At 37.4% G+C, this 72,089-nt stretch overlaps 1 long non-coding RNA gene across 1 annotated transcript; it reads left to right on the top strand.

Annotated features, from left to right (window-relative positions):
- The first annotated feature begins 18,842 nt into the window (after positions 1-18,842).
- Positions 18,843-45,477, top strand: LOC126058232 (uncharacterized). The gene is made up of 3 exons (XR_007513147.1): positions 18,843-18,860; positions 30,503-30,589; positions 45,410-45,477. It is a non-coding gene; the product is annotated as an uncharacterized LOC126058232 (long non-coding RNA).
- The last annotated feature ends 26,612 nt before the right edge of the window (positions 45,478-72,089 follow it).

The following is a 72,089-nucleotide window of genomic DNA, read 5'->3' on the forward strand; positions in this document are numbered from 1 at the left end:
CACCTTGAAGACTAAGGTGTGCCTGACCCAAGCCATGGTATTTTCAATCGCATCATATGCATGTGAAAGGTGGACGATGAATAAGGAAGGCCAAAGAAGAGTTGACACCTTTGAATTGTGGTGTTGGCGAAGAATATTGAATATACCATGGACTGCCAGAAGAATGAACGAATCTGTCTTAGAAGAAGTGCAACCAGAATGCTCCTTAGAAGCAAGGATGGCAAGACTGCGTCTTACATACTTTGGACATGTTGTCAGGAGGGATCAGTCCCTGGAGAAGGACATCATGCTTGGCAGAGTACAGGGTCAGCAGAAAAGAGCAGGACCCTCAACGAGGTGGATTGACACAGTGGCTGCAACAATGAGCTCAAGCATAACAACGATTGTAAGGATGGTGCAGGACTGGGCAGTGTTTCATTCTGTTGTGCATAGGGTCGCTATGAGTCGGAACTGACTCAACGGCACCTAACAACAACAACAACATACACACATATATATAACAATGAATAAGGAAGACCTAAGAAGAATTGAGGCCTTTGCATTGTGGTGTTGGTGAAAAATATTGAATACACCATGAACTACCAAAAGAACAAACAAATTTGTCTTGGAAGAAGTACGACTAGGAGGTTCCTTAAAAGCAAGGATGGCGAGACCATGTCTTACATACCTTGGACATGTTATTAGGAGGTATCAGGCCCCGGAGAAGGACATCACACTTTGTAAAGTGGAGGGTCAGCACAAAAGAGGAAGCCCCTCAATGAGATGGGTCAACAGAGTGGCTGCAACTATGGGCTTAAGCATAACAATGATTGTGAGCCTGGTGAAGGACCAAGCAGTGTTTTGTTCTGTTGTACATAGAGTTGCTATGAGTTGGAACTGACTCAACAGCACCTAACAACAACAACTATATATATTAATGCTTGCATATATATAAAATGATATTTTATTATGACAGCTCTAAGAAACTGAGTCATTTTAAAGATTTAAATACTCATGTATATATATACACATATTAATCAGATATATATAATAGTAGCATAGCAGTTATGATAGTAATAGTTGTAAGTTGAAAGTATTAACACTGAAGTATTTCCAAATGGGCAGGTTTGAAGTTACATGTTTGGACAAAGTATCTGATATCATTTTGGATTGCTTAAATTGTGTTAAAATATATTTGCAATTGTCTTGACTATTAAGATTCTGAAGTGAAAATGTACACAGGACTTTGCAGAACAATATAAGAGTGTCCTTGTAAGTTTATCTCTAAATTGCATTTATAGCTCTTGTAGCTCTGTGTAGAGATGAAATTGTTTTCTGCTCAAACCACTTGAGGATGAAATTAAACATATTTTAACTGGGCTATGCTCGTGGGAGGTCTCTGAAGAGTCTGTTTGTATAAGAAATTTATGAATTGCTTTTCTTATCTCCTGAGGTGCTCCGTGATCATGACCTCTATCCAAGAAATATTAAGTGCTTTATAACTTCCTCAGAATAGAGATAGTAAAAGAAAAAAAGAAAAAGTAAAGCAAATAAAATAAAAACAAACGCACCCTCCAAAAAGTTTCAAATGAGAGAAGTTTCTCAAGTATCATAAATGGTTTTTCAGTTATTTAAATCATTAAATATTAATAAACGTGCTTTTTATAGAAAAGTTTTGTCCATTTTTTGATAAATTTAGTTGTTTACAAAAAGGAAATCTCCATCTATCATTATCCCGGGCATTTAAATTTGGAAATGTTATTTTTAATATAAACAATATTAAGCCTTTCTAATTAAGTGCTTATTAACAAAATTATTACCTTCTTCAAAGGGATAATACTAAATTTTGAAAAGTTAAAAAAAATCAAACCTGAAAATAACAAATAAATCAATGTTGCAATGAACATATTAGTTCGGGCTCTTATAATTTTATGTCATGTTATCCAAACCACAGAGAATAGTATTTCTCTTACATGATTACAAACATTATTTATCTGAGAAGACATAAATGATCATAAATATTATAATATATTTAACAAATCATTTGGTTGAAAAGAATACATTATGTTGGAATTATGCAAGAAATGGTGATATGTAGTAAAAATATTATTGCATTAATTTCTACTTTACAAGCGACAGCTTTTATTTTTAAGTTATATTAATACATCATGAGCAACTCAACAGAAAAAAATATGGATTTAAGTATGCTACTTGTTTTCTAGTAGCCTGTGAGTCCGAATCAACTCGATGGCAGTGGGTTTGGTTTTTGAGTGGGTTATGGTTTAAATATGGGATGTTGTTGTTGTTAGGTGCCATCAAGTCTGTTGCAATTCATAGCAACCCTATGTACAACAGAATGAAAAACTGCTCAGTCCTGCACCATCTTCATAATTGCTGTTATACTTGAGCCCATTGTCGTAGCCGCTATGTCAATCCATCTCGTTGAGGGTGTTTGACTTTTTTGCTGACCCTTTATTTTACCAAGCATGGTGTCCTTCTCCAGGGACTAGTCCCTCGGATAACGTGCCCTAAGTATGTGAGACTAGGCTTGCCTGTCATCCTTAATTCTAAGGAGCATTCTTGACATACCTCTTCTGAGACAGATTTGTTCCTTCTCTTGGCAGTCCATGGTATATTCAGTATTCTTTGCCAACACTGTAATTCAAAAGTGTCAATTCTTTGGTCTTCCTTATTTGTTGTCCAGCTGTTGCATGCATATAAGGTGATTGAAAACACCATGGCTTGGGTCAGGTACACATTAGTCCTCAAGGTGACATCTTTGCTTTTTAATGCTTTAAAGAGGTCTTATACAGAATATTTGCCCAATGCAATGTGTTATTTTGATTTTTGTTGACTGCTCTTTCCATGTGTGTTGATTGTGGATCCAAGAAAAACGAAATCCTTGACAACTGTGATCTTTTCTCTGTTTATCATGATGTTCTATATTGATCCAGATTATTACATGGAATGACAATCTTTAATTAAAATAAATGTAAAAATGTTAGCAAACATTTTATTTAGTAGTTAGTGGAGTACTTTTCCTTAAAAAAGACATGATTGTTAATGTTGTATGTCAGCTTGGCTAGGTCACAATTTTCAGTGATTTGGCAGACACGATACAAGCATCTTCCATTTTGTGATCTGATGTGAGCAGCCAGTTGGAAGGGGAGTTTCCTTGGGGGTGTGGGCATAATCCAATATATATGGATGTTCTGGCAAAGCTTGCACTGTCTCTTGATCCTGCATTTGTCTCATCATCTCCTCACCTCTGGTACTTGGAATGTGAGAAGTCTTCAGCCTGCTTCCTGACCTGCATATTTTGGGTTTGCCAGCTCCCGCAACACCGTGAACCAGCAGCCTACTGCCTGACTTTCAGATTGTGGATTTGTCAGCTGCTGAACCACAGGAAGCAGGAGAAGCCTCCAGTCTGATGCCTGACTCCTGGATTTGAGACTTGTCAGCCTCCATAATTCCATGAGCCATTTCCTTCAAATAAATCTCTCTATATACGTTTATATATGCACTTCACTGTTTCTGCTCCTCTAGGGAACCCAGCCTAAGACAGACATGGAGGTTCCAATTATTTCCATTTATCCTCAAATCAAATACGGCTACTATTCTTTTCTACTCAGTATGTTGTCCTTTAAAATCTATCATTACTGATAATATTACTAAAACTAAGTCTGTGTAAGTTTTACATTGCAACATCTTACACTATTGTAACTTTAAGAAATATTTTAGAAAATTGTGTTTTAAAATTTCTATGAATGAAATATGGCATATGAAATCCTTAAAAATAAACCATATGATGGTTTCAAGATGGCAAAATACATGTTTCCACATGCTCTATTAATATAAAAATTATATGAAGCTAAATACAAACTGAGGTGTCAATGAAACTAGGAAATACTTGTGTTGATGAACAAAATAAATGAAAGTGGAAAACCATAAAGGAATTGAAAGTACTAGAAAGAAGAAAGGCCAAATCTAATTGCTTGTGTGATGGCTAAGGGATGGAAAGGTGGGCAGGAATGGATTTCCAATGATAGAACAATTTTCTCTGAAGATTCCTAGAAAGTTTCAAGAAATGGAGATGACAGGTAACTCAGATTATGGAGTTCACCACTGGGAACAGAATATAGAAGACTATTTGGAATTGTGTCTAAGAAAGTGACTAGGCATAAATCTTGTATCAGTACATTACACTCCAGTGTCCAGTAATCACTCTTCCCTTATTGAAGTTTGACTCTAGGCTCTTGTTGCAAATTGGGCTTTAGGTTCATAAATAGCAGTCAGAAAAGAGGACAGTAGAGAGATGCTGTAAGAACATGAGGAAACACACACATTGAACGGCAAATGGTATCAATGGTTAAGGACATGAGTTCTATTGTTACTGTTGTGCCTTTTCCAAACATTATATATATTTTTTTCTGTCCTTTTCATATGTGTTAGGTCCTGTAAATTAATGTTGATAGAAAGGAAGATAACATGAACCACTACGCTATTTCTAAAATCAAGAGAAAGCTTAAGTTGTCACCATTAGTAGTATTTCTTATATGTTTTTGTAGATTTTTAAAATTTGTTTAAGAAAGTGCTTTTCCAATTACACAAAAATATTTTATTATGAATGAATACCGAATTGTATCACATACTTTTTCAAAATCAAATAAGATGACTAAAGTTTTTCTTCTTTATTCTGTTAATGCTTTGAAATGCGAAAATTTTAAGAAACTGAACATGCGTTCCTGGAAGAATTCCAAATAAGCCATAATTTATATTTTTTGCAGTGCTGGAAAAATTAACTAATATTGTGCTTAGGATTCTTCATCTATCTGTATAAGTTAGAATGCCTATAAAATTTCTTCCTTTTATTGCCTTAGTCAGAGTTTGTTATTAAGTTTGTGCTCCTCATTAAAATGACTTAGTGTTAGTCTTCTAGGGGGAAATTTCATCAGCTTTTTTATTTAACTAAAATTTCCTTATTTTATCTTTACTCTTGACATAAATATTATTAAAAATAAAAACAAAACAAAAAAAACTCGCCATCGAGTGGATTCTGACTCACATGGATCCTATAGGACAGAGTAGAACTACCCAAAGGGGTTTCCAAGAAGCAGCTGGTGAATTCAAACTGCCAACTTTTTGATTGGCAGCCATAGCTCTTAACTACTGCTCCATCAGGGCTTAAAAAACTAGGTTACCGGATTTTTTTTTTTTTTTTTTTTAATTTTAACACATTGTTACGTTGTCATCGGACTTTTTTTTTCTGATTTCCATAATACATATATATCAATTCGTCAGGTTTCAGAACAATTGCATTTAAGTTTTTTTTTTTTTTTTCCTCCTTAATGCTCTTATGATGATTCCTTTGTCTTTATTACTTTCAGTAAGTTTACTATGATATGATTAGAGGCAATTTTACTTTTATTAACTTTGTTTGGGATTTGTCAGGCTTATTGATTTGGCGGACTAATGGCTTTCAATATTATTGGAAATATTCTAGATATTACCTCTACAAAAAATGTTACTGTTGTTAAGTGCCAGTGAGTCGACCTATGTACAACAGAATGTAACACCGCCTGGTCCTAAACAATCCTCACAATTGTTGCTATGTTTAAACCCATTGTTGCAGCCACTGTGTCAATCCATCTCCTTGAGGGCCCTCCTCTTTTTTACTGACCATATACGGAAACCCAGGAGGCATAGTGGTTAAGTGTTACGGCTGCTAACCAAAAGGTCGGCAGTTCAAATCCGCCAGGCACTTCTTGGAAACTCTATGGGGCAGTTCTGCTCTGTCCCATAGGGTCGCTATGAGTCGGAATCGACAGAGAGCAGTGTGTTTGGTTTTTGGTTTTTATACTTAACCAAGCATAATGTCCTTCTCCAAATACTGGCTCCTTCTAATAATGCGTCCAAGTATATGAGAAGTTTCACCGTCATCGCTTCCAAGGAGCACTCTGGCTGTATTTTTTCCAGGATAAACTCGCTTGTTCTTCTGGCAGTCCGTGGTGTATTCAATATTCTCTGCTAACACCATAATTCTTTTTCTTCAGTCTTCCTTATTCATCATCCCGGTTTAGTATACATTTGAGGCGACTGAAATATCATGGCTTAGGTCAGGTACACCTCAGTCCTCAAAGTGATAACTTTTCAACACTTCAAAGAGGTCTTTTGCTTCAAATAATAGCTTCTATCTAATTATTTTTCTTCTCTCATTGAGGACTACAATTACGTATATATTATATTCACTTTATTATCATTGTCTCTTACCTTTGATTACATATTTTGTATTTTCCATAATTTGTCTTTTGTTGTTCATTCATTAGTTTGTTATTTATCTGTGCCAGATATTTTGTTAAAACAATCACATTTAATTCTTAATTTTATTTATTCATTTTTTCTTAGTCCAGTATTTTTAAAAAGCTAGTTTCTACTTCTTTGCCAAAATTCTGTTTTTTGGTTTTTTTTAACTTTGAATATCTGTTTTTTAAAGTAACTCAGTTTTTGGTCTGTTGCTATGACTACCCTAGGAAACTAACATAGACAGTCTAAGTGTCACTGGATGTCATTACTGGAAGAACTCACAGCTCATTTTTGTTTTCATTTTCCAGATCCATAATCAGTATTATACTACAACTGTTGGAATGTTCGGTACTATAGGAAGAATGCTTTGCTCTTACTCCAAATGGTCACTCTACTTAATCTCAGTCTTTCCAGTGGCTCCATGACAATATACTGATGATTTATAAATGTATGCCTTAGATGTAGATTGATTTTCTGAGCCTTACATCAACATTTTCTCTACATGGAAATGTTACTGGTATCTCAACATAATACATTCAAACTGAATCCTTGCTTTCCCAATCTCCACCTAATTTCTTCTGTACCATAGGAGGATAAGTCCTGTACATCACATTTCTTGAGCTTCCTCCTCAAATGTTGTCTGTCTCAGTTCAGCCAACAGAAAGCATTGGCAGATATTGTAGTGCAAGAGTAAGGGAAAAACCAGAGTATTTCTCCTCCTCTCTGTTCACATTGCATCTCCTGCAGTGGCTAAATCCCTATAGTTCTAGACCCCATTAGACAGGCCCTCCTTCCTTAGTCTCAGGGAAGCCTCTGAATGGACTCACTTCTGCTAACATCATAACTGCTGAGCTCTGATAAGATCTTTTTCCCTGATCTATACAGTTTTAGTAGCTGTAGTGACATCAAGCTACTGTCATCTAGCACTGGGTCATTTCTCTGCCCCCTTTTAGAGTTTTCAGCTATTCCAACATCTTTGTAATTAGTTGCCTATATTTAATATTCTCAGTTGAACTTCCTGACAAGCATTCTTTTTATTGACCCAGAATTTGACCTGTATGATATTGTTGAGGCAGATCACATTTACACTTAAAATCACCTGACTTCACTGTATTCATATACAGATACCGCAGGCAGATTCTGAGAACTCTGTGCAAAGAGCAAACCAAATGTGTAGTCCAGAATGGACCAAGACAGTCATTTTACAAAGTAGCACAGATAAGATGTTCAAAAAAAGAAATGAGGTTATGTTTCTCAATTTGTATAGAGATGTAACAAAAGAAAAGCTAGACCTAGTTTTTTTTGCTTATTGTTGTAACTCTACTGCCTTTAGTAGTACCTAACACAAAAGAGCTTCAACATTAAAGACAAAGACACAACAGAGCCTCAGGATGAAAATGAAGATTTGATAATCACTTTTTTTTTTTAACATATACAAAGGAATTAAATTCCTTCAAATAGAGGGTTTCAAGGTAATATGTCAGATGACTTTAAACTAGGCAAAATCTCCATTTAAAGGGTAAATGGCAGAGGGGTAAAAAAGCAAACAAACAACAAAACAAAGAAAAAAGTGAAGCACTTGGGATTGAGAAGTAACAGGGGAGTAAAAGAAGGGTTACAAAAGCAGGATCTGGGTCTACCATATTACCCAAATGGCATGAACCAGATCATAGGAACATGGACATTAAGAACCATGATTTGGTAGGCCACATGCTGTGCTACTGTTGTTGTTAGGTGCCGTTGAGTCAGTTCCGACTCATAGCGACCCTATGTACAACAGAACAAAACATTGCCAGGTCCTGTGCCATCCTCACAATCCTTGCTATGTTTGAGCTCATTGTTGCAGCCACTGTGTCAATCTGACTCATTGAGGGTCTTCCGCTTTTACACTGACCCTCTATTGTTGTCTAAAATAGAATGCCAAAGAAAAGCCTTATTCAAATAGCTTAGTAGGCATCAATAGAAAAAAAAAAAAAAAGTTTTTTTTATTAGCCTACATTTATTGCCATTATTAATATTTTACATTATTATTTCTGAAGATACATTATTAGATTAAAATGTTACATTATAATAGTGCATGTATTGATGAAATATAAATAGGATTTTTGAATATTGGAAGAAATTTGCCTAACCTATACAGCCTTGGCCAAAAACATACCTAATTGTTAAATGGTAATATTTAAAAATTAAGGGTGTTAGATCAAGCAACTTTTTAGTCAAAAGTTACTAATATATTTATAATATGATAGATATTGAAATAAAATAACAAAATATAATTTTCTAAGTTTTACTATAATTTTAATACACACAGTTTTATATTGCAGGTGTCATTTTACAGTGGTTTTCTTTTACATAACAAATGGAAAAGTGCTGGGTATAATATTTTTATACTAGATACTGTTATAGAGAAATCATGAAATGTACTGATTACTTGTGTAGCCAATACTTTATCCTCCCTTTTTGATCTGAATATCATATTACTTACATTATCATTTTAGTTATGTGAATTTTAGGAGCATATGTGACTTGATATTGACTGTTGTCTCCGAGCCATCTATAAGTTATTGTATTGGTTTATGCTTGCTTACTATGCCGTAGCTGCTTGCTTTGCTTTGTTTTGGTAAACTCCTATGGGTAGCTTGAGTGAGCTAGCTTGATTATTTTTGCCTTTGGAACTCTGATGTTCTGTCCCCAGATGGCTAGAGCTGTTATCAGGCATATCAGTCTAGGAGCCTATTCACTTTTCTTGTACGAATTCAGCTCAGGTTTTCACGTAGCTGATCATCAAGTATGTGGTACAGGCTCTGTCCTACAGTCTTAGAAGGGCAGGGGTGATTGGTGTATATACCAGTATCTGATTGCAGCAGGGGGTCACGATCTGAACAAGGCAGTGGGCTGAGAGCCAACCCCTGAGTTTCTCTGAGGAAAGTTCGTCCCTGTTCCCTAGAGAGTGCAGGTGGTTGAGTTCTGCAGATGGACCATGGGCAGCCAAAATTTTTGGTTGTAAGGACCGGGGGGTACCAGTTATCTTTGGACCCCTGTTGCCTGTGGCTGGGTGATCTGAGTGGAGCTATCGGTCCTTAAGTCTTTGATGTGGGTAAGTGAGGACCTTGTTTAATAGGCAAAGCAATGTCAAATACCCACCTCTCCACCACACAGCTGAAATGGTTGGAGTCTGCCAACAATGGCCTCTTCTCCCAAAATAAGCTCACACATGTCCATGCATAAGGGAAAGGTGCTCAAAGTCCATGGACAGTTTATGACTGGACAGTAAGTGCTTCTGTCCTGAGTGCCCCTGGTTAGTGGAGCTAGCAAATTATCTTTTCCCCCAATTGCAAATTTTTTCCTTCCCCAAGGCCTGGAGAATGGCTCCTAGATGCTCAACAGTTCCTATCTCAGTCCCAGGGAATTCAGCCACAGAATCTGGCTTGGGGGTTGAGGGGCGCGTTAAAATATGCACAAGTACTTAGCTTTTGCTGAGAGCACCGTTCTTCTCAGGTTCTGGAGGTGTGAGTAGGTTGTGTGGCTGGCTGCTTCTCCCTGAGGAAACTGCGGTGGAACACTAGGACTAGCCCGTTTGCACCGCCTCTCTGGGAATGGTGCCTGAGGGCTCCCCGTGATTCAGGTCTGGTAACTCCTCTCCGCTTCTGAATGGCCTCTTCCTTCCCCTGCCCCTCAGTTCATTCTCCAAGTTTGCCTTTGAAGCTCAGGGCTCCCAGTCTGCCACAAATATACTTGTTTCACTTGTTTTTTCGGGTCTTTGTTGTAAAGAGTGCTTGCCACAAGCATCTGTCTATTCCTCCATCTTGGCTCCTCCTCAAAATTTTTATTTTTCTTGATGCCACCCTCAAATTATGAGGTTATCTAGTCTTCCACTAGATAACATATTGCTCTGCTTTTTTGATCTTCTTTGTATTTCTTCTAATTCTCTCACCTTGGAATACGTGGAAATTGTAGGATGTTCACTGATTTTATTTGAGTAATATTCAGAGATTAAGTTTTATAATTTTAAAACATTTTGACTCTTAATTTGTCAAACACTTGCACATATTGTTTTTTTTAAATCTCCATTGCAGAATTTTTATAGCTGATTATATTATAATATGAATCTAAACATGATTTGAAAGTTTAGCCATTCAATATTAATAAGGCTGGACTCAAATGGGATTAAAAATTAATAAAAATTTTTAACAGACCATGATCACCTCAACAGGCTCTCAAAACAAAAATCCATGGATCTTCTAAACAAAAGTACATTCCTGGAATTATCAGAGCGAGAATACAAAAGTTTAATATACAGAACCCCTCAAGACATCAGGAAGGCAATGAGGCAATACGCAGAACAAGGCAAGGAAGACACAGAGAACGCAATTGAAGAAATTAGAAAGATTATTCAAGGACATAATGAAAAGTTTAATAAGCTGTAAAAATCCATAGACAGACAGCAATCTGAAATTTAGAAGATTAACAATAAAATTATAGAAGCAGACAACTCAATAGAAAGTCAGAGGAGCAGAACTGAGCAAGAAGCCAGAATTACTAAACTCGAAGATAAATCACTTGGCACTAAAGTATTTGAAGAAAAATCAGATAAAAGAATTTAAAAAAATGAAGAAACCTTAAGAATCACGTGGGACTCTATCAAGAGAAATAACCTATGAATGATTGGAGCACCAGAACAGGGAGGGATAACAGAAAATTCATACAGAATTGTAGAAGATTTGTTGGCAGAAAACTTCTCTGATATCATGAAAGATGAGAAGATATCTATATCCACGATGCTCATTGAACTTCACAAAAGGTAGATGTTAAAAGAAAGTCACTAACATATTATACTCAAACTTGCCAAAACCAAAGATAAAGAGAGAATTATAAGAGCAGAGAGGGATAAATGAAAACTCACCTACAAGGGGAAGCCAATAAGAATAAGCTCAGACTACTCAGCAGAAATCATGCAGGCAAGAAGGCAAAGGAATGACATATTTTAAAAAATTGAAGGAAAAAAAATTGCCTTCCAAGAATCATATATCCAGCAAAACTGCCTCTTAAATATGAAGGTGAAATTAAGACATTTCCAGATAAACACAAGTTTAGGGAATTTGTAAAAACCAAACCAAAATTACAAGAAATACTAAATGGAGTTCTTTGGTTAGAAAATCAATAATATCAGGTATCAACCCAAGACTAGAACTGTGGGCAGAGAAACCAGAAGTCAACCCAGACAGGGAAATCCAAAAAAAACAAAGTAAGATTATTAAAAAAAAAAAGCTCAAAACAGGGTAGCAGCAATGTTATTATATAAAAGAAGACAACATTAAAATAATAAAGAGGGACTAAGAAATGCAATCGTACACCTTCCGTATGGAGAGAAGATACGGCGATACAAAGAAATAAAAGTTAGGTTTAAATTTAGAAAAATAGGGGTAAATAATAAGGTAAACACAAAAGAGACAAACTAACCTACTCATCAAAATAAAACAAAAGAAAAAAACAGAGACTCAGCAGAAACAAAATCAACGACAACAAATATGAGGAAAGGGCAATATATAAAGTTAATCTACTCAGCACATAAAATTAAGTGGGAAAAAGAAACTGTCAACAACACACAAAAAAAGACATCAAAACGATAGCATACCTATCCATAATTACCCTGAATGTAAATGGACTAAATGCACCAATAAAGAGATAGAGAGTGGCAGAATGTATTAAAAAACAAGATCCGTCTATATGCTGTCTGCAAGAGACACACCTTAGGCACAAACTAAAACTCAAAGGATGGAAAAAAATATATCAAGCAAACAACAATCAAAAAAGAGCAGGGTTGGCAATATTAATTTCTGACAAAATAGACTTTAAAGTTAAATCCATCAGAAAGGATAAGGAAGGACACTATATAATGATTAAAGGGAATATACACCAAGAAGATATAACCATATTAAATAATTATGTACCCAATGACAAGGCAGCAAGATACATAAAACAAACTCTATCAGCATTGAAAAGAGAGACAGCTCTACAATAATAGTAGCAGGCTTCAACACACCACTTTCAGTGAAGGACAGGACATCCAGAAAGAAGCTCAATAAAGACATGGAAGATCTAAATGCCACAATCAACCAACTTGACATCATAGACATATACAGAACACTTCACCCATCAGCAACCAAGTACACTTTCTTTCCGAGTACACATGGAAGATTCTCTAGAATAGACCACATATTAGGTCAAAAAGCAAGCCTTAGCAGAATCTAAAACATTGAAATATTACAAAGCATCTTCTCTGACCATAAGGCCATAAAAGTGGAAATCAATAACAGGAAAAGCAGGGAAAAGAAATTAAACACTTGGAAACTGAACAATACCCTGCTCAGAGAAGACTGGATTATAGAAGACATTAAGAATGGAATAAAGAAATTCAGAGAATCCAATGAGAATGAAAACATTTCCTATCAGAACCTTTGGAAGACAGCAAAAGTGGTGCTCAGAGGTTCCATTTATATCAATAAATGCACACATTCAAAAAGAAGAAAGGGCTAAAATCAAAGAATTATCCCTAAAACTTGAACAAATAGAAAGACAGCAACAAAAGAAACCCTCAGGCACCAGAAGAAAACAACTAATAAAAATTAGAGCTGAACGAAAAGAGACTTAAGTAAGTGGAAAAACATACCTTGCTCATGGATAGAAGACTTAGCATTATAAAAATGTCTATTTTACCAAAAGCGATCTATACATTTAATGCAATTCTGATCCAAATTCCTACGACATTCTTTAATGAGATGGAGAAACAAATCACGAACTTCATATGGAAGGGAAAGAGGCCCCGGATAAGTAACGCATTACTGAAAAAGAAGAACAAAGTGGGAGGCCTTTATTCTACCTGATTTTTGAACCTATTATACTGCCACGGTAGTCAAAACAGCCCGGTACTGGTACAACAACAGATACATGGACCAATGGAACAGAATTGAGAATCCAGACATAAATCCATCCACATATGAGCAGTTGATATTTGACAAAGGCCCCAAAACAGTTAAATGGGGAAAAGACAGTCTTTTTAACAAATAGTGCTGGCATAACTGGATATCCATCTGCAAAAAAATGAAACAAGACCCATACCTCACTCCATGCACAAAAATGAGCTCAACATGGATCAAAGACCTAAATATAAAATCTAAAACGATAAAGATCATGGAAGAAAAAATAGGGACAACGTTAGGAGCCCTAATACATGGCATAAACAGTATATAAACATTATTAAGAATGCAGAAGAAAAACTAGATAACTAGGAGTTCCTAAAAATCAAACACCTATGCTCATCCAAAGACTTCACCAAAAGACTAAAAAGACTACTTACAGACTGGGAAAAAAATTTTAGCTATGACATTTCCAATCAGTACCTGATCTCTAAAATCTACATGATACTGCAAAAACTCAACTGCAAAAAGACAAATAACCCAATTAAAAATGGGCAAAAGATATGAATAGACAATTCACTAAAGAAGACATTCAGGTAGCTAACAGATACGTGAGGAAATGTTCATGATCATTAGCCATTAGAGAAATGCATATCAAAACTAAAATGAGATTTCATGTCACTCCAACAAGGCTGGCATTAATGCAAAAAAACACAAAGTAATAAATGCTGGAGAGGTTGTGGAGAGACTGGAAAACTTATACGCTGCTGGTGGGAATGTAAAATGGTACAAACACTTTGGAAATCAATTTGGTGCTTCCTTGGAATATATCCTAAAGAAATAAGAGCCTTTACACGAACAGATATATGCACACCCATGTTTATTGTAGCACTGTTTACAATAGCAAAAAGATGGAAGCAGCCAGGGCTCCCATCAACGGATGAATGGATAAATAAATTATGGTATATTCACACAATGGAACACTACGCATGAATAAAGAACAGTGGGGAATCGGTGAAATATTTCATAACATGGAGGAACCTGAAAGGCATTATCCTGAGTGAAATTAGTCAGTTGCCAAAGGACAAATGTTGTCTAAGACCACTATGATAAGAACATGAGAAGTAGTTTAAGCTGAGAAGAAAACATTCTTTTGTGGTTACGAGATGGGGGAGGGAGGGAGGGAGGGTGGGAGAGGGGCATTCACTAATTAGATAGTAGATAAGGACTACTTTAGCTAAAGGGAAGACAACACACTATACAGGGGATGTCAGCACAACTGGACTAAACCAAAAGCAAAGAAGTTTCCTGAACAAACTGAATGCTTTGAAGGCCAGCGTAGCAGGGGCAGGGGTTTGGGGATCATGGTTTCAGGGGACATCTAAGTTAATTGGCATAATAAAATCTATTAAGAAAACATTCTTCATCCCACTTTGAAGAGTGGCGTCTGGGGTCTTAAATGCTAGCAAGCAGCCATCTAAGATGCATCAATTGGTCTCAACCCACCTGGATCAAAGGAGAATGAAGAACACCAAGGTCACAAGGTGATTACGAGCCCAAGAGACAGAAACGGCCACATGAACCAGAGACTACATTATCCTGAGACCAGAAGAACTAGATGGTGCCTGGTATAACCGATGACTGCCCTGACAGGGAACACAACAGAGAACCCCTGAGGGAGCAGGAGAATAGTGGGATGCAGACTCCACATTCTCATAAAAAGGCCAGACTTAACGGTCTGACTGAGACTAGAAGGACCCCAGTGGTCATGGCCCCCAGACCTTCTGTTGGTCCAGGACAGGAACCATTCCCGAAGCCAACTCTTCAGACATGGATTGGACTGGACAATGTGTTGGAGAGGGATGATGGTGAGGACTGAGCTTCTTGGATCAAGTGGACACTTGAGACTATGTTGGCATCTCCTGCCTGGAGGCGAGATGAGAGGGTAGAGGGGGTTAGAAGCTGGTGAAATGGACACGAAAAGAGAGAGTGGAGGGAGAGAGCAGGCTGTCTTTTTAGGGGGAGAGTAATTGGGAGTATGCAGTAAGGTGTATATAAGTTTTTGTGTGAGAGACTGACTTGATTTGTAAACTTTTCACCCTATGGGGCATGGTTTACTCTGAAATACAGGGAGTTGCCATTAACTGGAATTGATTCAAAAGCAACTTTTTTTTTTTTTTGGACAATATAGTAGTGGCCTCAAGAACTGGGATTCATAGATCTCACAGGACTCATCGGTGAGACTAAAATTAGATACTGATGAGTAGTAGAGGCCACGGGTTGTCTGAGAGAAATGTGAAATATATTCCAGTTAGGTAAAATTATGTGAGGAAGCTAAACAGGCTGGAAAATATAAAACACATTCAAGACCAGAGATTAAAAGTGACAAAAGGTAGAGAGAAATAAGTTTTATATTTAAATCATTCTATGATCTCCCATATCTTAAATTCAGCAAATTCCTGTTGAAGACAAATTCGAAGTACTATCAGAAAAAGAAGCCTAGAAAAAGACCGACCTGTTTTTACACCTAACTGTGTGAAACTCACTTCTTGAAAGGTACTTATTTAAAATAAAATTATTAATTTTATTAAAAGAAAGTTCAAGGAGGCTTTTTCTACAAAACAAAAATAATTTCCAACTAAGATGGAAAGCGTTTTTAAGTTATGATAGCAGTTATTGCATATAGTTTGGTAAATATTTTTTTTCTGACCATAATTTTAATTAACTTAGACTATCAGGAGGTAAAAAAAAAATGGAAAAGCCTTAGAAGTGTGCATGCATCTATCATATTTAAAAAGAATGACGTCTGTTATACATTGCATTGAAAAATAAACTTAACGTTCTACTCGCAGAGAAATCCTCATTCACAGCATAGTGTTACTATAACACGCCCTTATATTGTTTTCTTTAATTCTGTATTGTAAAATCATGAGAGTATAAGTTTTAATATTTAAAATACATTTTTAAAGTCAGAATAGTTTTAAGTTCTATTTATAATACACAAAGTTACATTTTCATGTATAATTAGACTTGTACCAAAAAAAAGTGTATTTCTTTGAGTAACTAACTTGTCACAATGCAGTAATAAGTACGCTCTGTGCTACAGGGAGATTCAGAGAAGTATAAAGCTGTCAGACACACACACTGTCCCATAATACCCATGTCTATAGAAAAAAAATGGGTAGAGTTCTCTCTATTAGAGGTCAGCAACTTTTTTTTTTAAGTATCAGGTTATAAAATATGTGGCCCTTTGAGTCTTGCAGTCTCAGTCACAACTACTCAACTCTGCTGTTGTAGCACAAAAGCAGCTATAGAAAATATTTTTAAAAACAAGTGCAGTTGTGTTCCAATAAAACTTTATTTACAAAAACAGGTGTTGCGCCAGATTTGGTCTATGGGCCATAGTTTGGTAACATCCGCTCTACATAAATGGGTCCAAATGGGTTGAGCAGGCATTGAAAGTTTCCAGCATTTTATGAAGAAAACATCATTACCAATGGCGTGCCTGTAAAAATGGCATGGAGACAGTGTCTGACCTCCTTTAACTTCACCAAGGAGAAGGAGAATCAAGATCAACAGCCCAAGGCTGATTCCTCTGAGGAGGAGGCCAGACATGCTCTCTCTCTCTGCCATCTTTACCAGTTCTGACACCAATTGTCCCTCCCACGGCACTCTACTCTGCTGTTTGATAATTCATTGCAATGGCTGCACAGAACTCACAGACAGTGCTCACAATTATGGGGTTTATTAGGGAAGTAACAGGCTACAACTCAGGTTCAGGAATGCTCAGGATACAGTTTCTCCATAAGGTCAGCCTCTTCCCACTCATGCTCACAGGCACTCCTCTCTCTGGCCCTTGCCCTTTGCTCAAATTCACTCCTTGTGCTGAGAAGCCCACCACCATGTCTCCTCTTGCCGGGTCTCTGCCACCATCTCTTCACTGTTACAGCTCTCTCTCTCTCTGTGTCTCTGTCTCCTGGTTCTGGGAGCTTCTCAGCACAGGGATCCCAGGTCCAAAGAAAGCAGTCTCCACTCCTGGCTGTTCTTCCTTGGTGGTGATAAGATTCTTTCTCTCTGCTCTGGAATCAGCTCACTTTTAAGGCAAAACCGGCCAATCCCCTCGGTGGGTCACAATTATCTTATTTGCACAGTCCCACCCAATCGCTTGGGTGGGAGTTACAAGACCATGGTAAGAAAGGTCACACAAAAGGATCTTCACATGACAGTGCCAAAGGAAGTTTTCAATGACAAAGTGAGAATGAGCAAGGCTTTAAAGATTGGGAACTTTTTGCTAGGAAAGAAAGAGGCTTGAGGACTGTGTTTTTTTTACCCAATCGCTTGGGTGGGAGTTACAAGACCATGGTAAGAAAGGTCACACAAAAGGATCTTCACATGACAGTGCCAAAGGAAGTTTTCAATGACAAAGTGAGAATGAGCAAGGCTTTAAAGATTGGGAACTTTTTGCTAGGAAAGAAAGAGGCTTGAGGACTGTGTTACTATACAATTTGGCCTAGTTGCCAAATAAAACTTTTGATGAATTTTTTATTAGGTTAGTTTCCATCGAGTCGGTTCCAACTCATAGCAACCTGATGTACAACAGAAGGAAACACTTCCTGGCCCTGTGCCATCCTTGAAATCGTTGTTATACTTAGGCCCATTGTTGCAGCCACTGTGTCAATCCATCTCATTGAGGGTCTTCCTCTTTTTTGCTGACCCTCTACTCTACCAAGCATGACTTCCTTCTCCAGGGATTGATCCCTCCTGACGACACGTCCAAAGTTTGTGAGAGATAGTCTCGCCATACTTGCTTCTAGGGAGCTTTCTGGTTGTACTTCTTCCAAGACAGATTTGTTCGTTCTTTTGGCAGTCCATGGTATATTCTATATTCTTCACCAATACCACAATTCAAAGGTGTCAGTTCTTCTTTGGTTTTCATTATTCATCATCCAGCTTTTGCGTGCCTATAAGGAGATCGAAAACACAATGGCTTGAGTCAGGCACACCTTAGTCTTCAAGGTGACATCTTCGCTTTTGAGCACTTTAAAGAGGTCTTTGTGGCAGATTTTCCCTATGCAATGCGTCGTTTGATTTGATGGAGAATAATGGGCAATATGAGTTGGTCTTAATTTTTTTTTTCTATTCAAATTAAAAAAAAATGAGATGTCTGTCATAATGAACTTCTGGAGCTTTAACAATCACACTGCTATTCTATGAGTTCTTTGTCCCCTTTTTCTAGTAAATTTCCTACTGAAGCTGCAGCCCACTTGACAGTGGACATTTGTGGCAACAGTTAGTGGTTATGCAGGTGCTGGAGCAGCATCAGTGATTCATTTTCAGCTCAGGCCTTAATCTCGAAGTCACTCTTGATAGCAAAAAGAAAGAGGATAAAAGCCTTCACAGGGAACAGGATTGTTTTTGTTCACTTCAGGGAACAGGGAGGCAGCCAGTCAGAATAGAGGGCACTCAGATTAGATCAGCACAGAGCGGAGCTATTGCGGCACAGTCACCGTGAGAAAGAGGTCGCCCTTGGGGTAATAAATAACTGGCAACAGTGTGACTTTGGAGGCACCAGCCTTTTCTAGTACAACTGAGAAAATGCTTATCCTTATGGTAAAGTCTGAGCAACTGCAAAGAAGAGATAAAAAGGAGTTTCAGCAAACGGTAAGTTCTCTGAAACAAGATATTGGAATGACAAAGACTACTGACCTGTATTAGGAATCTCGTCAGGTACACAGAGAGGATGAGCAGAACAAATGGTTGAAAAAGGACAATCTGGAGCAGACTAAAAGGACAGTTTCCCTAATCACACAGGGCGTACTGTCTTTACAAGGTTCTTTGTGAGAAGGATTTGAAAAAAAAAATGCCAGAAGTCCTCTGTATATTATGTAATGATGATAATTAAAATGGAGACAAGATAATTTCTTGAGATAATAATTGGTGTCTAATTCAATTCTTGCTATTGTCAAATAAAAACCAAATACAGACTTAGGTAAGGAAAGACTATTAGAAAAGACTATTGCAATAGGGAAAAGCTCTGCCCCTTAAATCACTGTAAAAATGGCACAGGGCCAGCAGTGTCTGACCTTCTGTAACTTCTCAAAGTGGAAGGAGAACAAAAATCAACAGCCCAAGGCTATTGTGGTCAGACATGCCTCCTCTCTCCTGACATGTTCGCCAATTCTGACATCAAACATCTCTCCCGTGGCACTCTACCTGTCTTCTGGGTTCAGTAATTCATTGCAATGACCACACAGAACTCACAGACCATACTCATGATTATGGGATTTAGTAGGGCAGTAACAGATTACGATTCAGGTTCAGAAACACTCAGGATACAGTTCTTCCATCAGGACAGCCTCTGCCCAGTCATGCTTGCAGGTATGCCTCTCCCTGGCCCTCTGCCTCTGCCCAAAGGCACTCAGCTTTTTTGCTCCATGGTCTGGGAAGCCTACTGCACAGTTTCTCCTGCCACTGCTTCTCTGCCACCTTCAGTGCTACAGCTTGTTCCCTGCCTCCTGGGTCCAGGAGCTTCTCAGTACAGGGATCCTGGGTCCAAAAGACACACTGTCTTCTGTTCCTGGCTGTTCTTCCTTGGTGGCGGTAGGATCCTCTTCTTCCTGTCTCTGGGGTGGCTCATTTCAATCCCAGCAAGATGGCAAAAATGATCAATGCTTTAGTGGGCCAGAATTACCCTATCACACAGTCTCGTCCAATTACCCGGTGAGAGTTACAAGACCATTGCTAGAAAGGCCACACAAATGTGATCCATCACACCACAATCATATACCCAAATAAATCTTTCAAGAGTTAGGCAAAATGGTTTTTCTTTTATAGAGAACAGAGTAAACAAGTCTCGAAAGAACCAGGTGTGGGGAAGTGACCAGTTAGTAGATCAGAGAATGTTTTTCACTGATGAGAGCCTACTCTGTGGGAGTTTTTAAGGGGCGGGGATGGTTGTATGTTGGTTCAGGTTAAGGGTGGGCCAAAGTTCAGAAACTTGGGGAAAGGAGAGAAGCTAAACCAAGTTTGGTTAATAACCACTTTGTTCCATTTGATCGGTGGAGATAAGCAATTCAGCTTATCATTTTGAGGCAAAGAATGGAACTTTGGAGGGTCTCTGTCTGGCCTTCTTACAGGTAAGCAAAGAGGAATCCATGAATCTTACCTAAGTCATATTGGGAAGGGTAGTGGTTGGCAGTGAGCCTTTTTCCAAAATACAAGATGGGAGGATTACACTAACCATTGCTGTTTTCCACTATCACAGACCTCAACATTGTCACTATGTTCCTCCTGTTCCCCCGTGGAAACTGCTGGCTCCATTGTCCCATGAAGAGTTAATCCTGAATGTTCCGATGCAGAATTCACCGGAAAAAAAAAAAAAAAACACTTCCTAGCTTTTGTTTTCTTTAATCCTGAATTTCCTGGGGAGATTACACTAGGAACAAAGGGAGAAAAACATTTCCTTTCAGGGGAGAGACAGAGCAAAGAGAGAAAGAAGAAAAGATTAAAATTTCCCTCTTTGGAGAGGAAATGCAGGTCTGGGGCTCAGTAAGGAATAAATAGATCCGGTGTAGTTCGGTGACTCCAGGAATGTGATAGGATCATAGGACCTGGAAAATGGAAGAGCCACTTGAGAGAAAAAAAAAAGAAGGCTAGAACTTTTCTTCCAGGATGTCTAGCAATACCAAATCAGCCCATGACTCCAGCCTAGCCTATGACAGAAGCTGGGGAGATAACCTTCTTTTAGGTGCCATATGACCTTGAGCAATGTAATTTCAGGATAAAAATGCGCACAAAGGACTACATCTTACTATTTTCCTCTAACGTCCTTCTTTCTAGATTGTTTGCACAATTCTGGAGGAAGAAAAGGAGCTCCAATGACAGTGTATTTCTTACTTTCCTGGCAAAATAGTGGATCAGATCTGCATTTAATCTGACTTAAAGAAAACAAAGCAAAGTAACATTTCTGCACAGCTCAGTTTGTGGATTCAGGTTTATATCCCCTATGATAATGATAGTTTCAGCATATTTAAATTTCACTTTAGGATAACTTTCACATTTACTGTTATATTTAATCCTTACCACAAAGTTACAAAGTAAGTGATATTATATAAATCTTATAAATAATAAAAAATGAGGAGTAGAAAATTTATACAGGTTTGTGTACGGTTTTTAGTCTATGCATAAATCATTTTGCCCTATAGGCTTAAAAAAAAAAATTAGTCTTTCATAATTAGGATATTAATTATTTTTATTGAAAATACTCAAGCAAGACTACAACTAAGGACCTATTTATCTGCCCTGATTTTATTCACAGATAATTTGAAGCATTATATCAGATATCGTTATGAAAATTATTATAAATACTCCATGGTACATTATGCACTCTCTCTCTGCACCACCATATTTCTCTCTTTCTCTGTCTTTTAGACACACACACACACTGGATTTGGGCCCCTAGATATGAAGTATCTATGACACCAGTGGGAGAGGTTCACAGCAAAACACAGAGGGAAAAACAGCTGTCGAATTTCTAAATCGTATATCTCAACCACTCTGTTCTAGGTGTAAAGTTCAAGTAGAATGCAAGAGAGAGAGAGAAAAGAAGGAGGAGAAGGACAGGGAGTGGGGGGGGGAGAAGGAGGAGGAGGGAGAGAAAAAGAAGAAGGGGAGAGAAGGAGAAGAAGAAGAAGTACAAGAAGAAAAAGGATGATAATAATTAGGGAGGGAGGAGGGAGGAGAAAAAAAGAAATGAACGAAAGTAGAAAGAAAAATTCAGCCTTCCCACTCTCTGCTGGGCTAGAGGACAAAGTGATGGAGAAAGGCAACAAAATCAGGTTCTGGTGTGGCCCTGGACCACACTGTTAGTGTGTCTTGTGCTGCAACAGCATAGGAGTGTACGTGAGAGGGAATGAGGATGCTCCGTGGCATAGCAGGTCTGCACAAAGGAACACCCCGGTTCCTAAGAGTCCCAAATGGGCCCTGAACAACGACCAGAGGTTTGCCTGTATGGGTAAAGGTGAGATAAATTTACACTGCAGTCAGCTGAATTAGATGCCTCCGAAGAAATCACAGTAACTACATGGACTTGAGATCAGAACTCACTCTCAGTCACATGAAGCTCAGTCACCACGAATGAGTGCATTTATCCTCTAGCTTCTGCAAAATCCTTCAGATGACTGGTCTAAATCTAAACTAGCAAGGCCATTTTTTTCTGCTACTGGACAGTGCGACAAATTACAGAAATTAAAACTAGATTATTCAGAGCCTTGTTTCCCAAAGAATAGATTGAGAACAATCGTCCTGTGAGATTTGTGGTGATAAAAGGGTTTGGGATCCAAAAAGGTTTAGAAATGCAGAAAATAGACATCATCATTCTGAATTTTACTTAGCACCCGTAATATGGAGTAATATATTAGTATCCTGTGAAATACATTTCAAAAGATTTTATCCAGAAGAATGTAGATGCTACAAATTTCATTTTTTTATTTCTGTCTGTGGTGGGGTTCTTTCTTATAGTTGATCAAACATTACCAGAAAAATAATTTTTGGAAAACAGGTTAAAATCAGTCAATGAGAAAGTCAAATCTTTTAACCTATGGTTCATTCATTGCTTTCCAAAATGTATATTAGATACTCTTAAGAAGGAAGGAGTGCTTTTGCCAATAAATTAAAATTAAATGGAGAAAAATGGAAAGACTCTTCCCCAGCATTTTGCTGAAGTTCGTTAAGGTATTTCTGAGAGATACATTTACTGCAGATAATATATCTGATACATCCACTCATTTGAAGAAAGTCTTTTAGAGACCATTTCATTTGCAAATCTATTCAGGTATCAGCATATTAAAAAAAAAAAAAAAAAACAGGAAAATGTGGTCTAAAATAATATTAAAATAAATTATATCAGTGCTCAAGTTATTGTTTTGCAATAAAACAACCGACAAATGATCCATAGAATTAGCATAATTTCTAGGATATATTCTTACATTTTTATTTCTTTAAATTTTATTTTTCTGGTAATTTCTGTCAGGCAATATATAAATAATTGCATATGACATAAGTTTGGAGTTATGTGTGTGAGTGTGTACACACAGGTAAAATGGCAATGGTCAATATTCTGACTCCAAATAAAAGTGTTGAAAGACTGGTGAAAAGCTAACTTAAAGCTATCTTCATTTTATAACCAATGTAAATTGAACTGAGTTTTTAATATACCTATTGAAATATAATTTTGATATGAGTTACTATCCAAAATATGGGTTAATAAGCCCCACACACCTGTCAGTTTGTAGTACAGTAGCGGCCATGTATGTTTCTCTGATGCTGCAAGCTATGCCACCACTATTTCAAACATGAGCAGGTTCATCCATGGTGGACAGGTTTCAGCTGAGCTTCCATACTAAGACTAGGAAGAAGGACCTGGTGGTTTCCTCCTGAAAAAATTTATCAGTGAACACCTCATAAATAACAGAGGAATGTTGTCTGATATAGTGCCGGAAGATTAGCCCCTCAGGTTGGAAGGCAATCAAAATATGACTTAGGAAGAGCTACCTCCTCAAAGTAAAGTCTACCTTAATGACATGGATGGAGTCAATCTTTGGGGACCTTCATCTGCTGAGGTGGCTGGACTTAAAATGAAAAGAAATTGCTGTAAACATCCATTAATAATCAGAACATGGACTCTAGGAAGTACAAATCTAGGAAAATTGAAGGTCGTCAAAAATTAAATGGACCACATAAAGATTAATATCCTAGGCATACCCATAAGTGAGCTGAAATGAACTGGTATTGGCCATTTTGAATCAGGCAATAATATGCTCTACTATCCCAGGAATGATAAATTGAAGAGGAATGGCATCACATTCATTGTCAAAGATGACATTTCAAGATCTATCCTAAAGTACAATGGTGTCAGTGTTGGGATAAAATCCATACACCTACAAGGAAGACCAGTTATTACAACTATTATTCAAATTTACCCACCAACCCCAACTGCCAAAGATGAGGAAATTGAATGTTTTTACCAACTTTTGCAGTCTTAAATTGACCAAACATGCAATCAAGATGTATTGATAATTACTGGTGAGTGTAATGCAAAAGTTGGAAACAAAGAAGAAGCATCAGTATTTTAAAAATATGCCTTGATGACAAATATTGTATGAGACCACTACCATAAAAACTCATGAAAAGGTTTACACACAAAAAGAAACAATCTTTGATGGTTATGAGGGAGGAGAGGGGTGGGAATGAAAAAAACACTAAATAGACAAAAGATAAATGGTAACTTTGGTGAAGGGTAAAACAGTACACAATACCGAGGAAGTCAGCACAACTTATCCGGGGCAAGGTCATGGAAACGTCATAGACATATCCAAAATCCCTGAGGGACTGGATTACTGGGCTGAGGGCTGTGGGAACCATGGTCTTAGGGAAAAACTAGTTCAATAGGCGTAACACAGTTTATAAAGAAAGTGTCCTTCATTCTACTTTGCTGAGTAGCTTCTGGGGTCTTAAAAGCTTGTGAGCAGCCATCTATGATACTCTACTGGTCTTACCCTGTCTGGAACAAGTGAGAATGAAGAAAACTGAAGACACAAGGGAACAAGTAATCCAAAGGACTAATGGACCACAGTTACCACAGCCTCTACCAGGCTGAGTCCAGTACAACTAGTTGGTGCCTAGCTACCACCACTGACAGGGATCATGACAGAGTCCCAGACAGAGCTGAAGAAAAATGTGGAACAAAATTCTAACTCACAAAAAAAGACCAGACTTATTGGTCTGAAAGAGACTGAAGAAACCCCAAGAGTATGGCCCCCGGACACTCTTTTAGCTCAGTAATGAAGTCACTCCTCAGGTTCAGCCTTCAGCCAAAGATTAGACAGGCGCATAAAATAAAACAAGCCTAAAAAGGCACACCAGCCCAGGGGCAAAGACTAGAAGGCAGAAGGGGACAGGAAAGCTGGTAATAGGTAACCCAAGATGGAGAAGGGAGAATATTGACATGTCTTGGGGTTGATAACCAATGTCACAAAACAATATGTGTACTAATTCTTTAATAAAAGCTAGTTTGTCTGTAAACCTTCATCTAATGTATAATAGTAAGAATAAATAAATAAAAGAACTAGAAGACAGGGCCTGGCAAGTGTTACCTAGTTCCTCCTTTACACAGAAGGAAACTGAGGTCCAGGAAGGGCCTGGAACTTGATCCATATCGTCCACATTGGTAGTTCAGCAAAGGTAAGAGTGGGAAACTGAGCTCCCAGTCCCAGTATTCTTTCTGGAGAGCACTGGGCCTTATTGGAATGTGGACTCTGGCAGATATGGATTCAATACTGCTTCAGCCACTTTTTGACAGGGTTAAAGAAGTTACTGTCAAGTTGATTTCAACTCATGGTGACCCTGTGTGTGAAGAATAGAACTGCTCTATAGGGTTTTCATGGCCTTTTCATGACCTTTCAAAAGTAGATCACCAACCTGTGGGCAGCCATCTAAGATATATCTACTGGTCCCATCCTGGCTGGAGCAAAGGAGAATGAAGAAACCAAAGACACAAGGAAAAGATTAGTCCAAAGGTCTAATGGACCACAACTACCACAACCTCCACCAGACTGAGCCCAAAACGACTAGGTGGTACCCAGCTACAGGCTACCACCACTGACTGCTCTGACAGGTATTACAATAGAGAGTCCCAGAGAGAGTGGAAGAAAAATGTAGAACAAAATTCAAATTCACACACACATGAAAAAAGGCCAGGCTTGCTGATCTGACAGAGACTGGGAAAATCACACAAGTATGGCCCCTGAATATCCTTATAACTCAGTACTGAAGTCACTACCAAGGTTCATCCTTCAGCCAAAGATTAGACAGGTGTATAGGGCAAATAATAACACACCTGAGGAATGTGCTTTGTAGTTTAATCATGCATATGAGACCAAATGGGCACACCAGGATAAAAGCAAAGGTGAGAAGGCAGGAAGGAACAGGAAAACTGGACAAATAGAAACCAGGAAGCTGGGGTACAGAAGGGGTTGGAAACCAATGGCACAAAACAATTTGTGTATTAATTGTTTAATGAGAAACTAATTTACTCTGTACACTTCCACCTAAAGCACAATTTAAAAAAAAAAAAACAATTTTTTTTAATTAAAAAAAGAAGAAAAATTTGGCCTTAGTGACAGAAATGGCACTGGAGATTGCATGATAGAATTTTGCAGGACCAATGACTGCTTCATTGCAAATACCTTTTTCAACAACATAAAGGACAGCTTTACACATGGACATCACCAGTCAGAATGCACAGGAATCAAATTGAATACATCTGTGGAAAGAGATGACAGAGAAGCTCAATACTTTCAGTCAAAATGAGGCCAGTGGCCGACTGCAGAACAGATCGTTAGTTGCTCATATGCAAGTTCAAGATGAAGAAAATTACAGCAAGTCCAAGAAAGCTAAAATATGAACTTGAGCATATCCCACCTGGATTTAGAGACTATCTCAAGAATAGATTTGACATATTAAACACTAATGACTAAAGATAAGACGAGTTGTGGAATGACATCAAGGACATCATACATGAAGAAAGCAAGAGGTCATTAAAAAGAAAGGAAAGAAAGAAATGAGCAAAACAGATGACAGAAGATTGTGAAACTTGCTCTTGAACACAGAACAGCTACAGCTAATGCAAAAAAAATGATGAAGTAAAAGAGCTGAAAAGAAGATTTAGAAAGGCAGCCCCAGAAGACAAAGTATTATAATGAAATATGCAAAGACCTGGAGTAAGAAAACCAAAAAGAAAGAATATGCTTGGCATTTCCTAAGCTGAAAAAACTGAAGAAAAAAATTCAATCCTTGAGTTGCAATATTTAAGGATTCTACAGGGAAAATATCCAATGATGCAGGAAGCATCAAAAGAAGATAGAAGGAGTACACAGAGTCACTGTACCAAAAAGAATTGGTCAACGTTCAACCATTTCAGAAGGTAGCATCAAGTACTGATGGTACTGAAGGAAGAAGTCCAGTTGCACTGAAGGCATTGGTGAAAAACAAGCCTGCAGGAACTGACTCAATACTAATAGAGGTTTTTCAACAAGGGGATGCTTTCCTGTAGGTGCTCACTCATCTATGTCAAGAAATTTGGAAGACAGCTTCCTGGCCAACTGACTGGAAAAGATCCACATTTGTGCCCATTCCAAAGAAAGGTGATCCAAGAGAATGCAGAAATTATAGAATACTATCATTAATATCACACACAACTAAAATTTTCTGAAGATCATTCAAAGGCAGTCGCAGCAGTACATGGGCTGAGAACTGCCAGAAGTTCAAGCCAGATTCAGAAGAGCACTTGGAACAAGGGATATGATTGCTGATGTCAGAAGGGTCTTGGCCGAAAATAGAGAATAACAGAAAGATGTTTATCTATGCTTTACTGACTATGCAAAAGGCATTTGATTGTGTGGATCATAACAAATTACGTATAACATTGCAAAAAATGGGAATTCCAGAACACTTTATTGTGCTTACATGGAACCTGCACATAGACGAAAAGGCAGTTGTTTGAAAAGAACAAGGGAATACTGTGTGGTTTAAAATCAGGAAAGATGTATGTTAGGGTTGTGCCCTTTCACCATACCTATTCTATCTCTCTGCCGAGCAAAAAATCTGAGAATCTGGACTACGTGAAGAAGAACGAGGCATCGGGATTGGAGGTGAACACATTAACAACCTGAGATATGCAGAAGACAAAACCTTGTTTCCTGAAAGTGAAGAGGACTTGAAGTACTTACTGATGAAGATCAAAGATTCCAGTCTTCAGTATGGGTTGCACCTCAATATAATGAAAACCAAAATCCTCACAACTGGATGAGTAAGTAACATAAGGTTAAATGGGAAAGATATTAAAGTTGGCAAGGATTTCATTTTACTTGGATCCACACTCAAGGTCCGTGGAAGCAGCACTCAAGAAATTAGAAGACGTATTGCGTTGGGCAAATCTGCTTCAAAAGACCTCTTTGAAGCGTTGAAAAGTAAGGATGTCACTTTGAGGACTTGAGCTATGGTACTTTCAATCACCTCATATGCACGTGAAAGCTAGACAATGAATAAGGAAGATCTAAGAATAATTGATGCCTTTGAATTATGGTGTTTGTAATGAATGTTGAATAGACCATGGGCTGCCAAAAAAAACAAACAAATCTGTCTTGAAAGAAGTACAGTCAGAATGCTTCTTAGAAGAAAGGATGGTGATACCTCGTCTCACATACATTGGACATGTTATCAGGAGGGACTAGACCCTGGAGAAAGACATCATGCTTGTTAAAGTGGAGAGTCAGTGAAGAAGAAAGACTCTCAATGAGATGGATTGACATATGGCTGCAACGATGGGCTCAAGCAGAGCAGAGATTGTGGAAAGGAAGCAGAATGGGAAAGTGTTTCATTCTGTTGTATTTAGGCTCGCTATGAATCAGAGGAAACCCTGGTGGTGTAGTGGTTAAGTGCTACGGCTGCTAACCAAAGGGGTGGCAGTTCGAATCCACCAGGCACTCCTAGGAAACTCTATGGGGCAGTTCTACTCTGTCCTATCGGGTTGCTATGAGTTGGAATCTACTTGACAGCACTGGGTTTGGTTTTTGGATTTTTTTAATGAATTGGAACAGAGTTAAGGACACTTAACAACTACAAAGCCGGAAGAGCAGACAAACTCACAATTTAGATCAGATTAACTTTAGAAAATTACATTGCTATATAGCAGCCTTAGAAATCACACTTATATCCAAATATAACTTCCTAATTATAGAGTACGGTCACCACTTTTATGCATGGTTCAGAGTACAAACAAACAAAAAAAACCCACTGCCATCAAGTGAATTCCGACTCATAGCAAACACATAGGGTTTCCAATGCTGTAAGTCTTTATAGAAGCAGACAGTCACATCTTTCGTACACAGAACAGCTGGTGGGTTTGTACTGTCAACCTTTCATTAGCTGCCTAGCACTTTAACCACCGCACCACCAGAGTTCCTAATGTATATAGTATAAGCTTCTTCCATTAATAGTGGAGTCTTTTTGTTAACACACTATTAAACAAATTATAGTTAATATTAGGAAAACATATACTTATTAAATGTGCAATTCCAACAAATGAAAAGATGTTAGATGCAGAAAAAGCAGTGATAATGAATTTAAATCCAATCAATTCATAAGATGATTCAGAAAAAGAAAAAAAAAAAATTAAGAGGCTTAGAAATCAATTTTATCCCAAGTCATTTTATGAGGCCAGTCGTAGCTTGACACAAAAATCAGACAAAGACAGTAGAAAAAGAATAAAACTACAGAGCAATATGTCTCATGAATTTAGATGCAAAAACCCTCAACATAATTTTGCACATTGAATTTCAAATTATACCAAGAACAGTACACCATTACCAGGTGGGATTTTTTTTTTTCGTGTATGTAAGGTTGAATTTTTGAAAAGCACTGAATGCTACCCACCGTATCAAAATAGTCTTTTTTTTTTTTTTTTCCAATAGGCACAGAAAGTGCTGCTCTTTATTTTCTATGATGGATCTCATTTTCCTGGCAAGCTCCACCTTGCTCCATAGTTGCAGAGAAAAAACAAAAACAAAAACAAAAACAAACTTTAAACTTGTCAATTCAAGATAATACCCTCTTTCAGGTTAAACAGTCACTTTAAATAATACTTTTTTTGGGGGAGGGGGTCAGTGCAAAATCTTTCACATTTCCTCCCTCTTCCCCTTGTTCCTCTTTGAAGTAGTGTCTGGCTGTATAGAAGAATTTGTGACCTCATGGTGGCTAGGAGAGCATGTGCCACAAATCCATGTGGGGTCTCAGGATGCTCACCTGTCTCTATGGCAGAGTGGCATTTCTGTGGAGTGGTGGCCATGGAGGGCCCCAATGAGGTATGGCAACTCTTACCTAGTCTTTTGGTCAGTATGCTGGCATCATCACTGAAGTCTGTGGATTTTGCCATTTGCTCTGCACACTGCAGCCTTTTTGTTTCCACTAGAACCTTCTGTGCTTCTGTGTTCCTTCACCAGAATTTCCTGCAGGCTACATAGCTTGTGGGGACCCAGTAGCACTGCCTCAGGCTCATCAATCTTCCTACTTATGTCTGCCACTGATGAACAACCACAATACTGGATGTGGCACCAAGTCAAATGGAAGCAGGGCAAGAGCCGTTTTATTTTCTCCTCATGCTATTTAACACACCTTCCTTCTCCAAAAAGTTGCCCTGAAGAAACGTGCTCAAGACATAAGCATCTAACTGCTCTTTCTTCTTTCAGTGCCACCTGGAACAGAAAGGAAGGTTACTACCAGTCATACTGGATTAAGGCCCCCCCGCCAGTCAAGTATGAACTCATTACTTGATTGTGAGTTGTTTATGAGATATCTGCTGATGGTGTATTATAGTTTGTTTGTATGAAGTTTTTTTCAGCCTGATTCTTTTAAGATTTTCTCTTTCCGTTATGTTTCACTTTGCTTAGGTATATGATTTTTAATTTTTCCTGTCTTGGGCTCAGTGATTGTCTAATGAAATATTGCTTCTTTCCCATTCTCTCTATTTTATCACTCTGGTACTCATTTTAGACATATATTGGACCTGCTCATTCTACCTTCCATATCTTAAGTTCTCTTTCATATTTTCCATCTCTTCATAGTAATGTACTGTATTGTGGGTGATTTCCTCAGCTCTATCTTCTATCCATTATTTTCCTCATCAGTTGTTTAAACTGTCCATTGAGTTTTTTTTTTTATTTATTGTGTTTTAAGTGAAAATTTACAAATCAAGTCAGCCTGTCATACAAAAACTTATACACACCTTGCTATGTACCCCTAGCTGCTCTCCCCCAATGAGACAGCACACTCCTCCTCTCCACCCTGTATTCCCCCTGTCCATTCAGCTAGCTCCTATTTCCCTCTGCCTTCTCATCTCACCTCCAGACAGGAGTTGCCCACATGGCCTCCTGTGTCTACCTGAGCCAAGAAGCTCACCCCTCACCAGTATCATTTTCTGTCTTATAGTCTAGCCCAATCCCTGTCTGAAGAGTTAGCTTCAGGAATGGTTCCAGTCTTGGTTCAAAGTAAGTTTTTGATAAATGCTCTCAGGAAGCTAGCAAAAAAGGGTAGCTTACTCAACTTCATAAAGAGCATTTGCAAACAACCTACAACTAGGATTATACTTAACAGTGAAAGACTGAATGTCTTCCCTCTAAGAGAGGGAGCAAGGTAAGGATGTCCACTCTCACCACTCTAGTTCCACATAGCATTGGAATTTCTAGCCACTGAAAAAGCAAAGCAAAAAAAAAAAAGACATACCAATTGGCAAAAAAAGTCATGGGATAAAAAGATCACCATAAAAAAATCTATTTCATTTCTGTACACTAAAATTGAAGAAGTGAAATGAAATATTTAAAATGTAATACCATATATAAAATTTTTTATTATAGCTCCAATAAAATCAAATACTTAAGTATAAATCTAACAAGACATGTACACATATATATGATGAAAATTACAAAATATTGCTGAAACAAATTGTTGTTGTTGTAAAGTGCCTTCGAGTCAGTTCCAACTCATAGTGACAATATGTACAACAAAACAAAACACTGCCAGGCCCTGCTCCATCCTCACAATTCTTGCTGTTTGAGCTGAATATTGCAGCCACTGTATCAATTCATTTTATTGACGCTCTTCCTCTTTCTCACTAACCCTCTATCTTATCAAGCATGATGTCCTTCTCCAGGGAATAGTTCCCCTGATAACATTTCCAAAGTATGTGAGATGAAGTCTCGCCATTTTCACTTCCAAGGATCACTCTGGCTATACTTCTTCCAAGACAGATTTGTTTGTTTTTCTGGCAGTCCATGGTATGTTCAATATTGTTTATGAACACCATAATTCAAATGCATCAATTCTTCCTAGGTCTTCCTTATTCATTGTTCAGCTTTTGCATGCATGAGACAATTGAAAATATCGTGGCCAGGTGCACCTTAGTCCTCAAAGTGACATCTTTGCTTTTCAACACTTTCAAGGTGTCTTTTAGAGCAGATTTGCCCAATGCAATAAGTCATTTGATTTCTTGAGTGTTGCTTCCATTGATGTTGATTATGGATCCAAGTAGAAATAATGGAAGACCTAAATACCTGGAGAAACATACCATTTTTATAAATTAGAGGGCTTGACACTGTCAAGATTTAAATAATCCCCAATTTATACATAAGTTTAACACAATTCCTATCAATATCCTAGCAGGATTTTTTTTTTTTTTTTAGATATAGACAAAATTATTTGGAATAAATGTTATGGCAATGCAAAAAAAAAAAAAACCTTTAATAGCTAAAACAATTTTGAAAAAGAAGAATGAACTAGGAAGACTCATTCTTCCTGATGTAAAAAAAAAAAAAAAAACCCTTTGCTGTCAGGTCGATTTTGACTTAGGGTGATTGACCCTATAGGAAAAAGTAGAAAGTAGAACTACCCGCATCGAGTTTCCAAGTTGCAGCTGGTGGATTCAAACTGCTGAACTTTTTGGTTAGCACTTGAGCTCTTAACCACTGCACTACCAGGACTCCTCCTGATGTTAAAACTTATTATATAGCTATATTAATTATGATGGTATGGTACTGGCAGAGTGAGAGACCCAAATATCAGAAGAAGAGAAACAAGAACACAGAAATAGATTCACACAAATATGCATGAAAAATTTTTGACAAAGGAACCAAAGAAATCCAATGGAGGAAGAATAGCCTTTTCAACGAATTGTGCTGAAGCAATTGGGCCTTCACAGTCAGTAAAATGTACCTTTACCTAATCTTCACACATAATATGCAAATTAATAAAAAATGGGTCATGGATCTCAAATATAAAACATAAAACTCTAAGATTTTTAGACAAAAATAATAGAAGAGAGGAGGAGTCAGGATGGAGGAATAGACAGATGCTTCTGTCGAGTACTCTTTACAACAAAGACCCCCGAAAAAACAAGCGAAACGAGTGTATTTGTAACAAGCTGGGAGCCCTGAGCATCAAAGGCAAGCTTAGACAAACAACTGAGGGGCAAGGGGAGGAAGAGGCCATTCAGAAGTGTAGAGGAGTTACCGGACCTGAATCGCGGGGAGCCCTCAGGCACCATTCCCGGAGCAGCGGCGGTGGCGGTGGCGGGCTGGTCCTAGCATTTGGCGGCAGTTTCCTCAGGGAGAAGCAGCCAGCCACACGGCCTACTCACACCTACAGAACCTGAGGAGAACAGCGCTCTCGCTCTCAGCAAAAGCTAAGCACTTGCATATATTTTACCACACCACCCCCCTCCACCACCAAGTTGGCTTCAGCGGCTGAATCCCTGGGCCTGAGATAGTCCCTGTTGAGCACCTAGAGCCATCCTTCTGGCCCTGGGAAAGGAAAAAAATTGCAACTGCAGGAAAAGATAATTTGCTAGCTCCATTAAATGGGGGAGCTCAGGACAGAAGCAGCTCCTGTCCAGGCATGAACCATCTGTGGACCTTGAGCAGCTTTCCCTTCTGCATGGACCAGTGTGGGCCTATTTTGGGTGAATAAGCCCTTGTTGGCAAACTCCAACCATTTCAGCTGTGCAGTGGAGACGTGGGTGATGTTTGACATTGCTTTGTCTATTAAACAAGGTCCTCACCAACCCACATCAGGGACCTAAGGGCTGGTAGCTCCACTCAGGCCACCCATCCACCCATATCAGGTGTCCAAAGATAACTGGTACCCCCCAGTCCTTACAACAAAAACTTTGAGCGCCCACAGTCCCTCTGCAGAACCCACCCACCAGCATGCTCTAGGGAACAGAGACGAGTTTTCCTCAGAGACACTTGAGGGTTGGTTCTCAACCCCCTGCCTTGTTCAGAGCATGACCCCCTACTGCAATCAGATACTGGTATATACGCCAATCACCCCTGCCCCTCTAAGACTGTAGGATAGAGCCTGTACCACACACTTGATATCAGCTACCTGGACACCTGAGCTGAATTCATATAAGAAAACTGAATGGACTCCTAGACTGATATACCTGATAACAGCTCTAGCCAGCTGGGGACAGGACACCAGAGCTCCAAAGGCGAAAATAATCAAGCCAGTTCACTCAAGCAACCTATAGAGGTATACCAAAACAAAACAAAGCAAGTGGCTATGCCACAGTAAGCAAGCATAAACTAATACAATAACTTAGAGATGGCTCGGAGACAACAGTCAATATCAAGTCACATAAAGAAACAGACCATGATCACCTCAACAGGCTCTCAAAACAAAGAATCTAGGGATCTTCTAAATGAAAGTGCATTCCTCGAATTACCAGATGCAGAATACAAAAGTTTAAAATACAGAACCCTTCAAGACATCAGGAAGGAAATGAGGCAATACGCAGAACAAGCCAAGGAACACACAGATAAAGCAACTGAAGAAATTAGAAAGATTATTCAGGAACATAATGAAAAGTTTAATAAGCTGGAAAAATCCATAGACAGACAGCAATCACAAATTCAGAAGATTAACAATAAAATTACAGAATTAGATAACTCAATAGAAAGTCAGAGGAGCAGAATTGAGCAAGTAGAAGCTAGAATTTCTGAACTCAAAGATAAATCACTTGGCACTAATATATTTGAAGAAAAATCAGACAAAAGAATTAAAAAAAAATGAAGATATCTTAAGAATCATGTGGGACTCTATCAAGAGAAATAACCTACAAGTGATTGGAGTACCAGAACAAGGAGGGATAACAGAAAATACAGAGAAAATTGTTGAGGATTTGTTGGCAGAAAACTTCCCTGATATTGTGAAAGATGAGAAGATATCTATCCAAGATGCTCATCGAACTCCACAGAAGGTAGATCTTAAAAGAAAGTCACCAAGACATATTATAATCAAGCTTGCCAAAACTAAAGATAAAGAGAGAATTATAAGAGCAGCAAGAGATAAACAAAAAGTCACCTAGAAAGGAGAGCCAATGAGAATAAACTCAGACTACTCGGCAGAAACCAAGCAGGCAAGAAGGCAATGGGATGACATACTTAAAAAACTGAAGGAAAAAAAAAGGCCTTCCAAGAATTGTATAGTCATCAAAACTGTCTCTTAAATGAAGGTGAAATTAAGACATTTCCAGATAAACACAAGTTGAGGGAATTCGTAAAAACCAAACCAAAACTACAAGAAATAATAAAAGGGAGTTCTTTGGTTAGGAATTCAGTAATATCAGGTATCAATCCAAGACTAGAACACTGGGCAGAGCAACCAGAACTCAACCCAGACAGGGAAATCCAATAAAAAGAAGCAAGATTAAAAAAACAAAAAAGCCCAACACAGGGTAACCGCGATGTTATTATATAAAAGAAGATAACATTAAAATAATAAAGAAGGACTAAGAAATGTAATCATACACCTTCCATATGGAGAGGAAGATATGGCGATACAAAGAAATAAAAGTTAGGTTTAAATTTAGAAAAATAGGGGTAAATAATCAGGTAACCACAAAAGAGACAAACTATCCTATTCACCAAAATAAAATACAAGGGAAAAATACAGACTCAGCAGAAACAAAATCAACGACAAATTTGAGGAAAGGAAAATATATAAAGAAAATCTACTCAGCACATAAAATCAAGTGGGAAAAATAAACTGTCAACGCACAAAAAAAGACATCAAAATGATAGCACTAAATTCATACCTATCCATAATTACCCTGAATGTAAATTAATTAAATGCACCAATAAAGAGATAGAGAGTGGCAGAATGGATTAAAAAAGAAGATCTGTCTATATGCTACCTGTAAGAGACACACCTTAGACATAGAGACACAAACAAACTAAAACTCAAATGATAGAAAAAAATATATCAAGTAAACAACAATCAAAAAAGAGCAGGATTGGCAATATTAATTTCTGACAAAATAGACTTTAAAGTTAAATCCACCAGAAAGGATAAGGAAGGACACTATATGATGATTAAAGGGACAATACACCAAGAAGATATCACCATATTAAATATTTATGCACCCAATGACAGGGCTGCAAGATACATAAAACAAACTCTAGCAGCATTGAAAAGTGAGATAGAGAGCTCCACAATAATAGTAGGACACTTCAACACACCACTTTCAGTGAAGGACAGGACATCTAGAAAGAAGCTAAATAAAGACATGGAAGATTTAATGCCACAATCAACCAACTTGACCTCATAGACATATACAGAACACTCCACCCAACAGCAACCAAGTATACTTTCTTTTCTAGTGCACATGGAATATTATCTAGAATAGACCCCATATTAGGTCACAAAGCAAGCCTTAGCAGAATCCAAAACATTGAAATATTACAAAGCACCTTCTCTGACCATAAGGCCATAAATGTGGAAATCAATAACGGGAAAAGAAATCAAACACCTGGAAACTGAACAATACCCTGCTCAAAAAGGACTGGATTATAGAAGACATTAAGGATGGAATAAAGAAATTCAGAGAATCCAATGAGAATGAAAACACTTCCTATCAGAACCTTTGGGAGACAGCAAAAGCGGTGCTCAGAGGCCAATTTATATCAATAAATGCACACATCCCAAAAGAAGAAAGGGCCAAAATCAAACAATTATCCCTACAACTTGAATAAATAGAAAGAGAGCAACAAAAGAAACCCACAGACACCAGAAGAAAACAAATAATAAAAATTAGACCTGAACTAAATGAAATAGAAAACAGAAAAACAATTGAAAGAATTAACAAGACCAAAAGATGGTTTTTGAAAAACGCAACAAAATTGATAAACCATTGGGCAAACTGACAAACGAAAAACAGGAGAGGAAGCAAATAACCTGAATAAGAAATGAGAGGGGCGAAATTACAACAGACCCAGCTGAAATTAAAAGAATCATCTCAGATTACTATGAAAAACTATACTCAAACAAATTTGAAAACCTAGAAGAGTTGCATGAATTCCTAAAAACACACTACTTACCTAAACTAACACAAACAGAGGTAGAACAACTAAATAGACCCATAACAAAAGAAGAGATTGAAAAGGTAATGAAAAATCTGCCAACAAAAAAAAAAAAAAGCCCTGGTCCGGAAGGCTTCACTGCAGAGTTCCACCAAACTTTCAGAAAAAAGTTAACACCACTACTACTAAAGGTATTTCAGAGCCTAGAAAATGACGGAATACTGCCAAACTCGTTCTATGAAGCCACCATGTCCCTGATACCAAAACCAGGTAAAGACACCACAAGAAAAGAAAACTATAGACCTATATTCCTCATGAATGTATATGCAAAAATCCTCAACAAAATTCTAGCCAATAGAATTCAACAATATATCAAAAAAAATAATTCACCATGACCAAGTGGAATTCATACCAGGTACGCAGGGATGGTTCAATATTAGAAAAACAATTAATGTAATCCACCAGATAAATAAAACAAAAGACAAGAATCACATGATTTTATCAATTGATTCAGAAAAGGCATGTGACAAAGTTCAACACCCATTCATGATATTAACTCTCAGCAAAATAGGAATAGAAGGAAAATTCCTCAGCATCATAAAGCACATTTATACAAAGCCAACAGCCAACGTCACCCTAAATGGAGAGAGCCTGAAAGCACTCCCACTGAGATCAGGAACCAGACAAGAATGCCCTTTATCACCACTCTTATTCAACATCGTGATGGAAGTCCTAGCCGGAGCAACTAGGCTAGATGAAGAAATAAAGGGCATCCAGATTGGCAAGGAAGAAGTCAAAGTATCTCTATTTGCATATGACATGATCTTATACACAGAAAACACTAATGAATCCTCCAGAAAACTACTGAAACTGATAGAAGAGTTCAACCGAGTATGGGGATACGAGATAAACATACAAAAATCAGTTGGATTCCTCTACACCAACAAAAAGAACATCGAAGAGGAAATCACCAAATCAATGCCATTTACAGTAGCCCCCAAGAGGAAAAAATACTTAGGAATAAATCTTAGCAGAAATGTAAAACACTTATACAAAGAAAACTACAGTACACTTCTGAAAGAAACCAAAAGAGACTTACGTAAGTGGAAGAACATACCTTGCTCATGGAGAGGAAGCCTTAACAGTATAAAAATGTCTATTCTACCAAAAGCGATCTATACATTTAATGCAATTCTGATCCTAATCCCAATGACATTCTTTCACGAGATGGAGAAACAAATTACCAATTTCGTACGGAAGGGAAAGAGGTCCCGGATAAATAACACATTACTGAAAAGAAGAACAAAGTGGGAGGCCTTACTTTACCTGATTTTAGAACCTATTATACCGCCACAGTAGTCAAAACAGCCTGGAACTGGTACAACAGGTACATGGACCAATGGAACAAAATTGAGAATCCAGGCATAAATCCATCCACATACGAGCAGATGATATTTGACAAAGGCCCCAAAACAGTTAAATGGGGAAAAGACAGTCTTTTTAACAGATGGTACTGGCATAACTGGATATCCATCTGCAAAAAAATGAAACAAGACCCATACCTCACTCCATGCACAAAAACTAATTCAAAATGGATCAAAGACCTAAATATAAAACCTAAAAAGATAAAGATCATGGAAGAAAAAATAGGGACAATGTTAGGAGCCCTAATACATGACATAAACAGTGTACAAAACATTATAAATAATGTAGAAGAAAAACTAGATAACTGGGAGCTCCTAAAAATCAAACACCTATGCTCATCCAAAGATGTCACCAAAAGAGTAAAAAGACTACCTACAGACTGGGAAAAAGTTTCTAGCTATGACATTTCTGATCAGCGCCTGATCTCTAAAATCTACATGATACTGCAAAAACTCAACTACAAAAAGACAAATAAACCAATTAAAAAATGTGCAAAAGATATGAACAGATACTTCACTAAAGAAGACATTGACGTAGCTAAGAGATATATGAGGAAATGTTCACAATCACTGGCCATTAGAGAAATGCAGATCAAAACTACAATGAGATTTCATCTCACTCCAACAAGGCTGCCATTAACCTAAAAAATACAAAATAATAAATGTTGGAGAAGCTGTGGAGAGATTGGAACACTTATACACTGCTGGTGGGAATGTCAAATGGTACAACCACTTTGGAAATCGATTTAGTGCTTCCTTAAAAAGTTAGAAATAGAACTACCATAAGATCCAGCAATCCCACTCCTTGGAATATATCCTAGAGAAATAAGAGCCTTTACACGAACAGATATATGCACACCCATGTTTATTGCAGCACTGTTTACAATAGCAAAAAGATGGAAGCAACCAAGGTGCCCATCAATGGATGAATGGATAAATACATTTTGGTATATTCACACAATGGAATACTATGCATTGCTAAAGAACAGTGAGGAATCTGTGAAACATTTCATAACATGGAGGAACCTGGAAGGCATTATGCTGAGTGAAATTAGTCAGTTGCAATAGGAGAAATATTGTGTAACACCACTATTATAAGAACTTAAGAAATAGTTTAAGCTGAGAAGAAAACATTCTTTTCTGGTTACAAGAGGGGGGGAGGCGGGGGGGAGGGGGTATTCACTCATTAGATAGTAGATAAGAACTACCTTAGGTGAAGGGAAAGACAGCACACAATACAGGGGAGGTCAGCACAATTGGACTAAACCAAAAGCAAAGAAGTTTCCTGAATAAACTGAATGCTTCGAAGGCCAGCATAGCAGGGGCAGGGGTCTGGGGACCATGGTTTCAGGGGACATCTAAGTCAATTGGCATAATTAAATCTGTTAAGGAAACACTGTGCATCCCACTTCGAAGAGTGGTGTCTAGGGTCTTAAACGCTTTCAAGCAGCCATGTAAGATGCATCAATTGGTTTCAACCCACCTTGATCAAAGGAGAATGAAGAACACCAAGGATGCAAGGCGATTAGGAACCCAAGAGACAAAAAGGGCCACATGAACCAGAGACTACATTATCCTGAGACCAGAAGAAATAGATGGTGCCCAGCTACAACCGATGACTGCTCTGACAGTGAACACAACAGAGAACCCCTGAGGAAGCAGGAGAGCAGTGGGATGCAGACCCCAAATGCTCATAAGACCATACTTAATGGTGTGACTGAGACTATAAGGACCCCAGTGGTCATGGCCCCCAGACCTTCTGTTGGATCAGGACAGGAACATTTCCCAAAGCCAACTATTCTGACATGGATTAGACTGGACAATGGGTTGGAGAGGGTTGCTGGAGAGGAGTGAGCTTCTTTGATCAGGTGGACACGAGACTATGTTGGCGTCTCCTTCCTGGAGGGGAGATGAGAGGGTTAGAAGCTGGCGAAATGGACATGAAAAGAGAGAGTGGAGGGAGAGAGCAGGCTGTCTCTTTAGGGGAAGAGCAATTGGGAGTATGTGGCAAGGTGTATATAAATTTTTGTATGAGAGACTGACTTGATTTGTAAACTTTCACTTAAAGCACAATAAAAGGTATAAAAAAAATAATAGGAGAAATCCTGAAATTGGTGCCATGTAATGAATTTTTAGACTTGCCACCAAAAGTAAAATCCATAACAGGAAACTTTGATAAATTAGGCTTCATCAAAATAAAAAATGTTATTCTCTGAAAGAACCTGTTAAGAGGATGAAATCACAAATCACAGCGTGAAGAAAAATACTTACAAACCACAAAAATTGACTTATATTTAGAATATATCGAGAAACTCTCAAAATTTAATATTAAAAACACAATCCAGTTAGAATATAGGCAAAAGATTTGCAGAGATATTTCACTAAAGAGAAACAGATGGCAAATAAACATATTTAAAAAATCATTAGCAATTTGGGAAATGCAAATGAAGACCACAATGATATATCAAAACTCACACATCAGATTGGTTAAATTAAAAAAAAAAAAAAGGATAACAGCAAATGCTGGTGAAGATGTAGAGAAACTACTCATACATTGATGGTGGGCCTATAAAATTTTGCAGCCACTCTATAAATCAACCTGACAGTTCCTTAGAAATAAAAAGACTTACCATACAACCTAGCAATTCTACTTTTAGACAGACATATATCCTAGAGAAATGAAAATTTATTTTCATGCAGAGACTTATATATGATTATATATGAATATTCATAGTAGCTTTACACATAATAGCCCCAAACTGGAAACTACTCAAAAGTCCTTTTCCGGGTGAATGGTTAAACAAACTGTAGTAAATTCATACCATGAAATACTAATCAGAAATGAAAGGTAGTCTATCGACATAAGCAAAAACTTGGGTGAACTTTAAGGAACAAACATAAGCCAAGTAGAAAAAAAAGTCAGTCACAAAAGTATAAATCTACATAATCCCATATAATGTTCATTAAACAACATAATTGTAGAGATAAAAAAAAAAAAAATCAGGGGTTGCCAGGGGTCAGGATGTGGAGGGGAAGAGTGGGTGTGACTATAGAGTGTTGCAAGAGGGAGTTTCACATTAATGACACAGTTCTGTATCTTGATCATGGTAATAGTTATAGGAAGATACACATACGTTCAAGTTTCATAAAGCTACACGCACACACACACACACACACAAAAGAGCACAAGAGAGCATTTCAAATCTGAATGTTGTTGTTGGATGGTATCTAGTCGGTTTTGACTCATAGAGACCACCTGTTACAGAGCAGAACTGCCTCATAGGATTTTTTTGGTTATGAAAAACAAATTACCAAGTCTTTCTCCTGAAGAGCAGCTGAGTGGGCTGGAACTGCAAACTTTTGGGTAGCAGCCGAGCATTTAACTGTTATGCCATCAGGGCTTCTTCAAAATCTGAATTAGCTTTACAAGTTACACAGTGTCAGTTTCCTAGTTCTTATATTGCACGATAGTTTTGCAAGAGCCCTGACGGTGCAGGGGTTAAGAGCTCAGTTGCTAACCAAATGGCTGGTAGTTTGAATTCACCAGCCACAACTCGGAAACCCTATGGGGCAGCTCTACTCTGTTCTATACGGTCACTGAGTCAGAATCAACTCTATTCTAACAGGTTTGGGTTTTATACAGTTATGCAAGATGCTACCGCTAGGAGTGACTGAGAGAAGAGTCCCATTCTCTGCACCTTCTTATAAATTTATAATTATTTCTAATAAAACATTTAAAAATCAATTTTAGGTGGTATCAATATAACATATATTTTAAAATATTTACTTCTACATGCCTGCTTGAATCAAAGTGAAATATACATTAAAAGTCTGCTTTGGACTATGAAAGCTTGGCTGCTAACCTAAAGGTTGGAGGTTCTAACCCACCAGCCTCTCTGCAGGAGAATATAGGGCAGCCTGCTTCCAGAAAGATTTACAGCCTTGGAAACCCTATGGGGCAGTTCTGTTTTGTCCTACAGGGTCCTAATGAGTTGAACTTTACTGGATAACAGGGGGTTTGGTTTGGTTTTAGAGACATACAATATTTGCAAATATTGCTAAACTAATGACAGCCTGCAAAACATAAGAACCAACAGGAAGATTATTTTACCAGACAACAGGCTTAACTATCAATCTTGAGGTTGAGTTTTTCAGTAGGACTTTTCTTTTTCTCAGTTCTGAGGAATATTTCTCTGAAAGAAATAAAGAACTATAATTCAAGAGATAGTATGCTTTTTAGTGTATATGTGGAGGGAAATAACTGTTTGAATCCAAAGCTGTTTTAATTAAAAGCATAATGTCAGTACTGGCAATGTGTAAATGTTTTTCAGAAACCCTTTTCATGAAATCAAATGTGTGGAAAATGTGTGAATCTTATTTTTCTTTTGCTTTTTTTATCTTTTAAAAAGAAGGCTTGCCACTACCCAGTGACTAAAATATTTTATTATTTTAAAGAATGAATATCACACAAGTTATTGCAACATGTTTTCCTTTTTGTGTTGGCAATAAACATATTTTTTCTTCATTTAGTTTTGGCACTACCAAGAAAAATGTAACCCTATTTCAAAAAGTACTTCAATTAAACACATTCTGTTGCCAAATAATATGCAAAGAGTAAACTAGCTAATTTTAGGGTAAATACCCAGATAGAATATACATGTATAAATAAATGCATGTATACACATTTAGTAATGCTCTATTGACCTATAAGAGTGAAAAGGAAGTCTAAGATGCCCTAAGTGCAAAAGCCCTGTTGAAATTTGTAATTACATATTAGTCTTACAAAAACTGAATGCACATGTGGAGAAAATATCAGAAGTGTGCAGCAAAACGTAAGAGATGAAGAGAAAGACACTATTGTTTCCATAGTAACACCATGTTTAGCTCTTTGCTGTAACACCATGGTAACTGAAGAATAAAGAATATTGAGTACACGGAAAAGATAAATTTACACAATTAAAAGATACATATTAGGAAAGTTGACATCTGACTACAAAGAGCCATCATTCCCTAATTCTATGTGGGATCAGGATGTTTGTCTCATGGAGTCAGTTTATAAAGAACTAGAAAGGTCTATCATTCCAATTTTTTAGAGGGCTGCACTAGTTCTTTGTTGAAGTATTCTTGATTGGCTTCTCTAATAGTTGCTGTTTCAAGAAAATAAAGTAATATATAAGAAAGGGCTCTCTAAATGATAAAAAAATGATAAATGATAAAGAGCTATACAAATTCATCAGTATAATTCTTTCAAATCCTGACAGTAAGAGTCTGCTGCTTCCCTTGTTAGTAACACCACTAGTTCTCACACATAGGTCTTCTCATGAAAAGAAGTTACTTAGCTCATTCTTTGTAATCCCAGTAATTTTATTTGCATAATGACCATATTTTCTTAATTTTTTTTACCCCAATTTTTTTTTCTACTAGGAAAACTAAAATTTAATATGCGGTTTACATGAGAAATGTAATGAATCCAAGGTCAGAGTGAGGTGATAGCCCGTGACCAGTTTTCTTAGATTAGAAAAAAATCTGCTGCAAAAGACCTCTTTAAAGTGTTGAAAAGCAAAGATGTCACCTTGACGACTAAGGCGCGCCTGACCCAAGCCATAGTGTTTTCAATTGCCTCATATGTTTGCGAAAGCTGGACAATAAATAAGGAAGACCAAAGAAAAATCGATGCCTTTGAATTGGGACATTGGTGAAGAATATTGAATATACCATGGATTGCCAAAAGATTGAACAAATTTGTCTTCAAAGAAGTACAACCAGAATGCTCCTCAGAAGCAAGGATAGTGAGACTACATCTCAAGTACTTTGGACATGTTATCAGGAGGGATCAGTCCCTGGGGAAGGACACCTTGCTTGGTAAAGAAGAGGGTTGATCAACCCTCAATGAGATGGATTGACACAGTGGCTGCAACAATGGGCTCAAGCATAACAAGGGATGTGAGGGTGATACAGGACCGGGCAGTGTTTCATTCTGTTGTACATAGGGTAGCTATGAGTGGGAACTGACTTGATGGTACCTAACAACAACAACTAACAGAAAAAAAAATTAATTGAATCTGATGGCCCAGCATCGTATGGATAACTTCTTAGCTTTTTATTTGCAGAGGTAATCTAGTAGAACATGTTTGAAAATAGCTGTTTCTTCACATGATGACATTTATAACAGTTAAACAAGAAAATGATGTATTGGCCCTTTTTTTTTTTTTTTTAGATCTCCAGTTTTAAAAAAACTGTTGTAATACAGTTGAATCCTGAATGTTTATTTACACTTTTTCTACTGCTATATAAAATGCATAGAAGATTTTGTGTGAGCCTTAGTGACATGATTGTTACATTTACCTGTAGTCATATTGTTCTGTTTGTTGATGTCAAAAAACCTGGATTAACTTTCTTAGTAGAATAGAATTAGTCACAGTAAAGCCACTCTATTAGCTTTTATGACAGGGAAATAGAGTATTGGTAAAGCATCTGGTATTTGAAGTTGCACTGCCTGGCTTCCAATCCCAGCTCTGCTGTTTACTATTTGTGAAATGGAGTGAATTACTTATCCTCTCTGCCTCGTTTTAGCATCTATAAATTGGGTTGATAGTAAGTATATCACAAGTGATTTAAAGGTTAATGGAGCTAATGCAAAAGCAGTTAGAAAGGTATCTAGAATGTAAAAAGCACTGATAAATGATAACTATTATTATTAGGACAATGTTTATATTTATTTGCAAATATTTCAGTTTTGCTAGGCAAGAAAACAGACTAATACCTAAGAGATCTCCAATACCTAATATAATGATAAAAACAAAAATTATGTTTTCCCCAGCTGGATCAAAGGAGAATGAAGAACACCAAGGACACAAGGCAATTACCAGCCCAAGAGACAGAAAGAGCCACATGAACCAGCGACTACATCATCCTGAGACCAGAAGAAATAGATGGTGTCCAGCTACAACCGATGACTGCCCTGACAGGGAACACAACAGAAAACCCCTGAGGAAGCAGGAGAGCAGTAGGATGCAGACCCCAAATTCTCATAAGACCAGACTTAATGGTCTGTCTGAGACTAGAAGGACCCCGGCGGTCATGGCCCCCAGACCTTCTGTTGGCCCAGGACAGGAACCATTCCTGAAGCCAACTCTTCAGACATGGATTAGACTGGACAATGGGTTGGAAAGGGATGCTGGAGAGGACTGAGCTTCTTGGATCAGGTGGACACTTGATACTATGTTGGCATCTCCTTCCTGTAGGGGAGATGAGGGGGTGGAGGGGGTTAGAAGCTGGCGAAATGGACATGAAAAGAGAGAGTGGAGGGATGGAGCAGGCTGTCTCATTAGGGGAAGAGTAATTGGGAGTGTGTAGCAAGGTGTATATGGGTTTTTGTGTAAGATACTGACTTGATTTGTAAATTTTCACTTAAAGCACAATAAAAATTATTTAAAAAAAGAAAAGAAAAAATTATGTTTTCAATTCTATAAAGCTTAAAATGCATTTTTTTCTTAGCAATTTTGTTAAGTTTATTGCATTTTATTAATATTCATAAATTGAATTGGTCAACAGTCTCAAAAATAGAATAGTGAATAGCATGCCTACCTACTCTTGTAGTAGAAAGAAAGAGGTTTAGGCCCACCCCAAATCCTAAAGAGTGAGTTCTTCATAGGAAAGAGAGGTTCTATTACCAAAAAAGGCAAACATGATGCTGGTTCATAAAAAATGTATATCTCCTGCTTACAGAACATTTTAGATACAGTATTAGATCAATAAGGTGGTAACTCATAAAAAAATTAAAAAAAAAAAAACCTTTAAAAATATTTTTTTACCTGCCATATTTGTGTTTTCAAGTTGATGTTGGAAGATTAATCACCTTTTCTATGTGCCTTGAAAATGTGCAATTGAGCCTAAAGTTAAACAAAAATATGAACTAACTACCAATCTTCTAAACAGTGTACCAGGATTTACCACTCTGTCACTTTCAAACCTTAGTGTTCTGTTTCTCACTAGTCCATAAAATTATCATCAAGTTAACTACACTTATGTTTAAAAAAAAATAGTTGCCATCAAGACTATTCCAACTCATAGCAACCCCATGTGTGTCAGAGTAGAACTATCCTTCATTGGGTTTCAATGACTGAATTCTGATTTTTTGGAAGTAGATCAAGAGGCCTGTCTTCCAAGATACCTCTGAGTGAGCTCACACCTCCAACCTTTTGGTCATCAGCTGAGTAGATTTGGTTATCAGCTGAGTAACTGTTTTCACCAGGCAGGGACTATACCTGGCCCTTGTGAAAGCCTTTGTAGCCCTTAAAACATGCCTAAAGCAAATGGAAGAAATTATGTAGTAAAGGATCTGAACAGAAGATTTCAAAGTGTGTCTCAAGAAGACAGAGTAAATTATTATAATGAAATGTGCAAAGACCTGAAGTTAGGAAACCAAAGGTAAGAACACGCTCAGTATTTCTTAAGTTGAAGAAACTGAAGAAAAAATTCAAGCCTCAAGTTGCAATATTGAAAGGTTCTATGGGCAAAATATTGTACAACTCAGGAAGCATCATAAGAAGATGGAAAGAGTACACTGAGTCTCTGTACCAAAAAGAATTATTGGATGTTTAACAATTTCAGGAGGTGGCATATGACCAAGAACTAAGGACACTGAAAGAAAAAGTCCAAGCTTGCACTGAAGGTATTGGCATAAAACAAGGCTCCAGGAATTGATGGAATACCAATTGAGATGTTTCAACAGATAGATGCAATGCTGGCAGTGCTCATTCATCTATGCCAAGATATTTGAAAGACAGCTACCTGGCCAACTGACTGGAAGAGATCCATATTTGGACCCCCAATCAGTGCTCATGGAAGTAGCAGTAAAGAAATCAAATGATATATTGCATTGGGCACATCTGCTGTAAAAGACCTCTTTGAAGTGTGAAAAAGCAAACGTATCATTTTGAACACTAAGGTGAACCTGACCCAGGTTATGGTATTTTCAATCACCTCATATGGGTGCATAAGCTGGACAATGAATAAGGAAGACCAAAGAAGAATTGATGCATTTGAATTATGGCATTAGTGAAGAACATTGAATATACCATGAACTTCCAGAAGAACATAAAAATTTGTCTTGGAAGAAGTACAACCAGAACACTCCTTAGAGGTGAGGATGGTGAGACTTCATCTAAATACTTTGGACATGTTATCAGGAGTGACTAGACCCTGGAGAAGGACATAGGCTTGGTAAAGCAGAACATCAGCAAAAATGAGGAAGATCCTCAACAATATGAATTAACACAGTGCCTACAACAATGAACTCCAACATAGCAATGATTGTGACGATGGGGCAATATTGGGCAGTATTTTGTTCTGTTGTATTGTAGACAGCCTTGCTGAGTTGGAATTAACTCAATGGCACCTAACAACAACAACAATAAATGCCAGCCAATATTCTAAGAGGTATATCAATTTTACTCCTCTCAGCAACCAAATGACATAGGAACTATCGTTATCCCCAGGTGAGTAAAGAGAACCACACAGAGGGTAGGTAAAATTAACCAAAGGTTATGCAGCCCAGAAGCAGCGGAGGCAGAACTCCAAGCCACACAGTGTGACACACTAACTTGCAGATGTTGCAGTCTCTAACACTAGCCCTCATGTTATGCTGTTGGCTCCAGCTTCAGAGACTTGAGAGCTAGTGGTGAGAATAGTGATTGTTTGTTTCCAGAAACATTTTGGGGGGAGCAGACATTGATGTGTTCACGAAATATTTCCGTCTCAGTGTGCTGTATTTGGCAAGGCATTACAGCGAAGAGTTCAGAGAAGAATTGGCCACTTTAAGACAAGAAATAAAATAGAGAAGAAGTCTAAAATTTTTGGAACTTTAAATGTTGGAGGAGGCAACTTTCTCATTTTCAACTAGTTAAAGATAAAAACTGAAAAAGCCTTTGATCAATAAAAACAGATGAGAGCTCAACCTTGTGTTGAGAATCAAATTAAGAGTATGATCAATATACTTGATATCAAAAAGCTTTACAGAATCTCAGAGTAAAAGTCCGCCTAAGACTGTGGAATCAAGTAAATCCTTTCAATTGGACAAAATTGCTCAGTGAAGAGAACAAAGGAGTGGCTATCCCACAAATCCTGAGAAGATCAAAATATCTTCAATTAATTTGAGAGCAAGAAAGGAACACAGTGACTAGACAACTATTACAGCTAGTCCCGACTTACGATGGGGTTACATTCTGATGACTGTTGTGTCCTAAGTTGGTTCTGACATGTGTCAGACATACGTCAAATACCTCATTTTTTTTTTTTAGCTTTAATTATTATTGCTTTTTATTATCAGTATCTTTATACATCTTATTTTTGTTTGTCTTTGGGGGTTAGAAACATTACATCTGGAAACGATAACCTCAGCAAATTATGTGGTGCAACACTGTGTATAGTGTATATTACCAAAGATAAGATGTAAAAAAAAAAAAAAAGGACAGTGGTAAGTACAGTTCATCATGACTTGAATATGCCGTAAGTTGGGGACTACCTGTATATATAGCGGATTTTATACATGCATTTAGAAAAAAACACTGACGTGTGGTTAACAGCCAAGGGAACAGATTAAAATAAAATGAATGATAAGCTAATTACTTTTTAAAGACTGAAATACTGCCAAATAAACTATGAGAGTGAGCTAAAAGTGTCTGTAAAAAAACACTCGAGTCTCAAAGTTGTACGGGCAGGAAACAGTGAGAAAATCCCTAAGCTCAAAAAGAGGCATACTCTAAAATGCGTATTTTAAATGAACCCAAAAGGGGAATGGAAAAGAAATAACCTTCAGTGTACAGGTCTAAGGTCCATAGAGAACAAAGTGGGGAGTGCATCCTGGGAAAATACATGAAGCCTAAGCAATATATATACATATATAAATATATATATATTATGGGTTATATATATATATTTTTTTCCTCTGTTCATAGGACATGGGCCCTTCAATATCTTCCCAGATTTCGTAATTTCCATGGAAGAGTGACAACTCTTTCCCTTTCTGACTGGAGAAAGATGTTGAGTGTCACCCACGTCCCTGTTTACCTCATTCATTCCACAGGAAGCCTGGGGAAGAAGAAAGATTTTCTCACACCTCATTTCCACTACAAATTTCTTGAGTACCAAACCTAGCCAGCAATTTGGAAGGCAAATCATGAATGAGTTTTAAGATTAAAATATTAGATAGGTGAATTTCAATAATCATAAATGACCTGCAGTTATGCAATCTGCCAAGATGCCATTAAATATTTGCTTTTTGAAATGAAATGGAGATATGGCATAGCAGAATTGGGATTAGTGATTGAAAAATATATATATATTTCAAGTCTATAGGTTACTATGTGGAGATTATTCAATAATCTGATTTGAATTCCATTTTAAAGGAGGTAAATGAGGTTCATTTAAGTTCTTTAAGTTAAATGATTTCTTTAAGTTGACAGATCTAGGAAGGGGTGGAGCCAGCATTCAAAGATAAGGCAGCCTGACCAACATGTTTTCTTGTGAAATTTCTAAAGCAAAACTCATAACAAGCTTGTGCATGCTAAGAGAATAAAAGGAGAATCGTACCTAATGTCTCAACAATAAGATGAGCTGATGAAAAAAATTAAAATAGGGACTTCAAAACTCAGAGTGAAAGAGTTGCGGAATCTAGAACTTGATACTTCATCAAAATATCCGTCAAGTATGAGGATAAAATAAATAAATGAAAAGAAAAAAATTGAGATATACAAAGACTCAGAAAGTTTACTTGTCTTGCAATGTTACTTTAGAAACTATTCAAATGAAAGTGAATTCTGGCAGAGCTAAAAAGAAAAAGAAGAACGGGATCCAAGAAATGGATTTCATCCAGAGGAAAGAAGAGTAAAAACACCAGAATGAAAGCTGTGCAACTCTTTTGTAAAGTAACTGTTCAAATTTTAACAAGACATCAGAGGGCTCTGAAAAGAATGATTCTACAAGACAGTCGATTTTCTGTAGCAAAATTAGGAATCTGGATAGTATGAGCAATAAGGCATGAGCAAATACTTCTGCTGTCAACAAGAATAAAGAAACAATTAATAAATCCCAGGGGCCCAGAAATCTATACAAGACACAGTTAAGAGACCAAGGAAGCTTCAGTATGGCATAACTATGAGTTACATAGTTTAGAAAATGCTGTCAATATGATCTTGATGGTTTTAACATTCAATTACTAGCAACTGATTTTTGGTGATAAATAATTATACTTCTTTTTGTACGGGTCTAATTCACTACTTATATTCATATAATCATGATTTTATAAATGGTTTTCAACTATTTTAAATTAATCTTTAGGCTAAACAAATGTTACTGTTATATTTAAATAACACAATTTTGTGGACTTGTTCTAATTTCCTTCAGTTTCAACTTGAACTTGCATATGAGCAATTGATGATCTGTTCTGCAGTCCGCCCCTGGCCTTGTTCTGACTGATGATATTGAGCTTTTCCATGTTCTCTTTCCACAGATGTAGTCAGTTTGAATCTTGTGTATTCCATTTGGCAAGGTCCGCATTTATAGTCACATTTTTCTTGGTGAAATAAGGTATTTGCAATGAAAAAGTCATCGGTCTTGCAAAATTCTATCACGCTATCTCCGGTATCATTTCTATCTCCAAGGCCATATTTTCCAACTACCGATCCTTCTTCTTTGTTTCCAATCACCAGTAATTATCAATGCATCCTGATTGCATGTTTGGTCAATTTCAGACTGTAGAAGTTTGTAAAAATCTTCCATTTCTTCATCTCTGGCTTTAGTGGTAGATATGTAAATCTGAAAAATAGTCATATTAACTTGTCCTTTTGTAGGCGTACAGATATTATCCTATCACTGACAGCGTCGTACTTCAGAATAGATCTTAAAATGTTCTTTTTGACCATGTATGCAATGCCACTCCTCTTCAAGTTTTCATTCCGGACATAGTAGACCATATGATTGTTGGTTTCAAAATGGCCAATGCCAAGATAAAGAAATAAAGGGCATCCAGATTGGCAAGGAAGAAGTAAAAGCATCTCTCTTTGCAGATGACACGATCTTATACACAGAAAACCCTAAAGAATCCTCAAAAAAACTACCGAAACTAATACAAGGGTTTGGCAGAGTATTGGGATACAAGATAAACATAAAAAAATCAGTTGGATTCCTCTACACCAACAAAAAGAACATCGACGAGAAAATCACCAAATCAATATCTTTTACAGCAGCCCCCAAGAAGATAAAATACTTAGGAATAAATCTTACCAGAGATGTAAAAGACTTATACAAAGAAAACTACAAAACACTTTTGCAAGAAACCAAAAGAGACCTACATAGGTGAAAAAACATACCTTGGATAGGAAGACTTAACATTACAAAAATGTCTATTCTACCAAAAGCAATCTATAGATTTAATGCAATTCTGATGACGTTTTTTAATGAGATGGAGAAACAAATCACCAACTTCATATAGAAGGGAAAGAAGCCCCGGATAAGTAAAGCATTACGGAAAAAGAACAAAGTGGGAGGCCTCACTCTATCTGATTTTAGAACCTATTATACCACTATAGTAGTCAAAACAGCCTAGTACTGGTACAACAACAGATACATAGACCAGTGGAACAGAATTGAGAATCTAGACATAAATCCATCCACATACGAGCAATTGATATTTGACTAAGGCCCCAAAACAGTTAAATGAGGAAAAGACAGTCTTTTTAACAAACGGTGCTGGTATAACTGGATATCCAACTGCAAAAAAAAATGAACCAAGACCCATACCTCACTTCATGCACAAAAACGACCTAAAATGGATCAAAGACTTAAACATAAAATCTAAAACAATAAAGATCATGGAAGAAAAAACAGGCACAATGTTAGCAGCCCTAATACATGGAATAAACAGTGTATAAAACATTACTAACAATGCAGAAGAAAAACTAGATAACTGGGAGCTCCTAAAAATCAAACACCTATGCTCATCCAAAGACGTCACCAAAAGAATAAAGAGATTACCTATAGACTGGAAAAATGTTTTTAGCTATGACATTTCCGATCAGTACCTGATCTACAAAATCTACATGACACTGCAAAAATTCAACTACAAAAAGACAAATAAACCGATTAAAAAATGGGCAAAAGATATGGAGACACTTCACTAAAGAAGACACTCAGGTAGCTAACAGATACATGAGGAAATGTTCACCATCATTAGCCATCAGAGTAATGCAAATCAAAACTACAATGAGATTTCATCTCACTCCAACAAGGCTGGCGTTAATCCAAAAAACACAAAACAATAAATGTTGGAGAGGCTGTGGAGAGATTGGAACAATTATACATTGCTGATGGGAATGTAAAATGGTACCACCACTTTGGAAATCGATTTGGCGCTTCCTTAAAAAGCTAGAAAGAGAACTGCCATATGATCCAGCAATCCCACTCCTTGGAATATATCCTAGAGAAATAAGAGCCTTTACACAAACAGACACACGTGCACCCATGTTCCTTGCCGTATTGTTTACAATAGCAAAAAGATGGAAGCAACCAAGTTGCCCATCAACAGATGAATGGATAAATAAATTATGGTATATTCACACAAAGGAATACTATGCTTAGATAAAGAACAGCGATGAATCTGTGAAACATTTCATAACATGGAGGAATCTGGAAGGCATTATGCTGAGTGAAATTAGTCAGTTGCAAAAGGAGAAATATTGTGTAAGAGCACTATTATAAGAACTCGACAAATAGTTTAAACAGAGAAGAAAATATTCTTTGATGGTTACAAGGGGCGGGGAGGGAGGATGGAAAAGGGGTATTCACTAATTAGTAGATAAGAACTACTTTAGGTGAAGGGAAAGACAACACACAATACAGGCTAAGTCAGCACAACTGGACTAAACCAAAAGCAAAGAAGTTTCCTGAATAAACTGAATGCTTCGAAGGCCAGCGTAGCAGGGGTGGGGTTTTGGGGACCATGGTTTCATGGGACATCTAAGTCAATTGGCATTAATAAAATCTATTAAGAAAACATTCTGCATCCCACTTTGAAGTGTGGAGTCTTGGGTCTTAAACGCTTGGAAGCAGCCATCTAAGATGCATCAATTGGTCTCAACCCACCTGGATCAAAGGGGAATGAAGAACTCCAAGGACACAAGGTAATTACAACCCCCAGAGACAGAAAGGTCCACATATACCAGAGACTACATCAGCCTGAGACCAGAAGAACTAGACGGTACCTGGCTACAACTGAAGATTGCCCTGACAGGGAACACAACAGAGAACCCCTGAAGGAGCAGGAGAGCAGTGGGATACAGACCCCAAATTCTCATAAAAAGATCAGGCTTAATGGTCTGACCGAGACTAGAAGTACCCTGGTGGTCCTGGCCCCCAGACCTTCTGTTGGCCCAGGACAGGAACCATTCCCAAAGCCAGCTCTTCATACATGGATTGGGCTGGACAACGGGTTGGAGAGGGATGCTGGAGAGGGGTGAGCTTCTTTGATCAGGTGGACACTTGAGACTATGTTGGCATCTCCTTCCTGTAGGGGAGATGGGAGGGTGGAGGGGGTTAGAAGCTGGCAAAATGGACACGAAAAGAGAGAGTGGAGGGATGGAGCGGGCTGTCTCATTGGGGGAGACCAACTGGAAGTATGTAGCAAGGTGTGTATAAGTTTTCGTGTGAGTGACTAACTTGATTTGTAAACTTTCACTTAAAGTACAATAAAAATTAAAAAAATAAATAAAGAAATTTAAAAAAAGGCCATTGCTAGTCCATTTCAGCTCATTAATGGCTAGGATATCCAATGTTTATGCATTCCATTTCATTTTTGACAATTTTCAATTTTCCTAGACTCATACTTTGTACATTCCAGGTTCCAGTTATTAATGGATGTTTGCAGCTGTTTCGTCTCATTTTCAGTTGTGCCACATCAGCAAATGAAGATCCTGAAAGCTTTACTTCATCCATGTCATTAAGCTTGACTCTACTTTGAGGAGGCAGCTCTTCCCCATAGTCTTTTGAGTGTCTTCCAACCTGGGGGGCTCATGTTCCAGCACTATATCAGACAATGTTCTGCCGCTATTCATAAGGTTTTCACTGGCTAATTCTTTTCAGAAGTAGACTTCCAGATCCTTCTTCTTAGTCTTTTTAGTCTGGAAGCTCAGCTGAATCTTGCCCACCTTGGGGAGCCCTGCTGTCATTTGAATACAGAAGCATAGTTTCTAGCAACACACAAGTCCCACAGTATGACAAACTGACAGATGCGTGGGGGAGCCAGATAGATAGTGTATACCCATTTCTTGCAGTGAGTGAGTTGCTGAATACCAGTGTTTAAATCTGTCCCCAGCCTATCTTCCAATGCTGAAAGCTATTACCACTCCAAAATATAACCTCTGGAATAACCATCAGAATTTTCATTATAAGATGAATTGTAGAAGAGGGATGTATATAATGTTTCAGGGTGCCATCATATGCGCTGTTGACAGAATATTTCTAACCGCAAATCCATTCATTCGAGAAATATTCAACCTTGTGAGTGTATTTCCAAATAATTTAACCGTCATGACAGATTGTTTTATTTATAGAATCAAGACAAAGGTCTTGATATTATTGGTTTAATTCATAATGAAAAAATAATGACCATATTCAAATAAAAATATCAAGTTTAGAGAAAGATTATTTCATCTATCTTTTTCTACCTGTATTTTCACCATCCTATTTCATAGTTCTAAGTGTGATTCATGCCAATAAATCAACTCAGGATAGTATTTGTCCAAAAATAGTATGCATGCTCAGGAATCTGTGTGTGTGTGTGTGTGTGTGTGTGTGTGCCCTTCTAGTATACCTAGTGCTCAATATCCAGATCAAATATCATCCTTTATGTGAAGCTTTCTCTGACTCCACAGAGTTCATTGAATTTCTTTCTTCTTTGGAATTTTATCATACAAAACTGAAAAAGCTAGCACTAATAAATGAATCTATCATTAATTAAACCACAACCATGTTCCATTCACCAACCTAGATATTTCCACATCTCTTTTAATCCATGCAATAAACATATGGAGTAAGTAGAAAAATCCCCCACTTCACAGGTGATAAAAGAAAATTATAGCAATTATAGAATTTTTCAAGGTCATTGTGCCATAAGAAAGTATTGAAGGGTGCTTTCATTCAAGCTAGTTTCGGTGAAAATTCTTAGCTCTTTTTACTATCCTAAACTCCTTCTCTCTGTTTTTTCTCTCAGCTTTCTGGCCTTATCTATGCATAATCAATTGCTTTCTAGTCACATACCTATGTATCTCCCTCAATAACTAACGTAATCAGTGTGCTGTTTGATGGCAGAAACTGTAATTTATGGTATCTGTAGACTGAGTACTCAACAGATTTTCTGACACACAGTAGGTTACAAGTGAATAGGCTGGTAACCAAAAGGTCAGCAGTTCAAAACTACCAGCTTCTCCTTAGAAATCCTATGGGGCAGTTCTACTCAGACCTACAGGATCATTATGAGTCAGAATTGGCTCGATGGCAATGAGTTGGTTTGGTTTTTGTAGACTACGTACCCCGCAAATTTCCTGGCTCACAATAGGTACCAAGTGAATATTTATTAATTTGATCTGGAAAAAGACTTTGTCAAGAAGCAATGCCTTATTTAGTCTCTGGGCGAGTATCTTCTTCCTTTTTTGAAGACTTTCCAAGAAAGGAATTACTTTTGAATGCATGGGTTATTCCATTCTGGCATGCCTGTAAGGATTACGTGAAGCCCTGTAACCAATATAATCATGGTAGGATGACTTAAAGTATTCACTGACTGGTAGGATGCAAGAAAGCATTTGGCAAACTTAACCTAGCTCACTGATAGGAACTAATAGGTTTAATGGTTCTGTCAGAATGCCTAGAGATTTCTCTGAGAGATGCTACAGGAATTCTTGCAGGACAACGGGAATAGTTATAATTAATTATCATTTCTATCATGTCTTAAGAAGTGTAACTAATCTACAGGGATCCTTATCTATTACTGCTTTCCAAGTCTGGTCCCATGTAACTGAAAAATACAAAAAGAGCATCTTTGAGTATGCTTGAACTCCAGAGTTAGATGCATATCAAGTCATTTACACTTTTTGGCAGCTTCCTGGTGTATAGCAATGTTGTTTCCTGCCATTAACAGATGGAGTCTCAATGTGAGAATTGCTACTGTAAAACCTGCAATATGTCAGGTTAAAGATTAGGTGAAATCAATGTTACAGGGTGCTATCATACAATATATTGCAATTGTATGGACTGTGCCAAGTATAAGCTTCATGAATTTACTTATTAAAGATCAAGAATGATGACAGAAACTTCAATATAAAAAAAGGTGCTTCATGGAAACAAACATGTCTCTTATGTGACAGACAGATGCTATAGAAGCTGCGGCACTTCATGCCTCTCTGTTTTCCAAATTAAAGATGTACAAAACAACGTTTTTATGGCCTGCTGTTAAGGTTGATGGATCAAGAAGTTGACAGCTTTTAAAATATTTTAAGTGCATATATTTCTGTGCCTCAACATCAGGGATTTCTTTTCTCCCTGTTGCTGAATCTCGAACAGCATTAAATTGAAACTCATAAATTTTGTTGGGCGAACTGCTTAAAACATATGGATTTAAGAAGTTTAGTTTATATTTGTGGTTAAAACCAAAAATCTTTGTAATACTGTAAAGGGGTGAATTGTCATATCAGACCCAACAAATCAGAGTTCTGGCTCATTATCAAGCTTTCTAGTAATGTCCATGATCCAGTCAGTAAAGAGACACAAGTGAAGGAGAGTGGTCTAATACATTGCTTCTTTCACATATCAGGCAGATAGTTTCTGTTCAAGAATAATGGATTGAGTTTCTAACAAGGTGTGTGGATTATCACATCACATAGCAGGGAGCATTTAGGTTGTGAAACACCTCTATTTGATGTCCCAGATAGCTGACATGTTATTTTCCAGAAACCTGTACCTCATAAATCCATAGGTTTGTCTGTTGTAAGTAATACTTAACCTAGGACGCCCTTCCAAAAGTATTTTATAACAAGTCCTCTTCAACAAGAAAATAGCATTTCTCATTTGCAGGCACCCCTAAGCCGACAGGGGTGCTATCCGGGCCCATGGGTTCAGCAGAGCATGTCCATGACAGCCCATTCCCAGAGGTAACCTGGAGGGTTGAGGATGAGGAACTCCGGAGGAAACTGTCTTTCCAGCACTGGCTGACGCTCCTCAACTACTACAACATCACACTGGCCAAGAGATACATCAGCCAGCTGCCTGTCATCCCTGTCACCCTCCGCCTGAACCCAAGGGAGGCCCTGGAGGGACGGCACTCCCGGAAGGGGTCAGACTTCGCGCGCGGTAGGCTCTGGGAGACCAAACCTGAGGGACCAGGTGGAGCGCAAGCCCATGGAGACGTCACCCTGTACAAGATGGCGCCGCTCGGCCTGGCAGCGGGCCCTGTCTTCCTGCTGCTGCTGCTCTGCCTCTACCGCGTGCTCTGCCCACGAAACTACCCGCATCCTGCCGGACCCGGCCGGCAGAAACGCGGGGAGCTGCCCTGTGACATCTGTGGCTATGCGCCGCCAGAGACAGAGACTTTGCTCCTGGTGCTGCGTGGGGACCTCATGGACATCAAGTGTCCGGCCAGCGACGGCATGCTGCTGGTGAGCTCTTGCCTTCTTATTTCCTAAAAGCACCCCTATAAAGTCATCAAGAAAGAAACGGGTGAGAGGCATTGTCAATTAACTGTTTCTTCCCCAGCTGTCCGTAGTTCAGGATCCACTTTTAGAGAATTCTATGATTATGGAGAAAAGAACATTACAATTTCTGATAGCTGATCACATGTGCTGTATCTACTCAGTGAATAGAAACAAGGAAAAGTTGTATGAAATCACATTAAGATCCTGTTTATTTTAATTAAGTATACATGTAATAAGATTATTACAGAGCATATAAAATATTTGATAAACATATCAATATATGTAATGGAAACTTACTTATATAGGGTAATATCACATATTATAAAATCCTAATAATTTTAAGAAAACAGATATTGCACTGGATAGGGAAGTTCTCCTGAGTCAGTTATCTTGAGAAGGTGACTCTGTTTCTTTAGGGAAAAAAAGGCCTAGTTTAAGCCAGACATTTAATTTGCAGAAGCAATTAAAAATTAAATTAGGCCTCATCTCCTCACTCATATTTCACAGACCCTGAAAGTATCAAATTTGTATTTCTTGTTAAATAACAGTAGAGAGTTTCCTCTTCCTTTGCCTCAAAACGGAATAGGATTCATGCACAGGACTAGTAAAAGGTGGCTGGGAGTTGGGTTGGCCCACACTTTCATTTCTAAACTGTCTGAAGTCTCAGAGATCCTATTCATACTTTTGCTGATTGCTATAATTTTTTCATTAGCTTTTGCCGCTGGACATGGAAGTAGTAAGAGGTTTCCATGATATAGCTTGTCCCATACCAACTGTATAGAAATTTTCCCACAATAATTAGAATCAATCATCCCAGCCAACACAGTAAAAAAAAAAAAAAAAAAAAAATTGCTGTCAAGTCGATTTCAACTCATAGTGACCCTATAGTACAGGGTAGCACTTCCGCAAAGAATTACCAAGGTGGTAATCCTTACTTTACAGAAGCAGACTGCCATACCTTTCTCCCAAGGAGTGGCGGGTGGGATCGAACCACTGACAATTTGGTTCGTAGCCAAGTACTTAACCACTGCACCACAAAGGCTCCTAACTGGGAAATGCCTTTAAGGGGCCTAAAATCAATAGATAGCCCTCTTAAATTCAAGTTCAATGGCATACAGTTATCTTCTCTGGTGGAAGCACTCTTCCCTATGAAATATATTTTCATTAAATTCATATTTCTAATTTGGGAGATATTTTCTTTCCACTCTTGCATTTCTGGTCGCTTCTGGCTTCCATTGTTTTTTTTTGGAGAATTACCTCTTAATCTTTATCCTTTAAGGTAATATGTCTATATAACCTACACCTATGAGTTTCTGTTTATTGTTTTGATTTTAAATTTTAGTGAGTTTTGCTATGATATGCCCAAGTGAGGTTTCCTTTTTATTTATCATGCCTCTTATGCTTTGGAGCCCTGATGGCACAATGGTTAAGAGTTTCGCTGCTGACTAAAAGGTCAGCAGTTTGAATCCACCAGCCGCTCCTTGGAAACCCTATTGGACAGTTCTACTCTGTCCTATAGGGTCACTATGAGTCAGACTTAACTCCACTGCTATAGGTTTTGTTGTTTGGTTTGTCGGTTGGTTGGTTTTTGGTGTTATATGTAGACATTCTTGTATCCATGGGTTAATATCCTTCATCAGTTTGAGAAAATTCTCAGCCATTGTTTCTACAAGTCTTGTGTTTTCTCAATTTTCTCTAACCTTTCTTTCCAGAATTGAAATTACACATCTGTAGAATCTTTTCAATGTTTCACATGTCTTTTATGTTCCTGCCATTTTTCTCTCTGATTACATATTTTCTATTGATATTATTTCCAGTTCACAAATCTTCTACTGTGATTAATCTTCTGTTAAATCTATCTGCTGAGTCATTAATTGAATTATTGTATTTTACAACTTGTGAGTTTAAATTTAATATTTTAATTGATTCCAATTCTTGATGAAATTATTTTTGTATATTTTCTAAATATATTAATCATGCTTATTTTAGTATCATATTTGATAACTTCACTATCTGAATTACATAGGATTGTTTTTCTATTATTAGCTTTATATCTAAATTTTGAAAAATTTGGTCATGTGCCCAGGCATATTCAGTACTTTTGATTTAATAGTAGACATTATTACAAAAAAAAAAAAAAAACAGCTGCAAACATCCATTAATAATGGGAATATGCAACCTACAAAGAATGAATTTGGAAAATTGATGCTATCAAAAATGAAATGTACAAAGATTGGTATCCTAGATTTTAGTGAGCTGAAATAGACTGGTATTGGCCTTTTTCAATCAAACAATCAAATGGCCTACTATAAAGGCTATGAAAAATTGAAGAGATATGGTGTCACATTCATTGTCAAAAAGAACATTTCAAAATCTATCCTGATGTACAAAGCTGTCGTTGATAGGATAATGTCCATGCACCTACAAGGAAGGTAAGTTAATATGATTATTATTCAAATTTACACAACAACCACTAATGCCAAAGATGAAGAAATTGAAGGTATTTACCAACTTCTGCAATCCAAAATTCATCAAACATGCACTCAAAATGTACTGATAACTACTGGTGATTAGAATGCAAAAGTTGGAAACAAAGAAAAAGGATCAATAGTTGGAAAATATGGCCTTGCTGACAGAAATAATGCTGGAGATCACATGAGAAAATTTTGCAAGACCAATGACTTATCCATTATAAATACCATTTTCAAAAACATAGAGGGTAGCTTTACACACGGACCTCACCATATGAAATACACAGGAATCAAATAGACTGCCTCTGTGGAAAGAGATGATGAAGAAACTCCATATCATCCATAAGAATGGGCCAATTTGTCAGAAGTAGACTGCCAGGCCCTTCTTCCTCGCCTGTCTTAGTCTGGAAAATCTACTGAAACTTGTCCATCAAGGGTGGCCCCTGCTGGTATTTGAAATACCAGTGGCAAAGCTTCCAGTATCACAGCAACATTCAAGCCACCATGGTACAACAAATTGACAGACTTATGGTGGTGGGCATGTCTGGAAGAGGGCAGTCATTCTAAAATCTTATGATTAAATGTCAGTCTCTCAGTGGGTTTATGATAATTCTCAAGTGTTTCTCCATATATATATATATATATATAATCATGGAATTTAAACAAGTTAATGTAGATAAAATTTTTAGACTAGAACATGACAAAATACATAGTGAAAATATGTTGCAGTGATTGATGTTAATTAAAATGCTTAACAAAAGAAGAGACTAAATTGATACTGTCATAGCAATATCAAATAAGTTACAAATACAAATAATTTGTTATTTCTGTGTACTTATCAAAAGGTTTGCAGTTGATACATTTCCCATTTCTCCTTACCAGTCTGAGATACTCACAAGGAGAATCTTAAACAGTTCTCTGTACACAGTGTTCAGAGTTCATATTCTAATAAATTACCACTAATGCAGGTTATAAATTCCATCTCTAAAAATATCTTGAACCATATTTGAAACCTTATGTTTATAAACCACCAAATAAATTCACGCCTGAACCCACACTAGAAGATACATTAAACACATTCCTTTCATATCTATTAAGTTGTCCTCATTATTTCCAGTACTAAGACATTATTTCCAAAAGTGAAATAGAGACAGTTTTTTTTATTTTAAATATTATTAGTAAAACCACAAACATTGCACTTGGCATGTTACCTTCCATTGGTTATGGGTAAAAGAAAAATTCACATTATTCATATTATTTGCTTTGTTCTTATAATATGAAAAAAATTCTAATTTTAGACATCTGAAATAAAGAGGAGAGTAAGATTAAAATTATAAAATATTTATAAGTTAGGTCAATTTATTCAAACTACTTTATTGCTTCATTTTTTATCACGTAGACCAAAATGCAATTTTTCACAAACTAATGTTTTTTTTGTTTTGTTTTTTTTAATGTTGGACGAGGGCATAACATGCTATAATTAAATTTTCTGATGGAAAATGTAAGTGAGTTAGTATTAAGATCACACACCCTGAAGTCAGACTTGTCAGTATTTAAATCCAGGATCTGCCATGTAGTAGCGATACGATGCTGGGCAATGCACTTAAACTCTTAGAGCCTAAGTATCCCCATCTGTAAAACGAAGATGATAGAAATATCTATTCCAGAAGGTTGTTGAGAGTACTGGATGAGTTAATAGAAGTAAAATGATCAAGAGAGTGCATATAGTAAGCACTATATAATTTAGGAATTCATTATTGTTTTTTCTCATAACTGTACTAAATGAATGAAGAACTATAATCAAGATTTTTGCATGTGGTTATAATAGGGTTTGTAGATATTTGCAGCCAAGATCTATACATCTTGCAGTTAGTGTTTATATTATAAATATAATAGTATTTATTTAGACTAAATGCAAAAGGCAGAATAAGCATAGTAGGAATTTTAAAATTTTACTAAATACCTGAAACCACTCAATAACTACAATGAATATGATTTTATAAAATAACTAAGTATTATTTTATATTATAATGAATAAAAATGCCTCCAAAGTTCAGGAATTTATTGATGTGTGTGTAAAATTTTTTATTAGATGTACTGATAGTTCCATGGGTCAAATTATATTCTTGAAGGATAGTATACAGGGCACTAGGGATTAAATTGTGAATGGAACAAAGCCCTTTCCGAATTGAAGTTCATGGTCTAGTGATTGAAATAGACAATTGGACAGTCAGTTATAATAAACCATAAGTATGACAAAGAAAATAAAAACTTTAAGGAACTATATTACAAGACGTAACCCTGGTGGCGTAGTGGTTAAGTGCTAGGGCTGCTAACCAAAGGGTCAGCAGTTCGATTCCGCCAGGCGCTCCTTGGAAACTATGAGGCAGTTCTACTCTGTCCTATAGGGTCGCTATGAGTCGGAATCGACTCGACGGCACTGGGTTTGGTTTTTGGTTTATATTAAAAGAACAATAAAGATAAATTTGAGGTGTAAGATATGTTGTATTCAGAGTGAGACCTAAAGGAGAAAAAAAAAAAACCTTGAGAATAATGTAAAAGTGTACGCATGTGTAGTGGAAATAGAGAGAGAATGAAGTACCAGTTAGCGCAGAATGTGCTTATGAAAATTCCCACCTGGGGAATATCCTGAGGCTGCCAACAAGGCCAAACTTCAGGACTGATAAACACAGATGAAATCATAAAGGATTTTTTTATATCATGATAAATTTGAACGTGATGATGGATTTGATCAATGTCTTAAAATATTAACACAATTACAAAAATCTCTGCAAAATGTTTTTCATTTGATAGGAAATAATGCATAATATCAAACAGTACCTGAATCATAGCATTAATAGGAGTCCCCATTAAAAAGCTTCCTCAATTTTCTTGTCAGCAAGGAAACTTCACCATCCCTAAGAAACCCAAGCCAGGAGGGCATAAAGAAAGTAACATGCCTCAAAGTTTTATCAGCTAGATGGGTTTTATTAACTAGCAGATGTGTGAACTATCTTATACATTATGGCAGGTTGCTATGAGCATTTATCTAACAATAGTTCACGTCTCAGCACGTGTATCACACTACTAAATTATTATTATTATTTTCAGTGCACAGGTAAATAAAACCTGCACTTTAGCAGAACACTTATATGACCAATGGGAACCAAGCTTCTCTAATACCACCACTAGTAGGCCATGCTAGGCTTCATAACTACACTTTATCCCACGGTTCTGATTTGATACCTCAATTTCACTCCTTTCTTACATGATGTTTAGCAGGCATTGCCCAATTGGACAAGTACAACATGTCTACATAGGTACCAAAAGAGATATGATTATAACAAACATTAATAGCAACTAAATATACCAATCTAATTATTTTTTCCAAACAAGATTGTGGAAGGTTTTATCTGATTTTGCAAATAATCCAATGCTGCAATTTCTTGTCCAATAAGATTAAAATTGTTAATTTTAAAAAGTTTGTTTTTATGAAACTTAAAACGTGACACAGTTATAAAAAGCAAAGAAAACTAGGACTCATTTCTAGATAACAGATAATCCATGGTTATTCTTTTCACAATGATATTATCTCCAGCACCTTTCAGTTCTTGACTTATCAGTGTAACATGAAAGAAATATGATTTTAAAATGTATGAAAATTATGTTGCAAAAAATCTAACATCCTGCTTATGTATAGAACAGTTAGACCAATAAGATTGTGTCATACACTCCTATGTTCATTGCAGCACTATTCACAATATTAAGAAGATGGAAACAACCTAAGTGCCCATCAGTGGATGAATGGGCAAGTGACATGTGGTACATACATACAATGGGATACCTCCGAGAGATAAAGAAAAATCACTTCTCAAAACATCTTGAAACATGGATCAACCTGGAAGATATTATGTTGAGTGAAATAAGTCAATCACAAAAAGACAAATATATGTTCTCATTTTTATGAGATGACATGGACAGGCAAATGTATAGAAACTAATGTTCATTAGTGGTTATCAGGGATGGAGGAAGAGGTAAAAGAGGTGAATTTGCTCTCTAGATAGTAGATATTTGTTATTTCTGGTGATGGGAAAGGTAACAGCAAACGAGGGTGTAGTGTTTACAACTTGATGAAGGTAAATGACGTCACTAAAAAGTACACAAGAAAAAAGGATCTGTTGGTAATTGCTATGGCATATATAATTTTGAAACAACAGCAAAAACAACAAAAAATATATGTGCAGGTTATGTATATATGTATGTAGCCATACATATGTATAGGTATGTATATGTGTTTATAAATAGGATACACAAATGTATATACATCTGTGTCACTGTATGCATATATATTCATATATATAATAAAGCAGATAACAGGCACAGTTACAGATACTTCTTAGACATAACCAGACATCTCCTGGGATTGGATTTCTGGGTTTGAAGGATTAGGATCATAGTCTCTTTGGACATCATGGGCAATTGTTATAGTTCATAAAGGTAAGTAGTGTCTGGAGTCTGAAAGCTTGTGAGTACCACCTAAGATATAACTATTGGTCTCTACTTGTCCAGGGCAAAAGAGAAGGAAGGAAACCAAAGACTCAAAGAAGATACTAGTCTACAGGACAAATAGTCTACAGGTGTAGGGCCTCATCTACCGTGAGGCCAGAAGAACTAGATGTTGCCCGGCAACCACTACTGACCATTCTAATCAGGGCCACAATAGCTGGACCCTGATAGAATGGGAGAAAAATGTGGAACAGAATCTCAAATTCCTAAAATAAATAAATAACAGACCTACTGGACTGATTGAGACTGGAGGACTGCCTGAGACTACTGTCCTGACATACCTTTCAAATCTTGAACCAAGGTCACCTGGTAGCTAAAGAACAAATTGACTCAAAAAATAATGCACCCATAAGGACTGTGCTCCTTTTAAAAAATCATCTATATGATGCCAAGCAGCCAACAATTACTTTAAAACAAAGACGAGAATGTAAGGAGGCAGTGAAATAAAATTAATGGAAATGAAACAGCCAGAATGGGAATAATGAGAATGTTCATGCATTATGAAGAATATAACCAATGCCTCTGAACAACTTGTGTAGAAGTTGTTGTTTGGGAACCTAAACTGCTGTGTAAACCCTCACCGAAAGCACAGTAAAGCAGTATTAATTTAAAAAAGAAAAAGATCACATCATAGATTATATATGAGAGGATACTGCGATTACATATTTCTCATTTTACATGATAGGATATTATTTTGGAAGAAGGGACTCTGATCTCCCAAAGTCAATTTAGAAAGATATTATCTCCGCTTGACATTCTTAACCACTTTTATTTGATACAGTGCTGAACGTATCAAACAAATTACAGTATTACTTTCATGTCACTTAGAAAGTTTTTCTTTTATATGTGCTATCAGGAAATCAGAGGCTTTTTTGAATCTGAACGTTCAGAAATAAACCATTGCAAAAGAACAAGGTTTTCTTTCTGGGTTAGGATTTCTAAGCAGTCAGTCTTTTTTTCTTTGCAGTCTTTTAAATAGCCCCTCTTTAGTTGTTACTCTCAGGATTTTGGGAGGAGTACATTTTATAAGTGGTCACTAGAATGTGGTGGAGATCATTGATTAGACTGCAATATAGGGTTAAAATAACATGAAGCCTGCAGCAAGACGGTAGTGTGAGCACCTGAATGTTTCCATCCTTTAACACACACACACACACAGCAGAAACTGGCAAAACCAACTTTATCAGAACTCTGGAAACCAGTCAAAGGGTTATAGCAAATAAGCGAACCTTGAATCAAGGAAAAGGTGACATATGAACAATAGGAAAACCTTACTTTTCCTTTCCTGTTCTCCACCCCTCCCCAGCTCCCCAAGGCCATCTTAAAGTGGGAATAGTCTGCCCTTCCAGAGAGGGAGCCTGGTTTCTGGCACAAGAGGAAGCAGAACAAACTTTATTCACAAATTATTGTGTCTGTTCTAACCTTACTGGGATCTGCCTGGAGGACTGAAGCAAGGAGCTCAACTTGATTTGGCCAGTCTCAAGCTCATGTAGGAATGAGAGGCAGTCGGAAATGACATGAGGCTGTAACCACCTGTTTCTTGGAACTAAATAGTGCCATTAAGGCATTCAATAGGCACCTACAATCTGTCTGTAAGGAGAGGTTGGAAAGAGGGTTTATTTTGGAAATTAGGGTTCTCAAAATCACCATGCATATGCATACCTAGGTCAAGATGCACACATGGACAAAATAGACTTTAAGTCAAAATCTGTTACAAGAGACAAAGGAAGATATTGTATAAAGATAAAAAAAGAGTAACTTTATTAAAAAATATATATCAATTCTCCAAGAAAAAAAAAATAATAATGCAGGGTCACTTATGGATGTTTATTGGCATGGAGGTATACAGGTAGTAGTTACAGGTATACACATATGTGTGCACAAAAGGAAGTATCTTTGCATGTGTAAGTACATTATGTGTATGCAGGTACATGTATTCATAGAAGACACAACTACAGATACTTTCAGACATAATAAAACACCTTTTGAGATTGTTTTTCTGGTTTGAAGACATAGGACCTTAGTCTCGTGGGACAACTCAGGCAATTGACGTAACATAGTTCACAAAGTTCTGTGTCCTGGTGAAACGAGTAGAACCCTGAGTCCTAGCAGCTTGCGAGCAGCCGTTTAAGATACAATTACTGGTCTCTACTGGTCAGGAGCAAAAGAGTAAGAAGGAAATCAAAGTCTCAGAAGAAACAAGTCTACAAAGCTAACAGCTTACACAATCCATGACCGTATCTGCGCTGAGACCAGAAGAACTAGGTAGTGCCTGGCTAACGCTACTGAGTGTTCTCACTGGGATCACAATAGATGATCTTGGATAGAATGGGAGAAAAATCTAGAAAAAACTCAAATTCTTAAGAAAGATTAGACTAACTGAACCAGTTGAGACCATAGTATTCCATGAGACTATCACCCTGAGATACTCTTTAAATCTCGAATTGAAACTATCCCCTGAGATCACCTTTTAGTGATACATCAAAGTGGAGCACAAAATAAAGGATATTACCTATAAGTACAGTGCTCTACTAAAAAACCATCTATATGAGACTAAAAGGTCAAGTTCACTATAAATGAATTAATCAAAGTTCTAGAGTCCAGGGAGATGTAAACAGTTAAGCTTTTAGTTAGTAGCCAAAAAGTTGGAGATTCAAATCCACTCAGAGTCACCTTGGAAGAAAGTCTTGGCAATCTACTTCAAAATGATCACAGCCATTGAAAACAAAAGAAGTGGTTGCCAGGAACTGGGGGAGGGAGGAATGGACACTTATTGCTTAATGTGTACTGAGTTTCTGTTTCTGATGATGAAAGCCTTTTAGAAATAAATGTAGTGGTAATGGCTGTACAACATTTTGAATGTACTTCATCTCACTGAACTTTGCCCTTTAAAATAGTTGAAATGACAGATATTATAGTATATATATTTTACCACAAAATAACATTTAAAAAAAAGACATCGTCCAAGAATTTCTTGTCAGCCACCAGCCCTTCTGGCCAATGCGTGAGCAGTCAGATTAAAAAAATGAGAACGACTCAAAGATCACACACTGAGATAGCACACTCTGGAAATGATAAGTCTTTGAAATTCCAGTGATTTCTTCCTTACTTGGTAAAGGTGAAATTAGTGAAGTGAGCCCCAGGCAGTGCCCATCTTAATGGCTGTCATACTGTTTCCTACACATTTTCAAGGCCAGCCAGGTACAAAACAAAGATTGCTCTAAGTCTTAAAAAAAAAAAAAAAGTGGTTAAAATGGCGTATTTTATTATATATATTTTACCACACACACTCACAGACAGAAAAAGAATAAAACAACATATTTTCAGTGGGTTTTGAAGCTATTTTGTCAGCAACTGAAGTCACTCTTCAATCACTAGGTTCAGAAGGCTGTGTCAGATTTCCCTTCGCTGTTGCTGGATTGTGAAAATTGTTTGCAGCCACTTTGAACATCAGGTTTTGTGTAGCCTTGCATGGCCTTGCCGACCAGATCACAGTAGCTCACTGTTTTTAACTTTCCTTCAGCACTTCTCTGAGTGCAAAGGTTAAGTAAGGTCGAAGCAAAATGCAATCCTCCATTCTTTTTTAAAAAGACCCGTTGCATAGAGTCAATTCTGACTCATAGCGATCTTACAGGGCAGAGTAAAACTGCCCCATACAGTTTCCAAGGCTGTAATCTTTATGGAGGAACCCTGATGTAATCTTTATGGGGGAGCCCTCGTGGCCCAGTGGTTGAGAGCTATGGCCCAGAGATCAGCTGTTCAAATCCATCAGTTGCTTCTTGGAAACTCTATGGGGCAGTTCTACTCTGTCCTATTGGGCTGCTATGAGTCGGAATCAACTCAACAACATGAAGTACAATCTTTACAGAAGCTCACTGGAAGTTGACTGCCATACCTTTCTCCGGTGGAGCAGCTGGTGGGTTCCAACCACCCACCTTTTGGTTAGCAGCCATGTGCTTAACCACTGTGCAACCAGGGCTCCTTCCATTGTCTTTTACCCAGCCACAAACCTGGGGTCTGTGGGCTCCTGTGTTTGCCTCTGTCCCTCAGGCAGACCTCAGTGCCTGGTTTGGCCTGTTGTCACAGTGACCTCCACGGAAAGCATTTGGCCAAATCATAATCACACCAGTGATGGTGTCACTCTCATCTACCCAGCTGCAGCTAGATTTCTGGTCAATCCATTACAAAGACAGTGAGTAGGACAGGTAGTTTATCTCTTGGCAGAAACTTAGCCTCCCTAAGACTTCCATTTTCCCCAAACAGGGAAGAGACTTATCCCCTACATCATCCCATGGAGTTTTGCCATCAGACTATAGGTGGCTTGGCCCCCTCAACCAGGCATCAATATATCCTCATTTTTTCCTTTCCAGTACAGTTGCAATTTACTAATTAAGGGTCAAAAGTTAATGCAAGGACAAATTTGTCCTTAGGGAAAGGAAAAGGTTTCATTGATGCTTTATATTTACAATCTAGCCTATAAACCTTGGTTACTCTATTTAATTTTTAAGGGACTAATTGATGCATCTGTGACCACCAGGACTTGTATTATTTAATGACTCTTTAATCCTCTAACCTATTGGGTTGTTCTTTTAGCTAAATTTTTTTTTATATAGGACCCATAATGTTTTCTTACTCTGGGAATTCTAGGCATATTTCATCAAATCCCATTGAAAGAAAGTAAAATCAAGGCATGTAGAGCTAGCCTGTGTATCCCCAATTATCTCCTATTCATGGTCTATTCATTTAGAATACTGGACCAGGAATATGGTTAAGATATTTCTGTCCCAAGGTAGAAATTTTCTTACAGCAGCAATAAAATTTTCCACCCAGAGGAGCCATTAAGTTAATTGATTTGGCTGAAGGATGCATACTTGTCCACTCTGACCATCCTGGAATATTCTTTATCAAAACTTTTTCATATGGTGTGAGACCAGTTTGTAACTTGCTTGATGAACTAAATGTTGTAGGACATTAGAACAGTTCCAAGGATCTTTATAAAATAGGTTTATTTGACAAACAGACAAATCAATAAATTGAAGAGAACTAAAATCACGACATAGCTAAGGGTTACCATTAAAGAGCAACTTTCCAGAGCTTCCCAGTAGAGATACTTTAGCTTCCAGTATTGCAAGCAGAGTTAATGTAGTGGAGAGAATACCTTTGAATACCTTAGCTAGGTTCCTTCTACTTGCTAGAATCTGTGCACTGTGAAAAATTATGTCACAGTGCTATGCATATTTATCTAATAACAGGCAAGCTGGGTTCTTATTCCATAACCTTTTTACCATTGCACAACCATGCACCTTTGCTGCAGCTCTATGTCCTCAGAAGACTAATCAAAACATCGTTTCTTGACAACTCTCAGGTGGCCTGTGTCTTGCTACTACAATGAGATCTCTCATAAGGTATAAGTGAGGGCTAAGTGAAGGGTACTGGCTGGGCATCTGGTGTGTACAGTGGCATGAACTGTGTTGTCGTTCCCTGAGATCAGAAGCCCAAGAGTAGTATACTTAGTGAAGAAAATGATATGGCATGCTGTATATATGTAGACTTTGTGGTGAAATGTACGGAGATAAATATCTAGTAGAAAAGAAAATCCATTGTTTTGAAATTATTCTTAATATTTTCTTATTAGCTGTAGAATCTATAATGATGTTTCTCTTTTCTTCTTTTTGCAGTCGTATTTTCCTATTAGATAGGATCTGTAATAATAATTCCCTTTTCTTCTTTTTCTATCAATTTGGCCATATAATATTGACCAATGATGACTATAAGATGTGTGAATTTGACAGACTTCATTTACCAGTTTTGGAAGATATAAGAAAAGGACAGGACAGGTCAGCCAACTGTCATGTCATACACAGTATGCTATGAAAATCAGAAGACTACTCCACATTTAAGGAAGGCTAAAACTCTTGTGGACTCAGGGCTGACTGTGCTGGAAATCAGGCCCAGAATCAAATATAAAGGAAAGAAAGCTGAATAAGAGCTTGCATACTGAGCCATGATATATGTCCTATGTCCAAAACAGAGCTGTGATAGGTAAAAAGGATACCCTTAATCTACATGTGAAAATTGGGATAGGAGAGTCAGGATTTTGAATATACAGATTTTCTTACAACATCTGTGTGGCAAATGTGGTACCTTCCTTTTTTTGAAAAATAGTAGGTTCCTCTACCTGAAAACATTTCAAAGATGTCATCTGAAGCAGGTGCTTTAAAAAATGATACTTGCTTTTGGGGAACATCTAGGTCAACTGGCATAACAAAGTTTATGAAGAAAATGCTCTGCATTCATCCCACTTTGGTGAGTGACTTCTGGGGTCTTAAAATCTTGTGAGTGGCCATCTAAGATGCATCAGTTTGTTCCATCCCATCTGAAGCAAAGGAGAATGAAGAAAATCAAAGACACAAGGAAAATATTAGTCCAAGAGACTAAAGGGCCACATAAACCAGAGACTCCACCAGCCCAAGATCAGATGAACTAGATGGTACCAGGCTACCACTGATGACTGCCCTGACAGAGAACACAACAGAGAGTCCTGGGTGGGACAGGAGAAAAGTGTGGAGCAGAACTCAAATTCACATTTAAAAAAGACCAGAATTAATGTCTGACAGAGATTGGAGGAACCCCAAAAACCATGGCCCCCGTATGCTCCGTTAACCCAGAACTGAAACAATTCCTGAAGCCTAGGACTATAGAACAAAAAAATAATACATGTGAG

The sequence above is a fragment of the Elephas maximus genome, chromosome 14, assembly GCF_024166365.1.
Source record: "Elephas maximus indicus isolate mEleMax1 chromosome 14, mEleMax1 primary haplotype, whole genome shotgun sequence".
NCBI classification, from domain to species: Eukaryota; Metazoa; Chordata; class Mammalia; order Proboscidea; family Elephantidae; genus Elephas; species Elephas maximus.